Here is a 72,089-nt window from a genome sequence, read left to right on the forward strand (position 1 = left end):
TACGTGCCCACTCGACAGAGCCGTCCCAATTTAGTCTGTATTAACAGGGATACTAAAACATGAAGAACAACCAGTACGGAAGCATCGACAGCACCACACTATCCCGTGCTGACTGCTACCCAATGCAGAAGCTCTACTCAGCCGCTGCTGGAGTCTTTTATTATCCTTGTTAAGACATATAGATAGCACGAATATCGGGCAGACTAATTTGCGACCTCTATATAGAATAGTCACGTCAAACTCAACTTAAAGAGTTTTGTTTATAATGGGAAACAAACCGAGGGTTTCCGTCGACGGTGAGCGTCCCATGAAAAACTGACGAACAGGATTTGTTTGCACTAACTCCAGGTATACGTTGCAAATTCTAAATTGCAAATATCTGCTGGAATACCACAGAAAAAGTGCCTGACGGCCCGCAGTAGAAACAATCACGTAAGACTTAATACTCATTATGTCTTGAGCGGTTCGATATATCAAAATTAGGTTTTCGGCAACGGATAGTTTGCTAAGGAACACATACTTTGTTGTGTCCTAAAGAGGCTTAATCCTTGTACCGATCAAGATATTTAATGGCATTCTTAATGGCATTCGAACGCGCTTTAAAAGACTATTGCAGTCAAATAACGTTGTTTAATTTTTAGGTTAGAACTTTTAGTAAACTAATCAGAGAAATATTCAGAATAGGAAAGCAATGCGGCCATAGCCGATTTTGCTGTGTAAACACCGTCAAGCAAAGCTCTCGGGCCAGGCTCCGTCGTCATATGCAGCAAGACAGGCATATGATAGTAAGAAACACCTCATTTCCTTTACGACAGAGGGTCAGCTATCGGTTTTGTATATGAAAGTGACGCATCAGATTGGGCTTAGGAAGTCTATTTGTGGAAACAACTAAAATTTCGTCAGGCATTTTTCATTTAAACGTTACCGGGCGCTGACTGTTTACCACAGCCTACATAGAGACGTCCGTCATTCATGCTTCATACAGAAACGGCCCTACTGATAAAAAAAAATGAACAAGTTTACTACCTGGCTTATTATTAACTAACTTAGGTTTACTACTACTACTACTACTACTACTACTACTACTACTACTACTACTAATAATAATAATAATAATAATAATAATAATAATAACAATAACAACAATACTAATACTACTAACAACAATAATAATAGTAATAATAATAATAATAATAATAATAATACCTGACCTCTCTATGCCTGGAGACCCCTAAATTCTTCTTAAAAGTAAAACACCTGCTATCGGATAATTGTTTATGTATATTACTCGAAATTGTAATTAGTGGAGCACGCTTTAAATAAAATTAACATTTTATTGCTGCTTGGTTGCCTTGCGGGTTGAAGGATTGCGCAAACTGGTGTTTAATACCGTTCGTGCCGCAGATGAATTTAAAATAGACTTTATTAAAATGACCAAGTCAGTTGACATATATATATATATATATATATATATATAATTTCAAATTACAATGTAAAATATCATTTGAAGTCAAAGGGCGTAAGTTTCAGTTCCGACACTGTTCACTGATAGAGGCGTTTTAGATCCAAGATTGATCAAGGAATTGAGGCGTCAACGCATCTCAAAAACAGACGTAAAATAACAAAGTGCGTATAATAACAACGGATCAGATTTACAACTTTGATGTTAACATTAACCACAAAAATCTCTTTTTTCCTAAAAAGGATTATCAACTCTCAATTTCTAATGGCTCATATGTGCTCGAAAAGGCGAGCGAAACGCATATCAAGGTAATTACCAACAAAATCAAATGATACAAATGGACACTCATCACAATTTGACAGGAAGATCCCCGTGATATAAAGAACTCACATGAACTTAAATAATAACTGAAAGCTTAACACTTGACAGTAAATTATGAAGTATGTAAGCTTGCAGCAGGAATAAAGGGCAGCCAACCAGTTGCAAACAATGGTGGTTTTAAAGTAACCTAGACCACGATTTCGACGGATCTTACTATTCCCAATTTGATGTTCGTATTCTTCGAGCAACATCAAAATCAATAGCCAAATAAAAAGTCTAGTTCTTCAGCAAGTGACGTAAATGTCGACACACGCAGCACGCGAACTCGGTTCCCCGTATAAGTAACAATTAGGACTTTCTGCATCCCAAGTTAGTGTGCAAAGCAAAAGGCCGCTCCCGACAAAACACCAGAAGAGGGCAGAATTAATTCACAAATTTCTCTGACAAATTACCCTGATCAGACAGCCCATTCAAATGAAGAACAAGCAGGGAGTACATTGCAGAACTGTTTTATGAACCATAAAATTTAACGGAGAACTGTTCTTCAGACCAGTATCGTAAACCAGAAACACTAAGGAAGGTTAAGTTGCACCACACAATTTAACTATCTTAAGCATGCTTGTCCTCCTTCCAGAAAATCAGATTCCATTCAGTAAAACGAAGAGAATAATGCACAGCACTTTCGGTTAAAACAACTCAAGAGATTGAAGGAAACTGAAACACATCACACGTTCCTGCAACAAGATCACAACGTGCAATATAACGTTAATCACCAGGAAAGTTCGAAGACGTGCTCACTCGTAATAAAATCCGGCAAGCTGCCGCAAGAACGCTGCTACGGCGGCAAACAGCGGGCTGCTTGCTCCTCGCAGCACGGCCGGCAAGCTCCGTGTGCACCAAAGAGAACTGAGGCGACGAACAACGGATCCGGAATATGAGGCCGCTCGAACGAACACCGACTGAAGATACGACTGCACTTCCCCGCTCTGCTCCTTGACCAAACTCACTGTCCCGCAACAGAACTTAAAGATAGCGACGCCACTGTCTGTGCGGCTACTCAGGCAGCCAGTCCCGCTCTCTGGCCAAAGATGAATATTATTGAGAGCATTACACGACCTATCGATTTGCGGTACGGTTTACTGTCGACATGTAACCAAAGAAAATACTTTTCTTAACGAAACGTAGTTTTAAACTTCACTGAAAAATGTACTCAAATTGTTTAATATCAACGGCAAGGCACATTTGACATCGTCGTTAGAAAGATAAGTGGACAGATGAAATTATATTGGATCATGTTCTGTTGCATGCTATGACAATTGGACTGCACATATCATCTGGTGTAGTTTGTGCTTATGATAGACTGCATCTCCCACTGCTCCCCATGGAAAGAAACCAATAGGAGTCAAATAATTGCACCTGGCCGGTCGTTTGTAAGTACTCAAGCATTTCGTCCGATGCAACCGTCAGGAAACTTTTCATTTAGCATTTGTGTTGCAACACGGAAGGAGTCAGCTGGGCAACCGTCTTTTTTTAATCAAATACACTGTCACATATCCAAAGCTAAGTCTTCTTGAAGAATAGGTATAATGTTGATAAGAAAGTGTATATATGTACTTCCATTTCACACCCCTGGGTTAAAATAAGATCCCACAATGTAATTTCCTGTAATACCACTCCGTACGTTTACGCTCCACGGTCGCTGGTGTTACCTGACGAAGCCTGCGTGGATTTTCCGATGCCCAGTAGTGCATGCGACGTAAACTTACATTACCGCGGTTCGTAAATGTTCCGTCGCCGGTAAAGAGTGTCGTCTGGCTCAAATGCTTCAAATGGCTCTGAGCACTTTGGCACTTAACATCTGAGGTCATCAGTCCCCTGGAACTTAGATCTACTCAAACCTAATTAACCTAAGGACATCACACACATCCATGCCCGCGGCAGGATTCGAACCTGCGACCGTAGCAGTCGCGCGGTTCCAGACTCAAGGGCCTAGAACCACTCGGTCGCACCGGCCGGCAAAAAAGTGTCGTCTCCGAGGCACTGCAGAGCGTACCAGCCAATTGCACACGACGTTCGAGACACGTCCCCCGAATGCCTTATGCAGTGACAGATGGTAAGGATGGGATTAATGTCGATGCAAGATGCAGATGACACGCGTCTGGCTGATCCCACACTCCTTGGTAATACGTGTCGTACCACCCTGCGGATTAATAAGTGTCCTAGCCCAAACAACTTCACGATGTGCTCTGTCTCATTTGTGTCCGCAGCTCGTGGTCGTGCGGTAGCGTTCTCGCTTCCCGCGCCCTGGTTGCCGGGTTCGATTCCCGGCGGGGTCAGGGATTTTCTCTGCCTCGTGATGACTGGGTGTTGTGTGATGTCCTTAGGTTAGTTAGGTTTAGGTACTTCTAAGTTCTAGGGGACTGATGACCATAGATGTTAAGCCCCATAGTGCTCAGAACCATTTGAACTATTTCTCCCATTTGTAGTCCTCGTCCGCGTCCTCTGTTAACCGCTGAAGCTGCTTGTTCGCACAAGTGACCTATAATAACGGCAGTGGTCTGGCGCGACGGACAACTACGATCAGGATACATATTTCTATACCACCATACCGTTTCGACAGTACTTCTTTGACATTCAGCATATAAAAGTAGCATGTCTAACTTCTTTCTGGCGTTCGTGTCTGCATGCAAAGTGTGTGGAAGGAAAAATAACCTACAGGTAGACGACATAGTTCCCGCTAGTTCAGCTTTGCCGACAAGTAAACAGTCTAAAGGCTTGAAACAACGGTGTACAACGCAACAATCGATTCCGGCCAACTTGTCTTTCAAGGTTAGAATATTTCTCGAATTATTTTGAGAAGACTTTTTGCCTCAAAATTGAGAAGCATGATATCACTGTACTCGTATTTTCAAGCGCTTTCATATGCCATAATAAGAAGTACATCATTCCATTAAAAAAATTTTACTTGCTTCCGTTTCTCGATCGATACAAGAATGCAGACTCTTTATCACACACCAATGTATACCCTTCGCGAAACATCATTTGCCGAAAACCTCATTTCGATGTCTGAAAACGTTCACGAAATGAAAGGTGAGCCGTGGTAAAAATTGCTGTTTTGAAGAGCGCGCCGCAGCGCGTAGTATGAAGCAGTCGCCATGCGTTTCTGGCGGTGGCGCCGCTGTGGCAATCGCACCTTTGGTGTCTCCCTCTGCTGGGAAAGGGGAAAGGTTGCCTGTTCACGTGCATTTAAACGGCGCTATGAGCTCGCCAGTCGGTCAGTCTGGGTCGGTCTCTCTTCGCCAGCTTGCTACTCTGTGCCTCGTTCGCATTTGCTAGGCAGTTAGTGTCTGTCTGTCGTTCGGGTCAACCTTTAAGGCCGGCAAATGACACTCTTTCCACTCCGCCAGTAAGGGAACTCAGCGAGTGGTCGCCCGGTCGGGGCTTAGTTCCTGCATCTGAAGCTGCGCATTAGGCCGCCAGTCTGCTCGAGTTTGCTCAGGCAACGGTCATTGGACGTTGGAATGATCGGTTGGTCGGTCGCGCACTCAGACACAAGATGACTTGTCCGTCTTGAGCGTCGGCACATGTGAGGTCGCCACGTGAGTCCAGTGGGTAGTAGCTTCGTGGTCGACACGAGAGCAACAGGAGTCAACCCACGACATTGGTCTGGCCGGTGCGTGCTGCGACACCGTGAGACGGGAGGTCGGCGCGCCTTCCTGCGTCCGTTGAAGCGGCTGGTAGCGGACGGTTCGGGAGAGCGATTTGGGGGTGCTGCGCCAGGTATTCTCGAGAAATCGCAGTTTATTAGAAGTTAAGTGATTGGTGATATGTTGTTTCATTTACTCTTGTTAAAATTCTACTTGTTTTCCTGGTGAGGTTACCAGCCGTTTTGCTTTGGGGTCGTCCCACCATTCTTCTCCGTTTGCCCACCCGCGGGAAGGTGGTTGTTTATAAATTGGGTGGTCCGTTTTTTCCCTTGTGGAATAGGGTCTGGTTAGAGCAACGTGCGGTTCGGGTTGTTCAGTAATCTCCCTATCCATCTACCGTACGTTAGTAGCTGCGTCTGTCATGTTGGTCGGATTTGGTGTGTTAACGAATTTATTGCTTGGAGTGTAACGACCTAATTCCTGAAACAAGTTTTGATCTTGCCTATCATCTTGAGAGTAGGGCATCTAAACTTGTTTGGCCAACACTGTAGAACTTTATGTAAGATTGAATTTCATGGGCTTTTATTTAAGTGATCATTTTAGTATATAAAGTTGCCATCCATTCACCGTAAGACTTTCTTAGAAGTTAAAATCAAGTTGCACCTTTGGCGGCAAAGTTAATAATATAATTTTTGTGTTTCGTACCATTTTTATCCCTCCCACGAGGGTGCTTAGTTTATGTGCGTGTGTAAATTGTTAAAACTTTTAGTTTAAAGTAATGTGGTGTGTTGCAGATTTACATCAGTGTAGTCTTTCAGAGGCTGTTTTGAGCGGTCGTAACTACGGCCGTGTCAAAAGGGAGCAGCAAGGTTCTCTGCCCAAAAGCTCATACAGTCAAAACTTGTTTCTTTCTGTCTCTGAATAAATTGTAACTTGATATTTAGAGGGTGCTTTCTGATTATAATTTTAAATCTGTTTCTTTAAGAAAATGCGTTTAGGGATTAGTAAAGGGAATAAAATTCCCATTTGTAAAAAGCAATTTGGTTATGATTTCATCAGTTACTCTTTGGCAACTACTTCCATGATTACATTGTGTGATTAAATGTGTTAATGTTCTCGATGAATCGCTACTAAATGAAATATATTCTTAAGAATATTCTTTGAAAGTAAATCACGGTTCAAAAGGGGTATTGCGTCTAATGTGACTCTAAAGACATGTAGGGTACCAAAAAAACACTGACAGACTTTAGGGGCAAGTTTCATATACCATACAAGAAAAGAAATCTACTTAACAAGAGCAATAATGCGAGATATGAGCACTTGTTCATCTTCAATACTATGATACACATCTCTTCTGATGCAAGATCTTTGTTTTTCGCGTTTTCTGAGAAGATATTAAGTACCAAAACAAGAAACAAATGCATGGTAAACGTGGACTCTAAAATGCATATTTTAAAAGCTATGAGCACTCGTTCAGTAGGAGGGATGTGTCTCACACTAGCGAAGATGAGCAAGTGGTCATAACTCTTAAGATACGCATTTTACAGCCCATATTCACCACACACTTATTTTCCTTTTTGGTCTGTATTTTGTCCTCCCAAAACATGGAACTCAAAGACCTTACAGTAGAAGAGATTAGCTTAGGAGTACCGAAGGTGGTCAAGTGCTAATACCCCTGAAGATATGAATTTTAGGGCCCATGTATACTAGACTATTTTACTTATTTGAGTACAAGGAACCTGTCCCTAAAGTTTGTCAGTGTTATTTTGGGACACTCTCTCTCTCTCTCTCTCTCTCTCTCTCTCTCTCTGTGTGTGTGTGTGTGTGTGTGTGTGTGTGTGTGTGTGTGTGTGTGTGTGTGTGTGTGTAGCATCACAGTCTTTTTCTGTCATTTCAACACAACTGAAACAATAAACTCGCCTGTGTGTGTAATTGACAGCTGGCGAAACAACGGTGGCCAGCGATGCTCACACTGCGGCTAATGCGCTGTCCCTCGCAGCCGGCATGGGATGGACTAGTCACGTGGCCGCTGCACTTGATGGATGCTGCCGGCAGTCATTTGTCAGCACGGTTGGCACTTCCATCTTCATCAGCGCTGCTCGCGCGGCGGATTCCCGCACGTCTTTCACTCGCAACGGGGGCGCTGGTGACTACGACGACGATATTGGTAACTCGTCTGCTTCAAAACGCTACGCCGTCTAAGTTGCTCATTAATGTTGCCAACATCTTAGAGCAACAGCAAAGAACACTCAGTACACTAACGTAAATAGATGGACACGTACTGTCCTTACACTGTTGGGAAAACTGTATTTCGAGCTCCTGCTGTTGTGGACTGGCAAGACAGCCAATCCACAGCGATGGGTAACCGAAAGGCACGCGCTTAAACTCACGCAGGCTGGCGTGAGGTCTGAAACAAGATACGTAATGAATGATGCTTCATTAGATACTTAGCAAAGGATAAATGGCGCCTTGCTAGGTCGTAGCATTTGACTTAGCTGAAGGCTATGCTAACTATCGTCTCGGCAAATGAGAGCGTAATTCTCAGTGAACCTTTCCTAGCAAAGTCGGCTGTACAACTGGGGCGAGTGCCGGTACGTCTCTCTAGACCTGCCGTGTGGCGGCGCTCGGTCTGCAATCACTGATAGTGGCGACACGCGGGTCCGTCGTATACTAGCGGACCGCGGCCGATTTAAAAGGCTACCACCTAGCAAGTGTGGTGTCTGGCGGTGACACCACACCTGCCATGCGTCGCAGAGTATAAGCAACGGAAGACTTGTTCTTGAATATCACGTGAAAGAGGCTATATTGTCATGAGGGTCGCCACAACTGTACAACACCTGATCAAAAGTTACCGGACACACATTAGTGGTCGTCATTAATGTATATGCCATCCATTCCTTCTTACGACAGCTTGAACTGAGCTGGGGAGACTTTCAATGAGGAATCAGAAAGACTGTACAGGATTAAACTAGAGAAAACGGTCATGCTGGACGCTAGGTTCTTTGAAAGAAATCAATTTTCTAAGTCATCCCAAACGTGTGTTCCATTGAGTTCAGATCAGGGCCTTGGACAAGCACCTAGCGAGGTGGGGCACACTGGACTAACATTTGGAAGGCTGATGGTTCAAATCTGCGTCCGGCCATCCTGATTTAGTTTTTTCGTGATTTCCCTAAATCGCTTCAGGCAAATGCCGAGATGGTTCCTTCGAAAGGGCACGGCCCATATCCTCCCCTATCCTTCCCTAACCCGAGCTTGCACTCCGTCTCTAATGTCCTCGTTTCCGACGGGACGTTTAACACTAAATTCTCCTCACTCCACCTCTTTGGGCAGACCTGTGAATTTCAGGAAGGTTACCGTCCACAGACCATTGTCTCACGGATGCTACTTTGTGACAATGTGCTTTGCCCATTCTGATATATTCATACTCTCTGTAATGTTCTTGTACTGTAAGCAGTTCACAATACTGAATAATGTTTTATGTCCTTCTGCATTTTGCGTTCTCCTAAGCGCAACAAGATGCCCACACCATAACCACGAGAAACACACCTATACCGAAACACCACATCCTCCACATTCCACCAGTGGCACTGCACCTGCTGGACGGTACCGTTCCCCAGCCATTCGTCTCACCGAAATACTTCCCTCGAATTGCCACAGCGTATAGCGTGATTCGTCACTCCTAATCACTCGTTTCCCATCATGCACTGTACAGTGGCATCGTTCATCACACTACCCCAAGCGTCGCTTAGAGCTGACTACAGAGACGTTTGATTTATGAGAAGCTGCTCAACCATTGCGTTGCAGTCCGTGTGATGTCAGGACTGCTGGTAGCACTTTTGGGTCCACGAGTGATCCCTTCAGCTCATTCCATTCCACATTTACAACCACTCTCCACAATGCTCAATGGTCTCAGTCTTGATTGAGCTGTGCTTTGTCCTTCGCGTATCTACTTCACAATCACGTCGCCAACATTCTACGTGAGCAGCCTTAGAAGGATAAGAATGCCCCTGATAGATTTGCTATTCAAGTGACACCCAATGACCAGTCAACATTCTGAGTCACTGAGCTCTCCTCACCTCACTGTTGTGACTGCATCTCCACTGAGAACACATTATCTCCGCCTCCTGTTGTAACAGCGGGTCCATCTTGCTTGACATCTAGTGGTCAAATCTGCATTGCGTAGATGCGTCCAGATACATATCATTAGATTGCGTATATACAAAAGTAATTCCTTTAATTGTCTCGGCTGCAAACTGTCAAAATTGGCTACTAGGATCGATGACGTAGTGCTCGTCTTCAGACTGATGGGATGGGGTATGGTGGGGGTAGAAAGGAGCTGTAAATAAGAGCAGTAGTATTTTACCAATCTTCTAATAGCAATCAGTGGTATCCAACATTATATTACGTCCACTCTGTCCCCCACAGTTCCATGTCTTTGTACAACGCAGAGTGGGATTAGTAATATGCTGGTCACCACTGAGTGCACTCGATCAGTCGCTAAAACAAACTAAAAGGAATTGAAGTATGCAGTCCATGCATATGGACTATGCGCGTGCACAGTTTGTATAGCTCCAGAAAAGACACATATGCACCGTGACTGAACACTTCATGTGCATAATCAAAAAATCAAACACACTCTTAGGAATAACGAATGATAATGGACACCCCTACGGAGATTCCTACGTGTTAGGACCTCATCGCGCAATGACTGTCAACAGTACATATATAATTAAAGCGCAGACATATATTCAAACAGATGTGCAATTCTTTTCACAAAGTTTATATGCGTCTTCATTAAGTCAAGTTTAATTTTTAGCACCATCTATCGCAATCTCTAACCGTTCCACAGTATTCTATATTTATCCTGTATGTGCAAAACTGTGACCTCGTCTTCAGTTGCCAACAGAGAGTTGCCGGTTTTATGGATGTGCTTAGCTACGCACTTTTACGGGCGTCTTTTCATAATTATGAAGGTACATATAAGGCGTCCCTGTCTTCTTTGTACCTAGCAAATTTTATTGATACAAGCTTTATCATTTTTATCAACCTCTTATTTCGTCGTAATTGTTGGGCTTAAATGCAGCTTCGCCTTTAAGCGGCTAAAAAGGTTTAGTTAATTAGGAAAATACGGATTTCTTACTTTCTTAACATTCATGGTGGCATTCCCATACACCGCCGTGCGCTATTTCTTATATATTAATGTATATGTTATGTATTCATGGCATCCGTTAGCGCTGCCTAGCTGTTATATTCATTTCCGTCAATCTGCCATGTTTACTCATGAGGACGTTAAACGCGGCCGGTCGTTGTGGCCGAGCGGTTCTAGACGCTTCAGTCTGGAACCGCGCGACCGCTACGGTCGCAGGTTCGAATCCTGCCTCGGGCATAGATGTGTATGATGTCCTTAAGTTCGTTAAGTTTAAGTAACTCTAATATCTAGGGGACTGATGACCTTAGATGTTACGTCCCATAGTGCTCAGAGCCATTTGAACCATTTTTGAACTTTAAACGCTCTGTCCACTAGACAGTAAAGAGTGTCCATTGAGATGAAAACAGCTATTATGTACGAGAATATGGGCTTTTCACTTTCTATACTCGTTGAATGACTGCCTACATTCGAACTTCATAATATTTAGGTTAAGGAATTGCAGTTCAGCATTGTTTTCTTGTTAGAAGCTGAATACATTTGAGATTGATTGGTTCTTTTTTTTTTGGTTTTAACAAGAATATTTCGTCAAATTTTATTCAGGGGTCCCTTCACGTTCTTCTGTGGAATTGTACCTAGAAGGTACTACAACAATAAACAAAGGCTTACAGGGTGGAGTAATATTTCTACATGGAGAGGCTCAAGTACACAGATAGCACCAGAGATGTTCAGCTGCCAGCAGCTACTTCCAGTGTCTCAAAATAGCAGGCCTTACCAGTTACACGTATAGGAAAGAGACATTGGCATGATCTAAGGTTTTATGCTGGCAGACATTTGAAGAAAACTTATTGGAACGACAGCAAACTCTATACGTATACGGGTATTTTATCGACATACATGTAAACGTGGTATAAATAAAAACCTTAAATTACTGTAAGAATTGACTTTTCTTCTTTCGACAGGCGCAGACAGGGAATGAGCAATTAAGCCAATAACAGATGATTGTTTAATATCGTTAAATTTCCAAGATACCAGCCTTCTGCGGTTTTGTGATTACTTCCGCAATTTCATCACAAGAAAATTCTCCATAACAAGTTCTGCTTCTTTCTCTTTAAGCAGGCATGGCTGACATATCCGTCCATTGCCTACTTGTTCTCAGTGGGTTCAATAGATATATCCGATAGCAGCATTCTGTGGGATATAGCTAATGGAAATGACAAATTTAAGGCAACTAGGTGTTATAACGTTGTTACTTAGTGGTTCCTCCACTAGAATGTACCTCTCGACAATGAAGATACTGTAATCTCGGCCAGCTTAACTATTTTCATTGTTTACTCTAGTAAAGACACAAGTAATGGCAGTCACTATCCGGTGAAAAAGAAAACGTTCGAACAGTTTTGGAGATGGGTCATTGTTTGCTCGGAAAAGGTTATTGTACGTACTTCGACAACTGGTAATCAGATCAACGAAGGACAATTAGGGGAAAATTCATGCATCAGTGATAGGACGGAGTGTCATAGAAGACATACTACAAATCCTTACTGGTGGGGTTGAGTGTAGAGGAGGAGAGGCGAGTAAATGTAAAATATTTAGCTTATCCTTGAACAGCTCGAAAAGGGTGACCTGCAGCGGAAATGTTTCTCTGCAGTACGTAAAACTACAGTAAATGTTCTACAAAAAAGGTTGTATTCGACTTTTCTCTAAAACTAATAATTTACACATTGCAATGAAGGCAAAAATTGCAGATTATTGAAAACAGTGTTTCAAGGTATGACATTAATGTTAATTCTCAAACGAAATGTGTTAAAAAGAAATGTTAAATGAACAGGCACTACTGACAGCGTGACTGCTCCGTGATATTTCCTTCAGTGGGTACATACTAATATTGTCTGAACGCCCACAGGAATCAATAATTTGCGATTGGGGGTTAATGGGCGAAGGTCTTTGCATTTCAGCGTGTGCCAAGTCGAAATTTGAGTCTGCCAGGAACCGTGTCCGGATGGCTGAAGTGGTTGCTGGCATGGTAGCTCAGTGTGTTCGGTCAGAGGGTTAGCTACCCTCTGTAATAAAAAACTAAATGAAAAGGTCAACGATGAACTTGAGCAAGCGTTATGGAACGTCCGCCCCGAACAAATACAACGACCAATGACGAACAAAATGAGATTAAAAAAGAAAAGAAGACTACATGGAATAGAGATATGAGTTATTACTACACTAAATCAAGAAACGCACATGGACGTAATTTATGTAAATCTCTGCACAGTGTTGGCTGAGGGAAATTAATTCTTAGTCATCCTGTACCGCAACTGTAGCGTTATTCGAAGACAGGCAACCCCCCACTTCAAGTGCTGCTGGCTTTTCATTTTGCAGACAGACCACACATCCCAAGAATTTCCTGTCACGTTCTGTTATGTGAGTGTACCAACTAATTTCACTGAGATCGTATTTATAGAGTGGCGTCGTCTTCGGTTTATTAAATGAGTATTTATTTTCGGTTGTTAAATGAGCTTTTTGTAAAATACTTTTCTGTAAAGAAAGGCTAAAGCGTGCATAATTTTTGTGATGTTGGCAGTAGTGTTGCTGGGAAAGGGACTGAACTGATAAATATTTCACTTTTTCTGCGGTGAATTGTTGAGCGCATATTGTGAAGCCAAGTAACTGTGTTATAGTCACCTGGTGGTGAGTTAATGAATGTCCAGTAAATTACCGCACTTCTGTGACCATTAACGTTTCGCTGGTAGACCGAATAAACCTCTTTCATTCAGGAACTGCTGGTAGGTGTAGAGTGGGCTGCACTGAGTGGAACCACTTACCACACAGCTACAGTATGTCTTCCACCGTTGGTGTGAATGTGTCTGATGAAATAAGAGTCATCATGTTCAAGTCTATAACACTAATCTGCTGCAATGATTTCCCTGAATTATGGTGAAACAATCGGTGTTCTGTAACATTCAGCTGATCTGCTGCTGTTGCAGAGGGAGACAATTAAAGCCTCTGAGAATCTCCAGATGCTGGGACAGCTAGGCCTAATGCAATGTGTTTGGTGCTCCTCATGCCGTCAAAAGTAATCCAGCCGGTAATAGTGGAAACAATGAGTTCTTACATAATAGCTCATTTGACGACCTGAAATGAGTACTTATTTAATTAGCAGAAATATCTCCATTGTGTACACAGCAGTTCAGCGAATTTATTTTATCCACTCACATATGAGAACGGTACAGTAAATTCTGGGAGGTATAGAGTGTCTGAAAATTGAAGAGCGAGCAGCGCTCGTGGTCTGAAAAGTTGCATTTTCTGGAAGAGCGCTATAGGTGTCGTATAGGACAATTAAGAATCAATTTTTCTTCAGCAATGTAGAAGTGTGTGCAGAGATTTAAGTAGATCCTGTCAATATGTGTTTCTGACGTTAGTATTATTAATTACTCACTTCTTTATTCAATGTAGTTGTAACGTATTAGTTGTAGAGCGTTATCGAATAGGATCCTTCATTGTAGGAAATCAAAGTAGCTTAATGGTTAAGTGGGAAACAATTTGGTTGGAAGCCGCGATTTGCGATTAATTCAAGAAAACATAAATAAGTGATCTTTAAACGCCCCTTTCGTCTCAGAGTAGCAATGGCAACCTACGTTCTGAATTATTAGCCAGATATATTCAAATCTCTATGTCTCCCTCTAGTACCACGGCAGTTATTTCCTGGTGTTCTTACAGATGTCCTGTCATCCTGTCCCTTCTTCATTTCAGCGTTTTCCACAAATTCCTTTCCTCCTTGATTCTGCGGATAACTTTCTCATTCTTTAACTCTTTATGTTACCACCCTAGCTCTTACTTTCACCGAAGTTTGTTTTGATTTTTCTATACGCTGACATAGTCCTAACTAGAACCACTCCTTTTTCGATTTCTTCTCATTTCTCGTGCAGCCGTTTCTTCTCAGCTTCTATGCACCTCCTGCTTCGTTAATTAGCAAGTGACTTGTATTTCAACATTCGTGAATATCCCTGTATATTTTTGCACTTCCTTCTTTGGTGGGTCTACTGAAGTATTTCTTGCGTTACCCACGCTTTACTCTTCGCAGTTACGTAGTCTGTCTTTATGCTTTTCTTTCTAACTTCAGAATTGCTCATTTCAGAGATGTCCATTCCTTTTCAACTGAACTTCCTACTGAGCTCTATGTCCATGATGTTAATTTTTTCGTATCTCCCCAGTGTATTCGCTATTATAATCTGAAATTTACTGGAGAACTCAACTGGTCTTTCTCCTATCTCGTTCCTGTTACCATCTTCTCCCGTGACTCTTTCTTCTATTCCTTCCTCTGCAACAGCATTCCAATCCTCCATGACTTAGATTTTCAACTTTGTTGTCCCCTATTCCACCTATTTTAGTTTTCTTCGACTGGGCTACAGTGCAGTAGTCCAGACTAGGTTAACAATAAAACGAAGAAGGGAACAGACGTCGTCGGTACAATACGCCATAACGGAAAGGAGTTCCCTGAGACCATGATAAATTAAAAACTGAAGAAACTGCATACTTGACGACGTACAGAAACAAACATATGTGGTGAAATGAGTGGGCACTGGAGATGGCGTAATGTTCAGCACGTGTCTCAATGATTTATCTGACCAAGTAAATTCAAATAACGACAGCAGGCAAAAGCAAAGTGTCGTTGAACTGTGATTCATTTTCAGAGAATATTTTTGAGAATTTATTTTATTTACTAGCGATTCACCAAGAACATTAACACATTTAATCACACTATGTAAGCATGGAAGTTGTTGCCAGGGAGTAACTGATGAAATCATAAGCAAACTACTTTTAACAAATGGGAATTTTATTCACTTTAATAGTGGCTAAAAGCTTTTTTTAAAAAAAGAAACATTTAAAATTATAATCAGAAAGAACCCTCTAAATATCAGAGGCAGAAACAAACAAGTTTTGACTGTATGAGCTTTCGGGTAGATAACCTTGCCGCTCCCTTTTGACACGGCCGTAGTTACGACCGCTCACAAGAGCCTCTGAATGACTACACTGGTTCAAATCTGCAACACACCAGATTACTTTAAACTGAAAATTTCAACAATTTATACCAGGACACAAACTATGCACCATCATAGGAGGGAAATGGTACAAAACACTAAAAATAAAATATTAACTTCGCCACCGAAGGTGCAACTTGATTTTAACTTCTAAGAAAGTCTTATGGTGAAAGGGTGGCAACTTTATACACTAAAATGATCATTTAAATAAAAGCCCATGAAATGCAATCTTATATAAAATTCTACAAGGTTGTCCAAACAAGTTAAGATGCTCTACAGTACATAGATATTCCCTCTCAAGATGATAGGCAAGATCAAAACATATTTCAGGAATTGGGCCGTTACACTCCAAAGAATGAATTCGTTAACGCACGACATCCGACAAACATGACAGAGGCAGATTGATAGGGAGATTACCGAACAACCTGAATCGCAGGTTGCTCTAACCCACCTTCACTCCACAATGGAGAAACGGACAACCCAATTTATAAACAACCACCTTCCCGTGGGTGGGCAAACGGAGAAGAATGGTGGGACGACCCCAAAGCAAAACGGCTGTCGACCTCACCACGAAAACTAGTAGAATTTAAGAAGAGTAAATGGAACAACATATCTCCAATAACTTAACTTCTAATAAACTGCGATTTCTCGAGAAGACCTAGCGCAGCACCCCCAAATCGATCTCCCGAACCGTCCGCTGCCAGCCTCTTCAACGGGCGCAGAAAGGCGCGCCAATTTCCCATCTCACGGCGTCGCAGCTCGCACCGGCCTGACCAAAGTCGTGGGTTGACTGCTGTTGCTCTCGTGTCGACCACGAGGCCACTATCCACTGGATTCACGTGGCGACCTCACATGTGTCGACGCTCAAGACGGACAAGTCATCTTGTGTCTCAGTGCGCGACCGACCAACCGATCGATCCAACCGCCAATGACCATTGCCTGAGCAAACTCGAGCAGACTGGCGGCCTAACGCGCAGACTTAGATGCAGGAACTAAGCCCCGACCGGTCGGCCACTCGCTGAGTTCCCTTACTGACAGAGTGGAAAGACTCTCATTTTGCCGGCCTTAAAGGTTGATTCGAACGAAAGACATACTAACACTCCGGACCACAGACAGACAATAAGTGCCTCAGAAATGCGGACGAGAAACAGACTAGTAAGCTGGGGACGAGAGACGGAACCAGACTGACCACTGGCGAGTTTTTTTTTTCTTTCCTTTATTGAATTTCAATTCCCCCCCCCCCAATCGCCCCTCCCCCCCCCCCCCCGAAGGGGCGGGCTGGCAGCAGCAGCTGTGTACGCTGCTCTATAGACTTTTTAAAAATGTAAGGAGAAAAGAAGCAAGAAAAAGAGTCGATAAAACGGTAACTTAAATTGTAAAACGGCGGAAAATTGTGGAGAGTTAAAACATAAATTAATGGGGTTGACAATGATAATAAAATACACAGGAATCAGTAGACACAATTAAAAAAACATGGCGACAGTCTGTTTTCTGTTTGCAAGAGATAAAAAATCACACCCAGCGACAGTAAGATGGCTGTTCACAACACTTCCCAAAAGACACACAACACAGAACACTCACTGTAAAATCCTGCACGAAAATGTCGGCACAGAGATGACACTCCCTAGCCAAGGGCAGATGTGGCGGGGGAGGGGGGGAGGACTTGGATGAGGGGGTAAACAAGGAGGGAGGAAAGGAAAAAAACGAAAGGAGAGAGAGGACTCGTAAGGGGGGAGAGGGGAAGGCCACACGCGAGAGGGAATGGAAAAAGACAGAGGAGGGAAATGCAAAAGGACCTGGGGGGAGAGAAGGGGGCCAGAAAGAGGGTTGTTGTTGTTGTGGTCTTCAGTCCTGAGACTGGTTTGATGCAGCTCTCCATGCTACTCTATCCTGTGCAAGCTTTTTCATCTCCCAGTACCTACTGCAACCTACATCCTTCTGAATCTGCTTATTGTATTCATCTCTTGGTCTCCCTCTACGATTTTTACCCTCCACGCTGCCCTCCAATACTAAATTGGTGATCCCTTGATGCCTCAGAACATGTCCTACCAACCGATCCCTTCTTCTGGTCAAGTTGTGCCACAAACTTCTCTTCTCCCCAATCCTATTCAATACTTCCTCATTAGTTATGTGATCTACCCATCTACTCTTCAGCATTCTTCTGTAGCACCACATTTCGAAAGCTTCTATTCTCTTCTTGTCCAAACTATTTATCGTCCATGTTTCACTTCCATACATGGCTACACTCCATACGAATACTTTCAGAAATGACTTCCTGACACTTAAATCAATACTGGATGTTAACAAATTTCTCTTCTTCAGAAACGCTTTCCTTGCCATTGCCAGCCTACATTTTATATCCTCTCTACTTCGACCATCATCAGTTATTTTGCTCCCCAAATAGCAAAACTCTTTTACTACTTTAAGTGCCTCATTTCCTAATCTAATTCCCTCAGCATCACCCGACTTAATTAGACTACATTCCATTATCCTTGTTTTGCTTTTGTTGATGTTCATCTTATATCCTCCTTTCAAGACACTGTCCATTCCGTTCAACTGCTCTTCCAAGTCCTTTGCTGTCTCTGACAGAATTACAATGTCATCGGCAAACCTCAAAGTTTTTATTTCTTCTCCATGAATTTTAATACCTACTCCGAATTTTTCTTTTGTTTCCTTTACTGCTTGCTCAATATACAGATTGAACAACATCGGGGAGAGGCTACAACCCTGTCTTACTCCCTTCCCAACCACTGCTTCCCTTTCATGTCCCTCGACTCTTATAACTGCCATCTGGTTTCTGTACAAATTGTAAATAGCCTTTCGCTCCCTGTATTTTACCCCTGCCACCTTTAGAATTTTAAAGAGAGTATTCCAGTCAACATTGTCAAAAGCTTTCTCTAAGTCTACAAATGCTAGAAACGTAGGTTTGCCTTTCCTTAATCTTTCTTCTAAGATAAGTCGTAAGGTCAGTATTGCCTCACGTGTTCCAGTGTTTCTACGGAATCCAAACTGATCTTCCCCGAGGTTGGCTTCTACTAGTTTTTCCATTCGTCTGTAAAGAATTCGTGTTAGTATTTTGCAGCTGTGACTTATTAAACTGATAGTTCGGTAATTTTCACATCTGTCAACACCTGCTTTCTTTGGGATTGGAATTATTATATTCTTCTTGAAGTCTGAGGGTATTTCGCCTGTTTCATACATCTTGCTCACCAGATGGTAGAGTTTTGTCAGGACTGGCTCCCCCACGGCCATCAGTAGTTCCAATGGAATATTGTCTACTCCGGGGGCCTTGTTTCGACTCAGGTCTTTCAGTGCTCTGTCAAACTCTTCACGCAGTATCATATCTCCCATTTCATCTTCATCTACATCCTCTTCCATTTCCATAATATTGTCCTCAAGTACATCGCCCTTGTATAGACCCTCTATATACTCCTTCCACCTTTCTGCTTTCCCTTCTTTGCTTAGAACTGGGTTTCCATCTGAGCTCTTGATATTCATACAAGTCGTTCTCTTATCTCCAAAGGTCTCTTTAATTTTCCTATAGGCGGTATCTATCTTACCCCTAGTGAGATAAGCCTCTACATCCTTACATTTGTCCTCTAGCCATCCCTGCTTAGCCATTTTGCACTTCCTGTCGATCTCATTTTTGAGACGTTTGTATTCCTTTTTGCCTGTTTCACTTACTGCATTTTTATATTTTCTCCTTTCATCAAGTAAATTCAATATTTCTTCTGTTACCCAAGGATTTCTACTAGCCCTCGTCTTTTTACCTACTTGATCCTCTGCTGCCTTCACTACTTCATCCCTCAAAGCTACCCATTCTTCTTCTACTGTATTTATTTCCCCCATCCCTGTCAATTGCTCCCTTATGCTCTCCCTGAATCTCTGTACAACCTCTGGTTCTTTTAGTTTATCCAGGTCCCATCTCTTTAAATTCCCACCTTTTTGCAGTTTCTTCAGTTTTAATCTACAGGTCATAACCAATAGATTGTGGTCAGAGTCCACATCTGCCCCTGGAAATGTCTTACAATTTAAAACCTGGTTCCTAAATCTCTGTCTTACCATTATATAATCTATCTGATACCTTTTAGTATCTCCAGGGTTCTTCCATGTATACAACCTTCTTTCATGATTCTTAAACCAAGTGTTAGTTATGATTATGTTGTGCTCTGTGCAAAATTCGACCAGGCGGCTTCCTCTTTCATTTCTGTCCCCCAATCCATATTCACCTACTATGTTTCCTTCTCTCCCATTTCCTACACTCGAATTCCAGTCACCCATGACTATTAAATTTTCGTCTCCCTTCACAATCTGAATAATTTCTTTTATTTCATCATACATTTCTTCAATTTCTTCGTCATCTGCAGAGCTAGTTGGCATATAAACTTGTACTACTGTAGTAGGCGTGGGCTTCGTATCTATCTTGGCCACAATAATGCGTTCACTATGCTGTTTGTAGTAGCTTACCCGCATTCCTATTTTCTTATTCATTATTAAACCTACTCCTGCATTACCCCTATTTGATTTTGTGTTTATAACCCTGTAGTCACCTGACCAGAAGTCTTGTTCCTCCTGCCACCGAACTTCACTAATTCCCACTATATCTAACTTCAACCTATCCATTTCCCTTTTTAAATTTTCTAACCTACCTGCCCGATTAAGGGATCTGACATTCCACGCTCCGATCCGTAGAACGCCAGTTTTCTTTTTCCTGATAACGACATCCTCTTGAGTAGTCCCCGCCCGGAGATCCGAATGGGGGACTATTTTACCTCCGGAATATTTTACCCAAGAGGACGCCATCATCATGTAATCATACAGTAAAGCTGCATGCCCTCGGGAAAAATTACGGCTGTAGTTTCCCCTTGCTTTCAGCCGTTCGCAGTACCAGCACAGCAAGGCCGTTTTGGTTATTGTTACAAGGCCAGATCAGTCAATCATCCAGACTGTTGCCCTTGCAACTACTGAAAAGGCTGCTGCCCCTCTTCAGGAACCACACGTTTGTCTGGCCTCTCAACAGATACCCCTCCGTTGTGGTTGCACCTACGGTACGGCTATCTGTATCGCTGAGGCACGCAAGCCTCCCCACCAACGGCAAGGTCCATGGTTCATGGGGGGGAGGAGAAAGAGGGTAGGTGGGGAAAATAGAGGATGGAAGGGGGGGGGGGGGGGAGAGGGAGCCCGGGACAACTGGCGTGCTCATAGCGGCTTTTAAATGCACGTGAACAGACAACCTTTCCCCTTTCCCACCAGAGGGAGACACCAAAGCTGCGATTGCCACAGCAACGCCACCGCGAGAAACGGAGGGCGACAGCTTCCCGCTACGCGCTGCGGCTCGCTCTTCAAAACAGCAATTTTTACCGCTGTTCAGTCGTCATTGATTACGAAAACGATATTAGAGGCGTGGTAGTAGAGATTGCCAACAGCAGAGCTATGAAATGGCTAGGAGCAGACTGCAAAATTATTATCCGGAGGTTTCCGCTATTTACACTATACTACATGCTTCAGTGCATACAATCTGTAAAAAAACGTATGGCGGCAAAAAAATAAGATGGGAATTCTTGAATAGTTTTGGGGAACAGTTGGCTGTCTCCGCTCCATAATACAGGTAATACTAATAATAGAAACTGTTGTCACAACCAGGCATTTTCTGTAATTTTTGCCAAGTAAAATGCCAAAAAACTCAACAAGTAGATATGGATTATATACGAGAAGGGGTCTTCGACAAGAGAGGAATTACTGGTGTGCAGAATGAGAAGTTCCCCCACTGTGAAGCATAAATGACTCAAAATACTTAACACTACAAACATCTGTAATTACGTGAAAACAAAACTGCTTGTTTAATAAAATATATTAGATTCAAAACCTTTTTAGGTTTGGTCCATAAACTAAAATCAATAAAGAAATGTTTTAATGAGTGAGTAAAACACGTAGCGCAACTGAATTAGGCCGGCAATTACCCACTAAGGCAGAGGAATGCGCACAAAAACTCCCCACTTAAAGAATTAATCAAGAGGCTGAATTCTGAATACTTAAAAGACACAGCTTTGACATGGAACGCTCAGAGTGGTACGAAAACATGGTTAGACTAACATTAGATCATGATAACAATAGCGGGCTGTGTCACTTCCACGCAAAACTACGCACTCGTACGCTAGCGCCATGAGATGGTGGCATGTGGTAGCTGCACTAACAAGTGCTCGAGCTGCGTGAATGTTGTAGCTGCCGTGTGAATTTGTCTCTTGAAGTGTTTGCAATGGGATCGCTGTAAAAACTGTATACAGTGATGTTATGACGAGAATTAATCCTACGAATGTATACAAATATTATAGACAGATCTGCGACGCGCTGAATGTGGAAATGAAATCGGGGTCAAGGATGCAGAGTCTGTCGGTATATTACAATAGATAATAACTAAGAAATATGTATGGGGTTCATCTGCCTGAATATTTTAATTAATCACCGAATCAGCGGCAAGTCCAGTTTTTATATCACGTTTTTCAAAACTTTCCTCTCTTATAGCTGAAGAGCAGCAAATTGCATCCGCTGACTGCCCAACCCCTGCCCAATGGGGCATGGGGGATGACATTTATATATATATATATATATATATATATATATATATATATATATATATATATATATATACACACACTCCTGGAAATTGAAATAAGAACACCGTGAATTCATTGTCCCAGGAAGGGGAAACTTTATTGACACATTCCTGGGGTCAGATACATCACATGATCACACTGACAGAACCACAGGCACATAGACACAGGCAACAGGGCATGCACAATGTCGGCACTAGTACAGTGTATATCCACCTTTCGCAGCAATGCAGGCCGCTATTCTTCCATGGAGACGATCGTAGAGATGCTGGATGTAGTCCTGTGGAACGGCTTGCCATGCCATTTCCACCTGGCGCCTCAGTTGGACCAGCGTTCGTGCTGGACGTGCAGACCGCGTGAGACGACGCTTCATCCAGTCCCAAACATGCTCAATGGGGAACAGATCCGGAGATCTTGCTGGCCAGGGTAGTTGACTTACACCTTCTAGAGCACGTTGGGTGGCACGGGATACATGCGGACGTGCATTGTCCTGTTGGAACAGCAAGTTCCCTTGCCGGTCTAGGAATGGTAGAATGATGGGTTCGATGACGGTTTGGATGTACCGTGCACTATTCAGTGTCCTCTCGACGATCACCAGTGGTGTACGGCCAGTGTAGGAGATCGCTGCCCACACCATGATGCCGGGTGTTGGCCCTGTGTGCCTCGGTCGTATGCAGTCCTGATTGTGGCGCTCACCTGCACGGCGCCAAACACGCATATGACCATCATTGGCACCAAGGCAGAAGCGACTCTCATCGCTGAAGACGACACGTCTCCATTCGTCCCTCGATTCACGCCTGTCGCGACACCACTGGAGGCGGGCTGCACGATGTTGGGGCGTGAGCGGAAGATGGCCTAACGGTGTGCGGGACCGTAGCCCAGCTTCATGGAGACGGTTGCGAATGGTCCTCGCCGATACCCCAGGAGCAACAGTGTCCCTAATTTGCTGAGAAGTGGCGGTGCGGTCCCCTACGGCACTGCGTAGGATTCTACGGTCTTGGCGTGCATCCGTGCGTCGCTGCGGTCCGGTACCAGGTCGACGGGCACGTGCACCTTCCGCCGACCACTGGCGACAACATAGATGTACTGTGGAGACCTCACGCCCCACGTGTTGAGCAATTCGGCGGTACGTCCACCCGGCCTCCCGCATGCCCACTATACGCCCTCGCTCAAAGTCCGTCAACTGCACATACGGTTCACGTCCACGCTGTCGCGGCATGCTACCAGTGTTAAAGACTGCGATGGAGCTCCGTATGCCATGGCAAACTGGCTGACACTGACGGCGGCGGTGCACAAATGCTGCGCAGCTAGCACCATTCGACGGCCAACACCGCGGTTCCTGGTGTGTCCGCTGTGCCGTGCGTGTGATCATTGCTTGTACAGCCCTCTCGCAGTGTCCGGAGCAAGTATGGTGGGTCTGACACACCGGTGTCAATGTGTTCTTTTTTCCATTTCCAGGAGTGTATATGGGGATCACATAAAGTACAAACGGTTAAAATGTGTAAATACACTGATCTGAATCTGAACGTGAAGGTAGCTATTCAAGCAGTAAATGACGTTCATCTGCAGAGCAACAAGTGCAATCCACTTAAAGTGAGTACGAGGTATTCCACCAAAACAGTCGAGACCCAGTGTATTAGAAGATAATGATGACAACATACAAAAGAACATTTCTGAGGGCTGTTAAAATTGTGGCTTCAATTCTTACAAGAAGCTAATGAAGCTGTATAAGTGAATAAGAAAGTAAATAAAATTTTAGATGAACTCTAAATTATGTGTCTAGCAAAAGGCGAGCCGAGGCTCGTTTCAAAGGAAAGACACTGCCTCAGTTACAACGTATTAAAGAGCATGTAATATCGCAATTTGATAGAGCAAGGCCTTATTGATTTACAGTGCAACATTGTCATCAGAAAATGTAGGCACTAGGACAATTTCAAAGCTTCGATTTCTTTTACCGACAATCTGAAAGCTGAATATGGCACTGCATCCAAGCAGACCACTGCATTTCTTACACGTATGCACATCAAAGACGATACCAGTATACTTAAGAAGGTACAACAGTTTGTGGAGGAAGTGAACATGTTTATGATACGATCGATATTTCGTCATCAACCACCGCTCTGTGACTGATAGTCAATTTTCTGCACCAAAGTGCACGCCTGTGTTGGAGTATGCTTGATGTAAGGAAGGTTATGGCATTGACATAACCACATCGTCGTTAGTATGGGTTTCGATATTAGACTGCTTAAATGCGAAAGTGATTTTGAATGCAAAAACGTGGCTTTAGTGAGGTGTGCACATTGTTCTCTTTTTGTTTCAACCACTTCAACGAAATCCCGCATTTGCCCTATGAGAACTAATATAAGCACAATCAAGTATTTAGGAAATTTGTAACCTTTTCGCTATTACAATTACTTTAAGCGGAACATTTTTAGTATTGTTGATTGAAAATGTTGTGATACACTGACTTCACTGAATTACATGTGATTCCCCTCTCATAGTACTGACAACTTGGCACTTCGTTTCCCTCTACTAAAATGTCACTTTCGGTACAGCGCAAGGTTTTACATAGACATGACCGAATGTTACTTTAAGCATGGTTACCTGCTGTTCCGATTGTTCGAGGTCACAGGTTTCCCTTGATAGAGTGAAAGTAAGCTTTTGTTTAACGACACGAAATATAATAGATACGTTTAGTACTTTAAGCAGGATATCGCTATGATCAAGGAAGGCGACAAATCACGTTGCAGATGAGAAATGTTTTTCGCATTCAGTGATTTACGGTGATGAGCCCCCAGAAGCAACTCGATGGTGAGAAATTACTCAGCCCTGGGCACAAGGCGGGCAGCGGCGGGCGGGTGCCGCGGGCAGGGAGGCGGAACCGCGGCTCCATTTCCATCGGCCGTCAAAAGTGAGAGCGTGCCGGCCGGTCCACCGTAAATCCCTTATCTGCGCCATTACGGCGATGGCTCATCCTTAGGATTTCCGCTTCCAATAAATTCCAGAGGCTGGCGCCAGAAAGGGGTGGTAACGTGCGTGCCGAGAGACCACCTGAGGGGCAGCCGCCTCCGGCCCGGAAAAGGCGAGGCAAATGCTGCCACAGGTTTCGGCTGTGGCCGGTGCGCACTCCCTATGAGCGCTTGCTGATTGTCAAAAGACTCTTTAAGGATACAGGGTACTTTAGCGGCTCAATATTATCTAAAAATCAGCACCATTTCTTTCAGGCACTGTTTATAATGTATATGGTTTACAGATTTTTTGTTGATATCAGGTAATGCAGCACACTTTCTAAACAAATTAGAAGTATTTTGAATATTTTTGAACCTTCTTAGGCTTATTTAAAAATTACAAGGAAATTTATGCCTTTTTCCCAAATGCTTCCTCAAATTGTGGTACCATTTAATTCAATGTTATGCAGGTACTAGTAGACGGGAACAATGGCAGGAAGGTGTCCACAATGAGGAAATCAAAGAAATACTGGGAATGAACTCTATAGATGTAGCAGTCAGGGCGAACAGGCTTAGATGGTGGGTTCATGTTACGCGGATGGGAGGTTACCCAAGACACTCATAGGTTAAGCAGTAGAGGGTAGGAGGAGTCAGGGTAGACCAAGGAGAAGTTACCTGGATTCGGTTAAGAATGATTTTGAAGCTATAGGCTTAACATCAGAAGAGGCACCAATGTTAGCACTGAATAGGGTTTGATGGAGGACTGACTGAAGGCTGAAAGGCATAATCAGTCTTAAATGATAATGATGTTGATTATACATTTGAAGGAGACCAAATTTTTACGAGATTTGAATGACATGATGGCTTAGGTACTAGACCGATTTAATTCCACCTATTATGTTATTATAAGGATAAAAATATCATAGCTTACATTTTAATTTTTGTGATGTTATTTTTTCTATAATTTAGTTGATTCTGCAATAAAGCTTAGGTCACCAACATAGGTATGAATTATTGCAAGTTACAGAAAAAGTGTGAGCAATGCTTTATAAACTTTAGGAAATATTTCTACCTGAATTCTGAAAAATACAACTTGTGGGAAATTGCGAATGAAGATATGAGTCCAATTAAACTGTACCTCAGAACATTCCTGAAGCATTGTCTTCATCCTGAAGCATTTCTTCAGCTTCAAGCTTCCTCTTGGCATTCCATTTAGCACTTCTTGCTCCTTTGGTAACTTGAAGAGTTTTCTATCACATGCAAGCAATTGAGCTTCCATATTAGAGCCACGTTTTATGCCTAAATTTCTCAGGACTTCCATCCTTCCTACCACTCAATCATTGGAATATATCACTGAATGTAGTACACCGATTTTTAATGTATTTAGTCCTACAAAAACATCCTTGTGTAATCTTTCCCATATGCAATTGTTGAAACTTTCATTTGTATTCTGAGTGCCCCCATAAGACATTTACTAAGCAAAACAGTGTGACTCAGGTCTTTAAAATTTGGTTTCATTTCATTCATAACAGGCTCAGGAAGAGAATGCTTATGATCGTGTATTTGACCACTTTGTTTTGTTTTCCGGTGACCACACCAAGAATCTGCTCCTTTAGGGCAAAGTCCGTGAACAGGTTGATCATCTGTGGACAACTTTTGAAATGAGGCGGCCCTTACAGCTTTCCTCATTGCTGTAACATCATTCAGAGTTTCTGTCCATCTGCCTCGGCCAGACAGAGATTTTCCATCAGATAGCAACTTTCCTTTCATATCTCTTCGTAGCTTCCTCAATCTAGCAGCCATCCTCTTTTGCACAACACTCCAGTTTTGTTACTAAGTTATCAGCATAAACATTGCACTCATTAATTTTATTGGAAGCCTTAGAGTTTCCATCGCCTAGGTACTTAGTGTATCTAGCGTTCTAAACGGGCACTGACCGCTGAAATATTTTTAGAGCTCCATCACACTCCATACCTCCACCGTAACCATCATAATTCTTAGAACACTGATGCTCAATATGTCCTTCAGCGTTGCCCTGGCAGGTGTGGCAGAAGTTACATAAGCGCTCATCATGAAAACTTTTCCATTCTCCAGAGAAGTAGCACTTACAACACCATTCAAGGAACGATGTCCTCGACGTTGTCATGTCTCATCAAGTGCAACAGAAATGTCTCTGGTTCCACTAATATTAATAGTTTCTTCCATTGCCCGTTTCATAGATGCTTTAGACACAACCATCATGGCACCTATAAGTATTTTTATGTAATTGCGGAACCTACTGGGAGGAAGAGGAGGGCCGTCAAATCACAAAACGTTTGAGCAGCCTTTTTTTCCTTTTCGTATTGAACGCATTGCATACACTAAGATCAAACGCACATCATATGAACTATGCACAATGTTCGAAGTTTTTTTTCGACGTAGATTTATTGCAGGAACTACACAGCGCAACTAATTTTGTCGCTAAACCCTTCCTGTTAGTTCGTTGTTCAGTTATTTCCAGAAAGCCTACACCATCACATTCTTTAAATTTCGCCACTTCCTTTATCGGAGAAGATAAGATGCCCACATCAACAACAACAAATCCACTACAAACAGCGTCATTGTTAACACAAAAATTTTAATCACCAGGAGGCGTGCGGTGTGAGAATTTCTTCCCTGAAGAACTGATACATAGGTTACTTTCAACAGTGTGGCTTGATTTGTTTGTGAACTGGTTACCACGGAATTTCCTTTTGTTGAATTTCTTGATGCATGGTATAGTTCGTATTTATTGCTCACTGAAGGATATGTTCTTCTACAAATATATGTGGCACTTAGGCAACAAACATTCAGTAACACGTGAACAAACTACTTCAGCGAAACAAAGGAAATCACTAGCAAAGATAATCATTTACAGACACTACAAACCTGCACTGTCACCGACATATACAATGTATGATACCTATAATCGCCGGAAACAGAAAGTTCACAATTAATTTCGAAATAATGCCGGTTTCTGTAACATAAATTAACGGGGCGTGGCAGCATACATTACCGTAACTTTACAATATTTATGTATAGGTCATTTTTCATTTGAAATCCTATAATGTAGGTATCAATGTAATCAGGAAAGACTATAGAATTTAACAAAGTCATAAAAATTTTCGATTTTTCTACTTTTTATAAATACTCTGTATCCTTAACCCCCCTGGTATCACTGTGGTCAATAGGACACTATAAGCACAATAGAAAAGTATGTGTCCTTTGTTTTAAAAACTATTATTTTCGAAATATACTTCTCCCACTGAGTCTATTGTATCCAATGATGTTCCGTTCATTTTTATATTTACCAATCATTAAAATTTGTTAATTGTTTTAGCAATAAGTACCTCTGGTGTCAATATAACCCCAACGTAAACTGTTTTTTTCTTGACTTTTAAGATTTATGAAAGTAGTATGACGAATATTGTGTAAAACAAATGATATACGAAACATCTGCAAGAATGAAAACATGAATTTTCGCTTATATTGTTAGGGTTCCTTGCATCAGCTGCCGTTGTAATCTTCCTAGTACAAATGGGGCAGTACGACCACATACGCATACTGTAAAACCATATCTTCCTTGTTTTCAAAGCTCATTTTTCCTAAATTTGTGGCTTTTCCTCTCTGAATCATTAGAATTTATTCTTTTTTTCAGCGAGTATCACTGGTGTCAGTATGACACCAATCAAAATTTCTTTTTGTTTCTAGAACATAATACGAGGGCTCTATGGCAACTAAGGAACGATAGGTCGCGAAATGGAAACCACGGTGAAAATCCGATAAAACTTTGCACAAATGTGTTGGGCACTGTCTTTAGTATGGCCGTAGATAGTGTCAACTCGTACTTCTCAGTTCTGAGAGCCGGTGAGCGCGTAAAGATGCCTACAAAATTGTGTATCCCGCCAATTATGAGTGTCTGCAGAGATTTTGTCTAATTACAACATAACGTAACAATTATAGTTTCTTCCCCATGACAGTTCCCGGCTGCTCGTGCAGCATTTTCGAAGTGATGTGTTTGATCACCCACGACACAGCTCGGACTTGGCTCCCTTTGATTTTCACCTCTGCTCATATGGCACGCTGGTTATGAAAACAAAATTTTGGCACAGATAACAAGCTGCAGCCCAGAGCAGAAAATAGTCGGAAAGCGCACGAGGGTGCCTTGTATGTTGAGGACATTAGAAAGTTGGTACAAGGCTACGACAGATACCTAAGTCGGAATGACAACTATGTAGAAAATTAGCGGGAAGGCGTGGCTCGCTGTTGCAAATAAAACATTTTTTAGTTTCACTGTGGTTTACATTTCGGCACCTATCGTTCCTTTCTTTTACAATAGCTGTCGCATTTATGAACATACAGTCAGAAGTGTTACAATGAGCAAGTGTAATTTATGTTCTTATATTAGTTAATTAAAATAATGCCAATATATCCGGTGTAAATCACTTGCTGTCTATATGACTCCTGTGGTATAAGTGAGCCAAAGGCATCCTCATAGTACGAGAGTAAAGAGTGGATTTCACCAAGAAGTTCTTCATCCATGGACCTAAGAGGGATGCTTTGAAGATGATAAATGGAGGTAACATATATTTCTTGTACTAACATATATTCCCTCGTCGATAATTATTAAGTACGTGAGGCGGAAGGACATTGAGACAGTAGATGTAAGTGCGTCTCCATGGGTAGAGTTAGAAATTTCCATTATTTTATCCTTTAGGAAGGTCCAGGGGTAGTGATAAAACGTCCTGCGTCCTGGTTTCGATGCCAACCACTTCTTACATGATAAATGTTTAGCAATGGCAATGGGAGAGTTCGGGCTTAAGGAGCCAACCAAGGTATGCTAACAGACATGTCATAGGAGACTGAGGAGCGGAAAGAGGTTCAGAGTATCTGCTTCGGGTGGGAACCTGTCCCTTAAAAGACGGGAGAATTAACTATGATCAGCGGCGTGATGATGCCGAAGGCAGTACACACCTCTCGATTAAATACACACAATGTGTATCCACAGGTCATGAGGCCAACAATGGAAAACTGTCATTATGATCTTTTCGTTGCCAAAAGAAGCTGAAAAAGTCCCCCATTTTGCTCTCCGGGAGGGGACTGCAAGGGGAAGGCCAACAACAGTGCAAAATAGGGTAACAGAAGCTGAATAAGTCATGAATAGGAGGGTATGACAGAGAATGAGTTACTGTGAGCGTTTCAGTGAAGATTATTCTCATCAGAATGAACAGCAAACCAATAATAACAGCAACAGATCGGGTACAAATGTCGACGTCACAAAAGAACGTACAGGATAATACTGAGCGTGCAGTTCTATATGTAAAGGGAGGTGGAAATCTAATGGTCATGGGTAACTGGAACGCTGTGCTACGGGATACTACAGATGGCAAAAGTACGGGAGACTATGAGAATGAGAGGGGATAATATCAGAGTTCTACAGTAAACATCAGCCAGTAACTGCGGAGCCGTCAGCTACGTCCACAGGCTCTGTCGGGCGCAACGCTTCTGACCGATCGTAATGTAATTAAAAAACTCCTAGAAACGAAGGAAAATAATAACCGAACCAAATTCTGGAAGGTTGTGCGTTCAGATTATTCTTTGATCCGAGATCTTTTTGGAACCCAAAGTGAAAGCTCTGAAATTCAGACTGGACCCAGTAACAGAGAGAATGTTCATCGCCGTCGACTACAATACTGTGTCAATAGAGATCGAAATTGCGTCTCGGAACTTATCTGGACTATATAAACAGGTCCAATGAACGCAAGTTAATTTTTTAATGTTTCGTCAGCTGTCCAATTCTACCGTGACAGTTTTGGAATCATTCAAAGAAAGTCAGTAGCGCGAAAAACCGACATAATTAAATATCAGTTTCGGGCAACTTTAACGTACCGAGTGCAGACTTGGATGTCGATGGATTTAGTGCAGGTGGTTATGCGAAGTAGTTTTGAAGATGTTTTCCTAGAAATGTCTTGAGCAACTATTTCTACAGCGTTAGTCAGCCCTGACCCTATCGACGGTGTCAGTATACAACTAGAGATTAGTGATCATGATATTATCACAGCGACGATTGTTAGTAAAGTTAATAAATCAAAAGAGGGCTAAATGAATAATTTTTACTATATAGAGCAGACAAGCAGTTGCTAGAATCCAACCTACACTAGGGACGGAAATCATTTAGTTCCAGTACGATGGATGAAGAGAAATTATGGGATAAAAAATAAACCGCCTGTAAATTGCGGTCTGGAGCATTATGTGCCGTATAAGTGGATTAAGGACGGAAAAGACCCATTATGGTTTAATAACAAAATTCGAAATGTACAGAGGTAGCATAAACTGTTATACTCTCGGTTCCAAGGAGAACGCGCAAACGATGACCGTCAAATTTGTGCACCTGTAGAAAATGTACCTGAAGTATACAATAACTCCCACCGTCACACCTTGCCGTCACCCCTTAGCAGACGTTGTTGCCGAGACCGCGAGAAAATTCGATTCCTATGTAAAATCCCTAAGATGGTCTTAGGCATCTATCCAGTCACTCGTTGAATAGTCTGGTGTGCCAACAGAATACAGCAACTGGAAAATTGACATTATAAATCTCACATTTAAGAAATCATTCTCGGAGGAGGATCGAACAAACACACTATCGTATGACCGTCTTACAGACGCCCTTATGAAGGACATTCTAATAAGTGTCCCTGGAGAGGAGAAGAAAGGACCCGCAAAATTAAAGACCAATATTTTTAACCTTGGTTTGCTGCAGAATTCTTAAACATGTTTTGAGTTCGAATATTTAAATTTCCTCGAGTCGAAAAAGCTTCTCTTTACAAAACAGCACTGATTTAGAAAGTACTGCTCGAGCGAAACTCAACTTTCCCATGTCTCGTATGATATTCTGTGAATGAAGGACGAAGGACCTAATTTCAGGAAAGCGTTTGACACGGTTGGACCTTCCATCATTTAAGCTACAGACCCCAGACAACAAAAACCACGGACATTTGGGTCGAATTCGATTAGTTCCCCAAACGTGTGGAGTGAAACGCACACTTGGACGACTGGCATGTCTCCGCACAACTGTCTGGAGGGCGGGTGGGTGGCACAGTACGTGCGATCGTCGATTGTCGGCGTCCTCTCATTTTTTTCGGTAGAGAAACAATGAAAATGTGTGTATACGACAGTGTATATGTGTACTTGCAGCCGATTTTGTAGTATAAAATGAGCTAAACTCTCAATACACCAGTCGTCATTTGGTGAATATTAACTAGGATTTATTAAAATCTATTTATTTCTAATCAACCGAATTATTCTAGACACAGCAAAGTTCAGAGTTTACCCCAGACAGTTGTATAAAAACCCAGTCATCACTCTCCCGGACACCTTCGAAAAGGGGCAAATCCGGGGAAATGCGGACACGTTGCTATACTGCAGAATGTTGACTCCAAGCACACGGATTAGACCACCGCATACGTGAGTGGCCTGATGACTTAAAAACTAGAACCCGGTGCGTCGTCCTTGACGGCGAGTATTCAACAGAGACGAAGCTACAGTAAGAAGTGCACTAGGAAACTGTGACATCATCTCTCTTATTCTCTATAAGATAAATGATCTCACGAACAGGGTGAGCAGCGGTCACCGCCTCTGTGGTGTATGAGAAGCCGTCGTCGTTGACAGCGTATAGGAGAATACAAGATGACTTGGACAAATTTCTAGCAAGTGTAAAGAAGGGCCACTTTCTGTAAATGGAGAATAACGTAAGTTAATGGAGACGAGTAGGAAAACCAATCCAGTATTGTGCTGCTGGACACAAACATGTAGGTATAACGTTACAAATCGAATTGAAACAGAACCAGCGACTAAGGGTGGTATTAAGGCAGGAGAATGGTCTACCCCAGTTTCCTGAGAGAATATTACGAGAGTGTAACTCATCAATATAGGAAACCGTGTGTAGAACACCTATTCGTGATACTACTGGAGTGTTTAGAGACCCCAACCCGTAGTACTAATGGAAGAAGTTCAGAGGACTGCTGCTAGGTTTGTTGCTGGTAGGTCATGAACCTAGATGTGAATTCCAGGAGGGAACACAAGTTTCATTTTACGAAACGCTATTGAGAAAATTTAGAGAACCATAATTTGAAGCTGACTGCAGAAAGAATCTGCTGCCGCGAAAGTAAATTTCGCGTAAGTACGACGAAGATGAGACAAGCTAGAGCTCGTTCGAATGCATACAAGGAATCGTTTTCCCTAACTCTGCATGCAAATGCAATAGGAAAAGAAATGACTACTAGTAGTAGTAGTACAGGGTACCCTGCACATTGTGTTGGCTTGCGGAATATCTATGTAAATGTAGATTTTGTTGCAGATGGAGACAGAGGTTCCGAAGGCAAACAAAAGATTGCAAGGCATTCGCATGGGCACATATAGAACAAGAAGGAAGTGAGAGGAAAGCAGTACAAGCAGAGAGGGTCTTATCTATAGGTATGAAAAAGCTATGTTAATTAGACGAAGGAATTTCTAAGAATATACCATGTAGAATCAACGTGGAAGACAGTGGGATAATGAAAACCTGAGGAATTCTGATGAGCATTAGAACTTATCTAAGGCTGCAATAATGAATACCGTAATAGTCAATTCAGTTGAGGAGTAATTGACGCCTTCAAAACGGTCAGTCATCGAATTTTTATTGACATACTTAGCTACACTGATGTGCAATGAAAACAGGGGTAATAGAAGAATAATTCAGCTGATCGATAAAAGATAGAAGTACAAAAATGGTCAGGGAAAGTTAAGAAATCAGAAATGTAAGTGCAAGGAAGCTAATGGAAAATGGCTACAAGAAAAATATGAAGAAATCAAAATAGAAAAATCAAACCAATCTTCGGTCAATTTGAAATAAAAGACGAGAACAATAAGAGCGCAGGAGGGACTCCATTTAATTCAGGTCATTACACTGTTAAAGCGACAGGAAAGAGCGAACAGATGGAAAAAGGGCATTGAAGGGAGAAGCGGGAACTGTGATTTGACGTGATACAGTCATCCGTCATAAATGGAAATCAGGCTTATCGACATAGGGGATCCAGTATTACAATCAGTATATGAAATAACTTATGAAGACTTTTGTCAAATAAGGCAGAAGGGTAGGTAAGATTCCTGCGGAATTTCTAAAATCATTGAAGTAAATGACAATCAATAGACTGAAGGTGTGTAGAATCCATGAGACTCGACAATATCATCTGACTATCAGAATAATACCATCCATACATTTCTGAAGATACCAAGGCAGACAAGAGCATTAACTATTTGGAAATCATCAAAGTCGTTGAGGGGGATGACACATAGAAACAGAAGAAAAGAAATTTGAGGATGTCTTGATGATCAGTTTGTCTTCAGAAAAGTTAGACACCAGATAGGCAGTTCAAACGTTGCCTTTGATAATGGATGGAAAGTTCACACTATTTGCCGACTTAGGAAAAGCATTCGACATTCTAACGCAGAGTAAATTGTTCGATGCATTCCGAAATATGGATGTAAACAATAGCGAAAGGAAAATAATGCAAAATTATCAAAACCAAAAAGCAACAGTATAAATAGACTATCAGGAAGTACAAATGGGATTGCAAATGATATAAGGCAGGTATCCAGACTTCCCCGACAATTGTTCAATATCTACGTCGAAGAAGCAGTGATGAAATGACAGATGAAGGGAATTACAATTTCACATGAAAGAATACGAGGATAAGATTCGCCGGCTGTTGTGGCTGAGTGGTTTTAGGCGCTTCAGTCCGGAACCGCGCTGCTGCTACGGTCGCAGGTTCGAATCCTGCCTCGGGCATGGATGTGTGTGATGTCCTTAGGTTGGTTACGTTTAAGTACGTCTAAGTCTAGGGGACTGCAGACCTCAGATGTTAATTCCCATAGTTTGTACAGCCATCTGAACCATTTTTGATAAGACTCGCTGTTGAGACTAATACCATCAATGAAATATAGGAGGAACTGGATAAACAATTAAATAGAATGAACACTCTAATGAGCACATATTACTTATCAAACCGAAGACGAAAGTCATGAAGAGTGCCAGAAATAGGATTAGCAACAAAGTGAACATCAATCTTATGGACTATGGAGTAGAAGTGAAGTTATTTTGTAACCTGGGACGCAAAATAACACATGACGGAGGAACAAGGAGGAAGTGAAAGGAAAGCAGTACAAGCAGGGAGGGCCTGTCAGAAGACGTGTGTGGGATGAAGTAATTATCCTTTCGTATTCCACTTTGCTGATGAAATTGGGAGTCAGCTGGTATGTAGAATAAGTATTTATTCTTTCTGTTTAGAAATTAATTCCTAATAGCTGTAGTTTTATGATGTTCTTTAATTGCGATGGATTTCTAGGCTTTCATGACTTCATCACCAGCGCATGCTGTGACAATAAATTATTGCCCACCCACAAAGTACGTACCTACATCATCACGGAATGCTGTCAAATGTAGCGTTATGTTAACTGGCTACTACACCCGAAGTGCCAAATCGAAAGCTACGATGGGCAACAATGTACAGAATATACACGAATATACGGGTAGCTCCTACTTCAGAAGGCACCACCTTTTAAAAAACTACTCGAGTTCAGGGCACTGCTTGTTTTCCGCCTCGTCTGGTAAGTAGCTCTAGCGCTGTCGGCGCGGTTCGGCCATTCCATAGGGTACCCTGATCTGCGAGTTGCCAAACACAGTGCCATGGCAAAATAACGTGTCACCGCAGTCTACGACAGTCGCAAAACTCTGTAGGGCCAACCACTTGGAGCTGTGAAGAGTTTTGAGACATGAGACGATGCTAGCGCTTCAAGTGTCTGGTGTGTAGTAACAGAAGAATGGAATGATATAAACGGAGAAATTGCTGTTTTTAATGGTGTTTTTTCTATATTTTCCAATCACTAGCAGTGTTTTTTTTCCACTAGGAACAGGAAAGTGTAATTAAAACGATATCCAGTCTCCTGGTAATATGAACATATAGTAATGAAATCTCAGTGCAATATAATAAATACGAATAACGGTAGAAAAATTGTAACTTTATTATGGAGAATGGTTTATACGAGAAACGAATTGTGGCCTTATGTATTTAAGTGCAAAAGGAACTGATTACGACTATATCTGCGTGCCTGGCAAGTACTTTCTGACTTCTGACGCTCTGAGCCGAATGTACTTCGTTCCACAAGTTTCATTGCGGATTTCAGACCTATTTCAATACATTCAGCATTACGTATGTATTTTACAATCTTGGAGATATGTTTTATTGCTGCTATAGTTTATAACCGCACAGTAACCTCTGAATACGATCTAATTTGCAGTTTGAACGTGCTTTTACACTACATACACGCAGAAGAGCCGAAGAAACTAGTACACCTGCCTAATATCGTGTAGGGCGATCCGCGAACGCGCAGAAGTGCCGTAACAAGACGTGGAATAGACTCGACTAATGTCTGAAGTAGTGTGCTTTAGGAAATTGACACCACGAATCCGCAAGAGTACGACGGGATGGAGATCTCTTCTAAGAGCACGTTTCAAGGCATTGCAGATATTCTCAGTGACCATGGCTGGCGAGTTTGCTGGCCAGCGGAAGTGTTTAAACTCAGAAGAGTGTTTCTGGAGTCACTCTGCAGCGATTTTGGACTGCGGCATGTCGCAGTGTCCTGCTGGAATTGCCGAAGTCCTTCGGAAAGCACAATGGACATGAATAGATGCAGGTGACCAGACAGGATGCTAACGTACGTTATCACCTGTCAAGAGTAGTATCTTGAAGTATCGGATCTCCCATATCACTCCAACTGCTCATGCCCCTCACCATTATAGAGCCTCCACCAGCTTAAACAGTGCAGGGTCCATCGAATCATGAGGTTTTCTCCATATCAATAGACGTCTATCTACTCGATAAAATTTGAAACGAGACTTGTCCGATCAGGCAACATGTTTCCAGTCATTAACGCCCAATGTTCGTGTCCTAGGGGAGGCGTAAAGCTTTGTCTCATGCAGTCATCAAGTGTACACAAGTGGGCCTTTGGCTCCGAAAGATCATGTTTCGTTGAATGGTTCGCATTAAAATCCGCAACAATTTGCGGAAGGCTTGCACTTCAAACATGTTGAACAATTCTCTTCATTCGTCGTTAGTACCGTTCTTGCAGGATCTCTTTTCGACCGCAGCGATGTCGGAGATTTGATATTTTACCGGGTTCGTGATATTCACGGTACACCCTTGAAATGGTCGTACGGGAAAATCCTCACTTCATCGCTACCTCGGGGATGCTGTGTCTCATCGCTTGTCCGCAGAGTACAACATCACCTTCAAACTCACTGAAATCTTGATAACCTGTAGCAGCAGTAACCGATCTAACAACTGCGCCAGACACTTGTTGTGTAATATAGGCGATGCCGATCGCAGCGCCGTATTCTGCCTGTTCACATACCTCTCTATTTGAATACGCATGCCCATACGAGTTTCTCTGGCATTTGCCGTGTATAAAATACACAATCGTTTCATTGTGTGTTTATACATGCCAGCCGCTTGGCAGCGCTGCGGTTCCAAGAAACTGCTGGGGTTTTGCGACTGTTTATCATAGAGTGTAGTGTCCCTGTTTGCGACAGCGGCGAGCAGCCTTGTGCACAGACCAAACGTGAAGCCAAATCTGTTGGGTCCGCGGTCAGCGGCGGACTAGTCCTCGGTTTGTCACCAGACGATGCATCTATTATCGGCGTGGCTGGGCCAGAGAGTTGGTGGTGACAACGCGGCACCGAGTAGTTGAGCGACGAGGCGGCTGCTTCTGTAATAGCTCAAATTTCTTGAAACTTTTCGTTGTGGTATTTTCACGAGACGTATCTGGGAGGAAGTAATTTGTCGTCTGACTTTTCCCGGAAAGTGCTCTCTAGAAATTTCAGTAGCAATCCTTTCCATCATGCACAGCGCCTATCTTGTAGCATCTGCCATTACAGTTTATTGAAGATCAATGCAACGTTCTCGCGGCGACTAGACAATCCCGTGACGAAACGCGGCGCTCTTCGTTAGATGTTCCCTATGTCTTCTATCATACCTCCGGTGTAAGCGTCACAGATTGATGAACAGTACTCACAAATCCGTCGACAGAGCTTCTTGTATGCCACTTCCTTCATGGATGAATTACATTTCCTTAAGGTTCATCCTGTGAATCTGCTTTTGCTACTATTTGTGTGATGTGGTCATTTCTCCTAGGATAGCTCCGGATAAATATTCCAAGATATTTTATGGCAGTTACTGTTGTCAGGAATTTGTCATCAGTAGTGTATTTGTACATGAGTAGATTTTTTTCCCTATGTATGCGAGATGTCCCAAATTTGTTGACGTTCAGGATCAACTGCCAGTCCCAGCACCATTCATCAATCCTCTGTATATCCTTCTGCAAATTATTACTGTCTTACGGCGTTGATCTTCTTACACACTTCTGGCCATTAAAATTGCTACACCAAGAAGGAATGCAGATGATAAACGGGTATTCATTGGAGAAATATATTATACTACAACTGACATGTGGATACATTTTCACGCAATTTGGGTGCATAGATCCTGAGAAATCTGCACCCAGAACAACCACCTCTGGCCGTAATAACGGCCTTGATACGCCTGGGCATTGAGTCAAACAGAGCTTGGATGCAGCTTCAACACGATACCAATCAAGAGTAGTGACTGGCGTATTGTGACGAGTCAGTTGCTCGGCCACCATTGACAAGACGTTTTCAGTTGGTGAGAGATCTGAAGAATGTGCTGGACAGGGCAGCAATCGAACATTTTCTGTATCCAGAAAGGCCCGCACAGGAACTGCAACATGCGGTCGTGCATTATCGTGCTGAAACGTAGGGTTACGCAGGGATTAGTGAAGGGTAGAGCCACGGGTCATATTTTTTTTTTTTGTCATCAGTCTACTGATTGGTTTGATGCGGCCCACCACGAATTCCTTTCCTGTGCTAACCTCTTCATCTCAGAGTAGCACTTGCAACCTATGTCCTCAATTATTTGCTTGACGTATTCCAATCTCTGTCTTCCTCTACAGTTTTTGCCCTCTACAGCTCCCTCTAGTACCATGGAAGTCATTCCCTCATGTCTTAGCAGATTTCCTATCATCCTGTCCCTTCTCCTTATCAGTGTTTTCCACATTTTCCTTTCCTCTCCGATTCTGCATAGAACCTCCTCATTCCTTATCTTATCAGACCACCTAATTTTCAACATTCGTCTATAGCACCACATCTCAAATGCTTCGATTCTCTTCTGTTCCGGTTTTCCCACAGTCCATGTTTCACTACTATAGAATGCTGTGCTTCAGACGTACATCCTCAGAAATTTCTTCCTGAAATTAAGGGCGGTATTTGATATTAGTAGACTTCTCTTGGCCACAAATGCCTTTCTTGCCATAGCGAGTCTGCTTTTGATGTCCTCCTTGCTCCGTCCGTCATTGGTTATTTTACTGCCTAGGTAGCAGAATACCTTAACTTCATTGAATTCGTGACCATCATTCCCGATGTTAAGTTTCTCGCTGTTCTCATTTCTACTACTTCTCAGTACCCTCGTCTTTCTCCGATTTACTCTCAAACCATACTGTGTAATCATTAGACTGTTCATTCCGTTCAGCAGATAATTTAATTCTTCTTCACTTTCACTCAGGATAGCAATGTCATCAGCGAATCGTATCATTGATATCCTTTCACCTTGTATTTTAATTCCACTCCTGAACCTTTCTTTTATTTCCATCATTGCTTCCTCGATGTACAGATTGAAGAGTAGGGGCGAAAGGCTACAGCCTTGTCTTACCCTTCTTAATACGAGCACTTCGTTCTTGATCGTCCACTCTTATTATTCCCTCTTGGTTGTTGTACACATTGTATATGACCCGTCTCTCCCTATAGCTTACCCCTATATTTTTCAGACTGTCGAACAAAAAAAAAATGGCTCTGAGCACTATGGGACTTAACATCTTTGGTCATCAGTCCCCTAGAACTTAGAACTACTTAAACCCAACTAACCTAAGGACATCACACAACACCCGGTCATCACGAGGCACAGAAAATCCCTGACCCCGCCGGGAATCGAACCCGGGAATCTCGAACAGCTTTCAACCATTTTATATTGTCGAACGCTTTTACCAGGTCGACAAATCCTATGAAAGTGTCTTGATTTTTCTTTAGCCTTGCTTCCATTATTAGCCGTAACGTCAGAATTGCCTCTCTCGTCCCTTTACTTTTCCTAAAGCCAAACTGATCGTCACCTAGCGCATTCTCAATTTTCTTTTCCATTCCTCTGTATATTATTCTTGTAAACAGCTTCGATGCATGAGCTGTTAAGCTGATTGTGCGATAATTCTCGCACTTGTAAATTCTTGCCGTCTTCGGAATTGTGTAGATGCTGCTTTTCCGAAAGTCAGATGGTGTATCGCCAGACTCATATATTCTACACACCAACGTGAATAGTCGTTTTGTTGCCACTTCCCCCGGTGATTTTAGAAATTCTGATGGAATGTTGTCTATCCCTTCTGCCTTATTTGGCCGTAAGTCCTCCAAAGCTCTTTCAAGTTCCGATTCTAATACTGGATCCCCTATCTCTTCTAAATCGACTCCTGTTTCTTCTTCTATCACATCAGACAAGTCTTCACCCTCATAGAGGCTTTCAATATATTCTTTCTACCTATCTGCTCTCTCCTCTGCATTTAACAGTGGAATTCCCGTTGCTCTCTTAATGTTACCACCTTTGCTTTTAATGTCACCAAAGGTTGTTTTGATTTCCTGTATGCTGAGTCTGTCCTTCCGACAATCATATCTTTTTCGATGTCTTCACATTTTTCCTGCAGCCATTTCGTCTTAGCTTCCCTGCACTTCCTATTTATTTCATTCCTCAGCGACATGTATTTCTGTATTCCTGATTTTCCCGGAACGTGTTTGTACTACCTCCTTTCATCAATCAACTGAAGTATTTCTTCTGTTACCCATGGTTTCTTCGCAGCTACATTCTTTGTACCTATGTTTTCCTTCCCAACTTCTGTGATGGCCCTTTTTAGAGATGTCCATTCCTCTTCAACTGTACTGCCTACTGCGCTATTCCTTATTGCTGTATCTATAGCGTTAGAGAACTTCAAACGTATCTCGTCATTCCTTAGTACTTCCGTATCCCACTTCTTTGCGTATTGATTGTTCCTGACTAATGTCTTGAACTTCAGCCTACTCTTCATCACTACTATATTGTGATCTGAGTCTATATCTTCTCCTGGGTACGCCTTACAATTCAGTATCTGATTTGGGAATCTCTGTCTGACCATGATGTAATCTAAGCGAAATCTTCCCGTATCTTCCGGCATTTTCCAGGTATACCTCCTCCTCTTGTGATTCTTGAACGGGGTATTCGCTATTACTAGCTGAAACTTGTTACAGAACTCAATTAGTCTTTCTCCTCTTTCATTCCTTGTCCCAAGCCCATATTCTCCTGTAACCTTTTCTTCTACTCCTTCCCCTACAACTGCATTCCAGTCGCCCATGACTATTAGTTTTTCGTCCCCCTTTACATACTGCATTACCCTTTCAATAACCTCATACACTTTGTCTGTCTGTTCATCTTCAACTTGCAACGTCGGCATGTATACCTGAACTATCGTTGTCGGTGTTGGTCTGCTGTCGATTCTGATTAGAACAACCCAGTCACTGAACTGTTCACAGTAACACACCCTCTGCCCTACCTTCCTATTCATAACGAATCCTACACCTGTTATACCATTTTCTGCTGCTGTTGATATTACCCGATACTCATCTGACCAAAAATCCTTGTCTTCCTTGCACTTCACTTCACTGACCCCTACTATATCTAGATTGAGCCTTTGCATTTCCCTTTTCAAATTTTCTAGTTGCCCTGCCACGTTCAAGATTCTGACATCCCACTCCCCGACTCGTACAACGTTATCCTTTCGTTGATTATTCAAATTTTTTCTCATGGTAACCTCCCCCTTGGCAGTCCCATCTCGAAGATCCGAATGGGGGACTATTCCGTAATCTTTTACCAATGGAGAGATCATCATGACACTTCTTCATTTACAGGCCACATGTCTTGTGGATACACGTTACGTGTCTTTAATGCAGTGGTTTCCATTGCCTTCTGAATCCTCATGTCGTTGATCACTGCTGATTCCTCCGCCTTTAGGGGCAATTTCCCACCCCTAGAACAAGAGAGTGCCCTGAACCTCTATCCGCTCTTCCGCCCTCTTTGACAAGGCCGTTGGCAGAATGAGGCGGACTTCTTATGCCGGAAGTTTTCGGCCGCCAATGCTGATTATCAAAATTTAGGCAATGGTGGGGATCGAACCCGGGACCGAAGACGTTTTGATTATGGATCAAGGACGCTCCCCCTAGACCTCGGGTGATGCTAAATGCAACGTCCACTGTTCAATGTGCCTCCATTGCGAACAAGAGGTGACCGAGACGTGTAACCAATGGCACCCCATACCATCACGCCGGGTGATATGCCAGTATGGCGATGACGAATACATGCTTCCAATGTGCGTTCACCGTGATGTCGCCAAACACGGATCCGACCATGATGCTGTAAACAGAACCTGGATTCATCCGAAAAAAATACGTTTTGCCATTCGTGCACCCAGGTTCGTCGTTGAGTACACCATCGCTGGCGCTCCTGTCTGTGATGCAGCGTCAAGGGTAACCGCAGCCATGGTGTCCGAGCTGATTGTCCATGCTGCTGCAAACGTCGTCGAAGTGTTCGTGCAGATGGTTGTTTTTGTCTTGCAAACGTCATCTGTTTACTCAGGGATCGAGAGGTGGCTGCACGATCCTTTACAGCCATGCGGATAAGATGCCTGTCATCTCGACTGCTAGTGATACGAGGCCGTTGGGATCCAGCACGGCGTTCCGTATTACCCTCCTGAATCCACCGATTCCACATTCTGTTAACAGTCATTGGATCTCGACCAACGCGAGCAGCAGTGTCGCGATACGATAAACCGCAATCGCGATAGGCTACAATCCGACCTTCATCAAAGACGGAAACGTGATGGCACGCATTTCTCCTCCTTACACGAGGCATCATTACAAGGTTTCACCAGGAAACGCCGATCAACGCTGTTTGTGTATGAGAAATCGGTTGGAAACTTTCCTCATGTCAGTACGTTGTAGGTGTCGCCACCGGCGCCAACCCTGTGTGAATGCTCTGAAAAGCAAATCATTTGCATATGACAGCATCTTCTTCGTGTCGGTTAAATTTCGCGTCTGTAGCACGTCATCTTCATGGTTTAGCAATTTTAATGACCAGTAGTGTAGATTACTGCATCATCTGCGAACACCCTTAACGAGCTTCTCATTTTACTAGATCATTTATATACGCTGTAAACAGTAATGGTCCTATCATACTTCTTCGAGGTACTCCCGAAATTACCCTTATTCTGTCATTTATGTCTGTCAGTTTTGTACCGTTAAGAGCGACATGTTGAGTTCTGTCTACTAGCAGGTCTTGAATCCAGTCGCAGATCTGGTTCGATATTCGATTTGCTCGAATTTTTTTGACTTCGGCGAAAAGGAACAGTGTCAAATCCCGTTATGAAGTTCCTGGAACACGGCATCAACCTGAACGCCGATGTCTACAGCGCTGTGAATCTCATGGGTGAATAGAGGTATCTGAGTTACGCAGGATCTGTTTTTGTGGAATCCATGTTGATTTTTATAGACGAGATTTTCATTTTCCAAAAAACTGTAATAATACATTAGCGTGAGGCATGTTTCATAATTCTACAACAGAGTGATAACCACAGTATAGGCCTATGTGCATATGTCCTACAATTCCTCTTGAAATCGGAAATGACTAGCGATTTCTTCTAGTCAGTAGGTATCCTTCGTTGCTCCAGGTACCTACGATAAACTTTTGCTAGAAGGTTGCAAGTTCTTCCGTGAAATCTCTGAAGAATCATACGGGATCTCCATCTGGTCTCAAGCAGTGGATGGTGCTAGGCATTGTGGATAAAGTGAACGCACTGTGGCCGGGACTCAAATGTTGATAGTCATGGTGTTATCGGCTACTACACAGGAAAGTTCAAATGGTTCAAATGGCTCTGAGCACTATGGGACTCAACTGCTGTGGTCATAAGTCCCCTAGAATGTAGAACTACTTAAACCTAACTAACCTAAGGACATCACACACATCCATGCCCGAGGCAGCATTCGAACCTGCGACCGTAGCGGTCGTGCGGTTCCACACTGTAGCGCCTTTAACCGCTCGGCCACTCCGGCCGGCTACACAGGAAAGTTTATCCCGGGTGACTGTACTTCTTGTAGCGCAGACTGTGTCGGGGTGACCACAGTAACTCACGAAGTAACGAAGTTTGTTAAACACAACGAACCCTCTATAGGATCTAGCATTTTCGAGTTGGAGAAGTCGTCTTATCTGCATGCAGTTAAAATTTTGCCTGTCATTGCTGCTGGAGTTTATTGTTTCATTGTCCGTATTGTATTCAAATCTATCTGGGTTTGCTGTGTTACTGCTGATATTATTGTGTGTTTCCCTAGTCTCCATGTACTGTGTGTAATCATTTTTGATGTATTAATTTGTGCCCCATAATTATAAGATTGGATGAACTCGGTGGTGCTGATAATCTGATAGTCTGCTCTACTGTATTATGTATTAGCGTTTCACATTTTTGGTATATTAACTCATGTCCCCGTTATCGTAAAACTAGTTGAACCCAGAGTAATAGGCTATATGATAGTGTGTTATGTTGTTTCAGGAATTTTTATGGTTAAGCGCCGAGTCCTCTGATTATTCCCCCTTTTGCATGAACGCAAAGTGGTTATACTGAGTAATAAACGGACTTAAATATTGTTCAGAATTTGAGTTCACACGTACCTCGGCAACTTTCTACTCTCATCGTTTCCTGCGCCACAATACGCATAAACATCCTCCAAGAACGTTTCGCTCTCCGATTTTAACGATGTAATTATGTGTGGTCCAGAGTTTCATTAACATAAGCTTTCATATTTGCTGACATCACACTGCCGATAAAAGGAATGTGAAACTATGAGTAATTACCTTGCTAAGTCGTTGTAAATGACTGTGTTCTTATCATACACTTTCTTCCGCAGAGCCTAGAGGGCAACAATATCAGAGCAGACAGGGAGCCGCTATGAGAACAATAAGACGTAAGTGTACATTCCGACTAATAGAGCTGTGACGAATATACACTCCTGGAAATTGAAATAAGAACACCGTGAATTCATTGTCCCAGGAAGGGGAAACTTTATTGACACATTCCTGGGGTCAGATACATCACATGATCACACTGACAGAACCACAGGTACATAGACACAGGCAACAGAGCGTGCACAATGTCGGCACTAGTACAGTGTATATCCACCTTTCGCAGCAATGCAGGCTGCTATTCTCCCATGGAAACGATCGTAGAGATGCTGAATGTAGTCCTGTGGAACGGCTTGCCATGCCATTTCCACCTGGCGCCTCAGTTGGACCAGCGTTCGTTCTGGACGTGCAGACCGCGTGAGACGACGCTTCATCCAGTCGCAAACATGCTCAATGGGGGACAGATCCGGAGATCTTGCTGGCCAGGGTAGTTGACTTACACCTTCTAGAGCACGTTGGGTGGCACGGGATACATGCGGACGTGCATTGTCCTGTTGGAACAGCAAGTTCCCTTGTCGGTCTAGGTATGGTAGAACGATGGGTTCGATGACGGTTTGGATGTACCGTGCACTCTTCAGTGTCCCCTCGACGACCACCAGTGGTGTACGGCCAGTGTACGAGATCGCTCCCCACACCATGATGCCGGGTGTAGGCCCTGTGTGCTTCGGTCGTATGCAGTCCGGATTGTGGCGCTCACCTGCACGGCGCCAAACACGCATACACCACTGGAGGCGGGCTGCACGATGTTGGGGCGTGAGCGGAAGACGGCCTAACGGTGTGCGGGACCGTAGCCCAGCTTCATGGAGACGGTTGCGAATGGTCCTCGCCGATACCCCAGGAACAACAGTGTCCCTAATTTGCTGGGAAGTGGCGGTGCGGTCCCCTACGGCACTGCGTATGATCCTACGGTCTTGGCGTGCATCCGTGCGTCGCTGCGGTCCGGTCCCAGGTCGACGGGTACGTGCACCTTCCGCCGACCACTGGCGACAACATCGATGTACTGTGGAGACCTCACGCCCCACGTGTTGAGCAATTCGGCGGTACGTCCACCTGGCCTCCCGCATGCCCACTATACGCCCTCGCTCAAAGTCCGTCAACTGCACATACGGTTCACGTCCACGCTGTCGCGGCATGCTACCAATGTTAAAGACTGCGATGGAGCTCCGTATGCCACGGCAAACTGGCTGACACTGAAGGCGGCGGTGCACAAATGCTGCGCAGCTAGCGCCATTCGACGGCCAACACCGCGGTTCCTGGTGTGTCCGCTGTGCCGTGCGTGTGATCATTGCTTGTACAGCCCTCTCGCAGTGTCCGGAGCAAGTATGGTGGGTCTGACACACCGGTGTCAATGTGTTCTTTTTTCCATTTCCAGGCGTGTATTTTAAAAACAGACTTAAGTGTGACAATTGCTTTTTGAGTGGCGAACGATGCCACTTGTAATATGAATGAAAAGTAATAATTAATCGTGTTCTGACAAGAAGTCAGTAACAAATTTTGTGGGAAACTTATTTTTTATTTACTTCTTATCTGAATTGGGCTCAACGTCTTCCGTGTAGGAGACTGTCGACTTTCAGTGTCGTTGGCCACAATACCGTGTGCAGAGCTTGAGCTAATGTGTAGCGTTTAGAATGTAACAAGTTTTACTATGTGACCACTCAGTTTCGTTCGCCATGTTTGAAATTTAGTCACTTGATGTTCAGCAACTCCAACTTTATTTACGCGTTTCGAGTAAAAGCCAGGAGTAAAACGGCTATTTAAAATAATTAACAAATAATAAATTCAGAAAAGTTTAAATTAATGTGAATTAAAATGAACATAGCAATTAGTTCCGGGGCTTCATATGTACGCTGTGGCTTAAGCTATCAGTGACCAATTTCGGAGTACAAGGGAGTGAACAATTTTTTTTACGTGACACACAAGATAACAAAAATGGGCATGAGGTACCGTGGGTGGCAGCAAACTTAGCGCTGAAGGCATTCGACAAATCATACTAGATATACGCACGTTACAAAACAAGGCATCTTAAAAAGGAAGTAATACAAGAAAGACTATAAAATACATCACTACATATATTCCAAATGAATAGAACTACAATAAATATAAAATTGAAGTGAAAGATAAGAGATATGATGGTAAAGAGAGTAAAGGATGCTGAGTGACACAGAAGTCATACAAATTTGCTTACCCAGTTCCACTGCGGAATTTGTTCTTGTACATGACGGTATCCTGTGTTCTGAAGCACGTTACCTCCTTTGGTATTTTTATTTCAGTTGATTTCCCTTGTCGGCAGCTCGTGGTCTAGCGGTAGCGTTCACGCTACCCGAGCACGCGGTGTCGGGTTCAATTCCCGACGAGGTCAGGGATTTTCACTTGCGTCGAGATGACTGGGTGTAGTTGTGTCGTCCTTATCATCATCATTCCTCCTCATTACGGTCGGAGGAAGACAATAGTAAACCACCCCCATTAGGACGTCGCCCAGTCCGGCGGTGCGGGTCTCCCGCATCGTCCCCCTACGCTCCGTCAAGGAGTACGGGACTTCATCATCATTTTCCCTTAAGCTTTTGTAAAATTACTATTTGTTGAGTATTCTGAATAGCTGTGTTATTTGTGACTTTTGTAACCTTTGTTCACATAGTATGATGATGAGTTTAGTCGAAACGCGTAAATGAAATTGAATTGATTATCATCAAGTGACTAAAATTTTCTCCAGCAACCATTACAGAAGTATATAAATAAAAAAATCGAATTTATAATTTGATCACATAGCTCTTAGGTGGCTTTATGTCATATCTCAAATTCAGTCGCTTTGGCCAAAGATGAGGGGTGACACAAGAGTGAAAGGTAGCCGTCAGTAGCGGCCCAGCCTCATTACAGACACAGAGATAATTCCACATATTTACGATCTCCGGTGTGGTGTGAACTGAAAGCGCCAGCAGCGCACCTAGAATACGCGTTTCTATCGTCAATAAATTTTTGTTTTGACCACATTACTTAATCTGCCTCAAGGCATAATTCTTGTAATCTGAATAAAAAGAATTTTTGTGGCAACTAGCGATATAGCATTATAAGGTCGAGATTTAAATAACACAAGTGCTAGCGTACGTTACTAAGTAACTGTATTTTGTTTATATCAATAAATCCATCAGTTTCGTTTTAATTTTCATACATATACAACGAACAATAACGAACAAAATGATAGTATTTTAAAAAAGAAAATTGCAAGGCGGCTGCTCGCGACAAGTGAGAAATGCGTATTCGAGTCCCATTTCGGCACTCTCGTTATCCCATTATGCAAATGATAGTTGTCCACAATCGCAACTGCCACTATATTTAAGGTACTTCGTAGTGGCTGTCGTCACCGTAGTGCCTACTCCTTCCGACACGCATATATGTTCCAAGGAACGTTGCATCGTATTCCTGAACGATACAGGCACTGAAATATTGTACATCTGTAAATGATATAATGAACTTCGTGCAGAGCAGAAGGCAAACAACAGGCAACCAAAATGGCCCAACACGGTGAAAGAATGATGGAGTGGTAGTGAGTCACGAGGACAGCAGCAGTCGGTGCTCTCTGTGGGACGCGCCCTATTCCGCCGTACAAAGAACTCCTTAAAGGCGGAAGTGGCCTCTGCGGGGACGGGGATTAAAGCATTACGGGCAGGCGGCGTCCCTGCGCGGACTCTGGCCAACTCTCGCCGAGGAGACCGTGGGTTTAACTTGCTTCCCAGACACCCCAGGGCAGGGCAGGAGGCGGAGTCCTCGATGCATACGCAGCAAAGTGAAAGGGCGTGAGCAAGCAGACGGCCGCCCGCATTGTTGGGGATAGAGTTGTCGTACCGAGGTAAGGGTGGCGGAGCGAGGAGGTTTCAGATCGAAGTTTTTACACTGACCGTATCTACACGTATCCTTTTCGCGTCGTGTGAAAGGACGTATAGTTCGTGCGTAAAGAACAAAACCATGTGATGTTACACGGGAGACTGCAGGTCAAAGTTAGAAAACATTTACTACTCTTTCTTTCAAACTGATAGATCTAACAGATTTCTATAGAATAATGGAAACGCATGAAATAACTGACGGAGTGTGCCATTTCAGTAAATTTCCAACTATCTAAGACTTTGAGCACTATAAGCTCACTTCGATCACTTAACACTTTAGAGTCCGACGAAAACCTTATCCGCCCCGAACTATCTACATATCAACGCTTTCAATAAGCCGTAGCTCGGTTAATGGTGCTTCCCTTGATGAAGTCGAAGTCTTGACGATCATTTACCCGGTTGATTTTTCTTGTGAGAACTTATAAAAATAGATCTAGTAGCAGATTTATATTTCATATTGTCTTTAAATAAACAGTCTAGGCCACGATGTCATTTTAACAGATGATTTAATCTCCGATTTCAACACTTTCATACTCACAGTTGACATAAATGTTCACCTATGATTACATCGAGTAAATACTTCAAGACGCACCTGCTTCGTAGCATACGTGATAACGAAGTGCTTCGTGTGCTTTGTGTAATCAAAGACCTTGAAACATCTCCAGGTTCACACTAGCATTAGTGAGTCGTAGCGGGATTGCTGGGGTCGCCTTTCGACTTCCTGGCGCCACTAGCTCAATCAGTCGTGTTTACCTTCTGGTTCGATGCCACCAAGATCTTTGGTCGAGGTTGTTGGTGGGAACGTGGTGACTTGTGGCGGGTGAGTTGGGGAGTGGTAGCGGAGTGAGGACGGCGGTGTGAGAGGTCCGCCCGACGACTAAGGCGAGCTCTTGCGCAAGCGTCATGGGCACGGAGGTGGTGGGCGTATTTGTGGGCCGATTTGAATCCGTGGCTGGCTCCGAGTGCCGTTTTCGTTCGTAGCCTGGCCAGCCAGCTCTGGGACGTTTCACACCGATGAGAGAGTTGAAGCCAGATTTCTTGTGTTGAATTCTGGGCCCTATTAGAACCCCAAGCTTCAGCTTCGACTCCTGAACTTCAATTAACTTTTGGATTATGATGTCTTAACTGTTAATTTCTTATTGATACTTATGGGTCTGTAGCGATCATTGCGGTTTTTTAGCTAATCTATTTCACCACCAGTTGGTTACTTGAATTGTGGCTGTTGTTTGCTTTTTCCTGAGTCGATACTGGCCTTGTTTGTTAACAGAATATATTAAACTGTGTGAGCCGATACTGTTTACTGAGACACAGCGATAACGTCTTTCTGCTACGCTGTGGCCGGATTCCTCCTCCCCCCCCTCCCCCCCCCCAAACCAACCGTCGTCACGTTTACCTGGATGATTGTGTTTTAGCCGACATCCCTGTCAAATGTCTTCGAACACCAGGAAAGTACCTTTTACTTTTAATACGGTCAGGTGCCAGTTACGAGATTATCGATTATATTGGCTCAAGAGGTGCCTGTGTCTCAAAATTTGCGATTGCTGAAGCTGTTTAATCGGGTTTGGCAGCTTAGTTTTCTTTCGGGCGTTTCGCCGTAGTTGTAGAGGTGGTATCGTGCAGTGACGCGGCTATATCGTTTGGCTCCTTATTGTTACTTCCACATAATTAACCTCTTTGTGTTCGGATTTCTTTTGACAGTCTGTATCCAAAGAAAAGGGCGTTGGAAGGGCTCTCCTCTTCGTTGTAGACTTTCTTGGCCTTCCTCTTTGGTGTAGCTTTGTGCTCCTTGCGTATAAAACTTTTGGTGCACTCCTTATGAGGAGGCAATTAAAATCTTTAGTTACTTAACTAAAGCAGTTATTCATGAACGCCTACCTGTTTTCTATTTCGTAATTTTACTTAATTGAAGCCTTTATTGATGAAGTCATCCCTGTTTTCCTTTTGGTAATTTTACTTAAGTGTAGGTGCAATTATTGAAGGCCTGCCTGTTCGCTTTTAATTACATTAACAATTATTTCACAATGTGGGTTAGCTGCAACTCTTATTAATCAAGACCTACCTGGTTTTATTGCCCTGATACTTTCTCAATCCGTGTTGTAATTAAGTTAAGGCGTGTTTGTGCCAATAAGGTAGTAAAAGCGAATGACAAATAATGGCCTATGTGCCCTAAGCTTTCGCCGTACATCCATTTATCCATTATTGTCGGTTTTAATTAGAAATCTAGCTTTCACTTACACATTAATAACGCTATAAAATACTTCAATATGAACTATATTGGTAGTGGATAAGCCATACAGTCGTTATTGGTACTCATTTATACTGAGAATACAAATTACCATCTTGTGTTGACTATCGTATGCTTAATTTAATTAGTTTACTTTATTTACATGTCAATCTCCGTAGGACCAAACTGAGGAGCAAATCTCCAAGATCATGGAACGTGTCAGCACATGAAATTAAGACACAAAAGTAATAACAGATAAAAATAAATTTTTATGAACCCGAAAAAAGTCAGTCCATAAGTGTAAGTAAACGCAATCAACAGTACAACAATAATCATATTAATTTTTCAAGGAACTTCTCGACAGAATAGAAGGAGTGAACCACGAGGAAACTCCAGATTTGAGTTGAAAGCGTGTGGATTACTGATAAGAGTTTTGAATTCGAGTGGTAGCTTGTTGAAAGTGGATGCAGCAGTATACTACTCAACTTTCCGTACAACTGTTCAGGAAGTCCACTCCAAATGCCTGTTTGATTTCTGTCGAGTATTAACTGAATGAAAGCTGCTTATTCTTGTGAATAAGCTAATATTGTTAACAAGAAATGACAATAAGGAATATTTATATTGAGAGGCCAATGTCAAAATATCCAGACTCGTGAGCAGGGGTCGACTAGTGTGGTTCGTTAACACCAATTATTGCTCGAACAACCCGTTTCTGAGCCGAAAATATCCTTTTAGAATGGAAAGAGGTACCCCAAAATAAAATACCATGCGACGTAAGCAAGTTAAAATAAGCAAACAGACTAATTTTCGTGTCGAACGATCACTCACTTCAGAAACCGTTCGAATAGTAAAAATGGAACCATTAAGCCTTCGGACAAGGTCCTGAACGTGGGCTTACCACGACAGCTTAGTATCTACCGAAGACCTAGGAATTTTAACTGTTCAGTTTCACTAATCATATGCCCATTCTGTGAAATTAAAATGTCAGGTTTTGTTGAATTGTATCTTAGACACTGTAAAAACTGAGTCTTACTGTGATTTAGCGTTCGTTTATTTTCTGCAAGCTGTGAACTTAGATCTTGAACTGCACTATTTGAAACGGAGCCAGTGTTGCACACAAGATCCTTTACTACCAAACTTGTGTCATCAGCAAAAAGACATATTTCAGAGTTATTAGTAATACTAGATGGCGTATCATTTATATAAATAAGGAACAGGAGTGGCCCCAACACTGGTCCCTGGGGCACCCATCACTTGACTGTACCTCACTCAGACCCCACATCACAGCCATTCTCAACATTGTGAATAACGAGCTTTGGCAGTCTGTTGCTAAAGTAAGAGGAGAACCAATCATGAGCTACTCCCCATATTCCGTAATGGTTAATCAAAAAATATGCCTAGCGTTCGAAACCTTTTATTTAACCAATCCAGTACCTCACAGAGAAAAGAGAATATAGCATTTACAGTTGTTCTAAAGCCGAACTGTACATTTGATACCAAATCGTGTGATGTAAAATGATCACTAATCCTTATATACACAAGCTTTTCAGTCACTTCAGCAAAAACTGACGGCACAGAAATAGGTCTAAAATTATGTACATTATCCCTTTCTCCCTTTTTATAGAGCGGCTTTACTACTGATTATTTTCCTAAAGGAAAAATTGCAAATATGTCTGAATACAGGGCTAACATGTGCAGCACAGTATTTTAATATTCTGCTAGATACTCCATCATAACTATGAGAGTCCTTAGCCTTCTGTGCTTTAATTATCTCCCTCTTGTCTGTATCACAGAGGAGTATGTCAGACATCAATCTCAGAAAGGTATTTGCCAAGAAAGTTGTATGTTTCCCTGTAGAAACTAAATTTTTATTTAATTCACCAGCCGTGCTCAGGTTGTTAATTACTGCACATATATCTGATTTACCAGCAACTGAAATATGTTTACTGCGAACTGACTTTATATCATCGACATTGGGCTGCTGACCAAACACTTCCCTCATAACTGACCATAGGGTTTTAATTTTAGCCTGTGAATTAGCTACTCTACTTGCATACCACATACTCTTTGCCTTCAAAAAATGGATCAAATGGCTCTGAGCACTATAAGACAACTTCTAAGGTAATCAGTCCCCTAGAACTTAGAACTACTTAAACCTAACTAACCTAAGGACATCACACACATCCATGCCCGATGCAGGATTCGAACCTGCGGCCGAAGCGGTCACGCGGTTCCAGACTGTAGCGCCTAGAACCGCACGGCCACCCCAGCCATGTCCGAGGCAGGATTCGAAATTGCGACCGTAGCGGTCACGCGGTTCCAGACTGTAGCGCCTAGAACCGCACGGCCGCCCCAGCCATGCCCGAGGCAGGATTCGAACCTGCGACCGTAGCGGTCACGCGGTTCCAGACTGTAGCGCCTAGAACTGCACGGCCACCCCAGCCGGCCTTTGCCTTCCTAATGACATTTTACGATACTGTTTGTAATGGGCTACTGTAGCTAGATTGTGACTACTTCTAACATTTTGATATAATTCCCTCTTTGTTCTAGTGATATCCTTATCTCACTAGTCAGCCACCCGTTCTGCCTGTTACTGCTAGTACCACGTTTAGAACGTTCTAATGGAAAGCACTTTCAAAGTGCATGACAAATGTGTTAAGGAAAGTATTATATTTATCTTGTTTATTATTGGCACTGTAAAAATGCTGCCACTCTGGTTCCTTCACAAGGTTTAAAAAACTTTCTATTCCTGTTGGATTAACTTTCCTACATAGTTTGTAATTATATATGACATTCGTTTGAGTACTAAAGCCTTTCAATGTTAAAATTTGTGCATCATGGTCTGAAAGGGCATTAACCCTTTTACTGCCAGAATACCCATCTAGTAATGAAGAATGAATACAAATATTTTCTACGGCTGTGATACTGTTCCCCTGTACCCTAGTTGGAAAAAACACTGCCTGCATCAGAACATATGAATTTATGAGATCTACCAACATCGTTTTTCTTGCACTACCATATACAAAATTTATATTGAAGTCACAACATAGACCTTATTTCTGGTACTTCCTACAAAGTGAATCAAGGGCCCTCTCTAGCTTGAACAGAAATGCCCAGAAGTCAGAGTTACGGGACCCACAGACAACAACAATTAGCCCTGGCCCTGCAACTCGTCCTGCACAACATTCAAATATCCGTTCGGTGCAGTGCCGTGGTACGTCTGTGAACCATATGAACTACGGTTTTTTACGTACGTAGCCACTCCCCCAACCTGCAAGGAACTCCTTGAAAAGCAGCCAGCTAATCCGTATCGTGGTAAAGGAAGCCTCTGAATTGTCAAATTATTTAAGTGGTGCTCGATATACCAATAATTTCAGAGTCAGCATCTATAAGCAATTCACTAACTTTACCTCTAATACCTCTTACATATTGATGAAATATGCTAATTCATTCTTACTTGGAAAAATTACATTCTCTGAAGGTGAGCCCTTAGTTAGAAGGACTTCTTTTAAGCAGATATACCTATCAGTTGACTTCAATCTAAAAAAGGTCCAGCTCTAACACCAACAACTACAGGAATATTTCCACGAGTGATCCCACCACCACCACCCATTACACTGTCACGTATAAGCTTCGCTAGCCTCCCCTTCCCACACCTATTGAGGTGCAGGCCATGCCTAGTAAAACCCGATCTACTAATAGACCTAACTGGCACCACTGAGATGTGACCCATGCCCTCTGCCATCAGTGCACTCCCCAGCCCCATTTTAACGCGCCTAACCGCCGCATAAGATGAGGCCGATCATGACGCTGAAAGAGTTGCACGAAAATCACATCGGTGCCACCAGTTTGAGTAGCTATCTGTACCAGGTCACACCCTACATCATTTTCCCCCGTCCCTATCAAGACTGTTCCCTGATCCACCCACTGGCACTGCCTGATCCTCCCCCCTAAAATTCCTACATAACTCCCCTATGCTGTCACTCACTTGGGGCGACTCTGCACTAGGCTTCACAATGCTGATGACTTGTTACTCACTTTCCAATACTTCTTGCAACTGCTGGCCCACACCGCTACCGTGCGAATTACCTAGCAGCAGAACCTTCTTCTGTCTGTCAGGCTTTGTAACTGACCTAGGCCCCCTAACTGCTGAGGACTGGTGCATGTTCCCTACATCTAAAGCTATACGAGGGTCCTCTCCACTCAATCCTGACAGTTGGTCAAATCTATTGTATGCACGCAAAGTATAACTGTCTGAATACCTCCTATTCCCAGCTGCCTTCTTCCCACCTGCAAGTTCCCATGCCCCACCACCCTTCACCCTCCTCACCCTATCCAGTTTCCCGTTTGCACGTTGTAACTGCACCTGAAAGGCACAGATCTTACGGCCTTCTTCTCTATCAACTTATTTCTACTACAGATTCTGCATTCGCAGGAGAGGATCTCGCTAGAATGCCCACTGGCTTCCCCACTGCATCCCCCCCCCCCCAACGAAAATACTTTGAAGAAATCCCTCACGGTAACTCACTACTCACAAACCTAAGACAGAGCCCGCACTTCTCACCCATCGTAAAATTTTACAGTTAGTGAAAAAAAAAACTATGCGGCTACGTTAGCAAAGTTCAGTTAGACCAGTAAAAATATTTAAAGAACTAACATTAGCGGTCTGGAAATTCTCTGTTTACTAAAAAATCAACTACTTGTATTAATACTATTGCACCATAGCTAATACCAGTAGCAACAAAACTTCACAAAATTATTGGCTAAAACAAAAAATTCAGGCGACCACTGGAACACTCAACGAAGTTAAAACACTGAATGAAAGTTTTACTGAAATATGTACTTAATTTGCTGAAATATTTACTTCATTGGGCGCATGTTTCAAGAATAAGTTACGTAAGATATACATTCACTATCAGTAACAAAAAAATTATAAAATCAATCTTCTTGAAAATAGTTTCATGAATAAAATATGTTTATGGGTGTAAAATTTCGATGTAGTAAACATATTTCGAATTTGGATGATTTCTGTTGACGGTGGACTTTACGAACATTAGATAATGTTTCATTGTCTTTGGGTTCCATGCTTTCCGATGTGACATAAAGTTCCAAAATATAATCTAGTTTATAATTTATCATAATTGTGCAATTCGTGACTTTCGTAGTTGGGTTTGTTACTGGAATTAAATGTGGTTTTTTCACGTTGTTATCACTCAAAGACTTAACTACATATAATATCTCCTGCATTTGTTCCATAATTTATGTTCTCTGAATAACTGTCTATTTGTGAATTTGATGGTAAGGATACATTGATGACAGTTTTCAGTAATCGGTTATAGGCTATTTAACTGATGTTACTGATTTGTCTTGAATACAGTCCTTATGAAGTGTCTGCCAATGTAATCTACCGAAATATCGTATGAATACATCAAGTGACAAGATCTGTTCCTATTCTAAATCATAAATATGGACTAGAAATCTGTAAACAGTCCGTAGGCTTTACAACATGCACTTTCTCTTGGGCAGCAGCCTTCAATACGACAATATAGTTTTTCGTGGGGACAATTTGATGACATGTGGAAGTACGCTGTGTCGATACTGTAAATGTCTTCCCTAGAGTCGCGAGTACATGTTTACCTTTCTTGCACAGTGAAGGCAACTGGCGTATGCAGACTCAAGCGAAGCGGTCGAGCTCGCTTAGGGAGTCTTGTGCTGGAGGAAGTGCGCACCCTGCCTCCGCCCCTGGGTTAAACTTACCGCTTGGTCATATGACTCCCTGCTGTGGTCGAGCGATAGGCTTCTACTTGGGCCCTTTGTGTCTGGTGCGTTTCCTGCAGTCCAGGACTGGTTGATAACTTCCACAGGTGTCTGAAGAAGGGAGGGAGACCAAGTACACTAATGATGGCACACGGCGATACCGACGGCTATGAAATCGTTATCCAGGATGGTCAGAAGGGAAAATTACTTTGGTTAGAACCTTATGTCAAACATAGTCCTTTCCGACCTCAACGGGGATCGGCATTAAACATTAACTTGCTACTGTCTGCCATGGTGGACGTTTTGTGTTTTTGTTCATCAGCGTGAAGTATTCTGCCTGATAATTGCACCGATATTGTTCTCAGTCGATTACTCTTTTTTATTATTCTCTCAGCTGTCGATTCCCTTTAATGTAATTATTGTTTGTTGTTTTTAAGCTATGCTGATTTCGAGAGTTCCAAAGCGGAATACAATCAGTAGTATTCAAACATAACTATTTTTACCTGTATCCGCTGTACTTTTAAAACTTTCGAAGCTTTAACTCAACGTGTTAGGGCATCTCCCGTACTTTCAGTGAGGAGATTTGGTTTGCGTTTAAACTGATGTTTTTATGGTGTAAATGCTGATTTAAATCCTATTGCGTCATGTCAGTTACTGGTTGTCCTATCAATCTGTTATAACCATTACAAGACTGTCCTACCAATTAGTTACGACCACTGCAAGGTACCAGTCGGCTGGTCATGGCAGCACCAGTGAACGAGAAGTATAATTCATTTATTGTTTTGAAATAAGAGAAATTAATTGATGCCGTTATTTACAGATGACCTCAGCAGTCTGATCCCATAGAACATACAAGAAATTTGCAATTTCCGGAGACCACCAGAGTCCCAACCTCTGTCCCGCTGGAATAAATGCTTCACGCAGTTCCTGTGAATCAGATTTGGCAACCTCAAGCCTTCAACGACTTTTCAACTGTCATCATCAGAAGACTTCAGAAGGCCGCTACGTATTTTAGTTGGGCTATTAACGTTATGGGCTTGTCACTAAGTCATAGAACTTCCGTATGCTTGCAGAACTTATTTCGATGACTATGACAGAACAGCCTTGGTAGCGATGCTGATTTCGTTACAGTGTTGATAACTGATATATCTGGTGTCTTTCACCATCAAGCGGCTGTTTCCATGTATGGTACCACTAAGCGTTTGGCCAATATCTCGGTTGCACTTGTAGCACATTCTGATCTCATCAGCTTCTTTGAAGACAGAATCCCAGTATTTGTCCATAGGAAAAGACTTGGGTTTTTTCAAACATAATTGTATGTTTGTTGCTAAGGCTGTCTTCGGCAGCAGCAGATTTGTCAGTGTAGCGATATTTAATATGACTTGGCGCTCTGACATCGTTACGGAATCGTTCGTGTGACGAAAATCCTTTCGACGGCGAAATCATTATGGATACTGGTTGAACAACAATTCGGTCACAAAGATTAATCAAATCGGTACCATTTATATAGTGCCGACTTTCCAGCGTACACCTTACGTTCTTTGGAGAAATAACTGAGAACCGAAATCTGGAAGTCTGGTCTAAGATTTGTAGCCGGCGGTTCTCAAATGCTTCTGTCCCACTCATTCTTTGACACCCTCTAATTCAAACGCTGATTTGAACCATCGCAGTGAACTTTTTTATACATTTCATCTACATCTATGTACGAGGGCAGTGCAATAAGTAATGCAACACATTTTTTTTCTGAAACAGGGGTTGTTTTATTCAGCATTGAAATACACCAGGTTATTCCCCAATCTTTTAGCTACACAACACTATTTTTCAACGTAATCTCCATTCAATGCTACGGCCTTACGCCACCTTGAAATGAGGGCCTGTATGCCTGCACGGTACCATTCCACTGGTCGATGTCGGAGCCAACGTCGTACTGCATCAATAACTTCTTCATCATCCGCGTAGTGCCTCCCACGGATTGCGTCCTTCATTGGGCCAAACATATGGAAATCCGACGGTGCGAGATCGGGGCTGTAGGGTGCATGAGGAAGAACAGTCCACTGAAGTTTTGTGAGCTCCTCTCGGGTGCGAAGACTTGTGTGAGGTCTTGCGTTGTCATGAAGAAGGAGAAGTTCGTTCAGATTTTTGTGCCTACGAACACGCTGAAGTCGTTTCTTCAATTTCTGAAGAGTAGCACAATACACTTCAGAGTTGATCGTTTGACCATGGGGAAGGACATCGAACAGAATAACCCCTTCAGCGTCCCAGAAGACTGTAACCATGACTTTACCGGCTGAGGGTATGGCTTTAAACTTTTTCTTGGTAGGGGAGTGGGTGTGGCGCCACTCCATTGATTGCCGTTTTGTTTCAGGTTCGAAGTGATGAACCCATGTTTCATCGCCTGTAACAATCTTTGACAAGAAATTGTCACCCTCCGCCACATGACGAGCAAGCAATTCCGCACAGATGGTTCTCCTTTGCTCTTTATGGCGTTCGGTTAGACAACGAGGGACCCAGCGGGAACAAACCTTTGAATATACCAACTGGTGAACAATTGTGACAACACTACCAACAGAGATGTCAAGTTGGGCACTGAGTTGTTTGATCTTGATCCGTCGATCATCTCGAACTAGTGTGTTCGCACGCTCCGCCATTGCAGGAGTCACAGCTGTGCACGGCCGGCCCGCACGCGGGAGATCAGACAGTCTTGCTTGACCTTGCGGCGATGATGACACACGCTTTGCCCAACGACTCACCGTGCTTTTGTCCACTGCCAGATCACCGTAGACATTCTGCAAGCGCCTATGAATATCTGAGATGCCCTGGTTTTCCGCCAAAAGAAACTCGATCACTGTCCGTTGTTTGCAACGCACATCCGTTACAGACGCTATTTTAACAGCTCCGTACAGCGCTGCCACCTGTCGGAAGTCAATGAAACTATACGAGACGAAGCGGGAATGTTTGAAAATATTCCACAAGAAATTTCCGGTTTTTTCAACCAAAATTGGCCGAGAAAAAAAATGTGTTGCATTACTTATTGAACTGCCCTCGTACATATCCCGCAAGCCACCATAAGCTGCGTAGCAGCTGGTATCCTTTACTACTCCTAGTTCCTTGCCCGTTCCATACGCAAACAGAGAAAAGGCAAAAGGAGTGTCTGTATGTTTCCGTATGACCCTAACTTCTCATATCTTATCTTCGTGGTCCTCACGCGAAATGTTCCTTGGTGGCAGTAGGACTGTTCTGCAGTCAGGTTCAAATGCCGGTTCTCTAAGTTTTATCAATAGTGTTCCTTGAAAAGAATGTCGCCTTCTCTCTAGGCATTCCAGTTTTAGTTCCTGAAGTATCTCCTTAACACTTGCGTGCTGTCGTTTAGAAATGTTGCCGACAGCCTCTGAACTGCTTCGTTGCCTTCCTTTAATCCGAACTCGAGTGGGTTTGCTGTTGATAATGAAATCTTAATCGGTTTTTCACATTCCATTTTGTTTTACCATTTATCATTGCAGCAATAGCTGTATTCCACTTACTCTTGGTACATCAAACGGGTCGCACTAACTTCTTACGTGCGGACTCCTCTACAGATGAACCACACTTCCTTAGAGTTCTCCCAGCATATCTAAGTCGACTATTTGCTTTCCCAACAAAATACTCACAAGCTCGTCATTTTTCACTTCTTTGCTTAATTACGGCCAGATATTTAAGAGACGTGACAGTGTTAAGCACGACACTATTAATGTTCTATCCAAACATTACGGGCTTGATTTTCCTACAGATCATCATTAACTTACATTTTTTTTTTTTTTACATTTGTAGTCTGCTGCTATTAATCACACCTATCCATGCACCATAGCATCAGGAAATAACTCAGATTGCTGCCCGACCTGTGCGTCAGTTCATTTATGTGTACAGAAAATAATAGTGGTCCTGTCACGCCTCTCTGGGGTACTCCTGACGATAAATTTCTTTTATTTTACGTCTCCGGTCAAATTCTTGTACGTTCTCAGACTACCGGTTTCAGTCAGCAATGACCACCTACAGATCTGCAGCAAAATATGGAAAAAGGCACAAATACAATCTGTGGATTTTCTACAGTTTAAAACAATAAAATAGGCCATTATGTAAAGTAGTATTGACATACATGTGAAAAACGTACGCTTGAAATATGACGAGGCATACCGGTTTTATGAAAAAAAAAACATGTCTGTATATTGGAGACAAAGTGTTATCTTCAAATGCTAAACACAAAATCAGCGCCAGCATCGTTACACATATATAAGTTATAGTACATACAAGACTCATCTTGTCAGCAGCGCTACTGCTCAAAGTGAACTGCCGTACTGTAGCCACAAAATGCTTGTGTTGCAATCTAGCCAGGTGTCGCTACTACAAGCGTAATTGGTTTCTGTTTCTTAGGATGTCTTAGAGCTAATCACGCATATGGAAACCTGTTCCATGTGAGTCTGGCGATACACCATCTGTCTTTCGCGAAAACATTATCAACACAGTTCCAAATACGAGGGATATTCGAAAGTGAGGAGCGATCGGTCGCGTAATGGAAACCACTGCGATAATCTGACGAGACTTTTCACAGACGTTTTGGGCATTGTCTCTAGTATAACACTTTGATCGTATCAAGACGCTCTTTTCAGTTGTGAGCTCACTGTGAGCTAGTAAAGGTGCCTAGAACAACAATGTCATCCCCCCAAGTAGGAGGGCCCGTGTAGAGGCTTCGCCTTAATGGATGCAGCCCACGTAACACGACTGCCACGCAATTCCTTCTTCATAGCAATTCTCGGCCGCACTCTGCAGGGGCAGTGAAGACGCTCCTGTAGCCTTTTCAATTGGAAGTGTTCGATCACCCACAACACAGCCCTAATTGGCTCGTCCTGAGTATCATATCTTTTCACATGAAACTTTTGATATGAAGACAACACTTGGGCGAAGGCTACGCGCTATAGACCAGCGCAGAGAATTATTGGAAAGCACAGGCGGGTAACTTCTATGACGATGGTGTTGGAAATTTGGTATAACGATCCGACAAATGTCTAAGTCGGAGAGGCGACTATGTAGAGAAGTACCTGGTAGGTGTAGCTAAATGTGCAAAGAAAACAGTTTTGAATTTCACTGTGGTTTCCTTTCCGCGACCGATCGTTCCTTATTTTCTGAACAACACTCGCAGCACAAGGGCTGACAAATCCGAGAATTAGCGCACAATCATGTTAACAGCTCAGGCATCCAAGTTCTGCCAAGAACAGTGTACAGAAGAATGGAAAACAAAATTGAGGATGTGTTGCATGATTATCAGTTTGGTTCCAGGAAAGGGAAAGGCTGTCACCAGAGGGGCTGTTAAGGTGTTGCGGTTGATACTGCAAACGAGACTATATAAGAATCAAAACACAGTCACAGGTTTTGTTGGCCTGGAAACAGCGTAGGACATTGTAACATTACGCAAGATATTTGAAATTCTGAGAAAAACAAGGATAAATTGTACAAAAAGTTGGGTAATATACAAATCTGTCTATATCCTACGAGACTGTGAAGGAAATTATAACATTTCTGAATGCAACAATCGCTTAGCGTATTCTGGTCTGCAACATTCCTCTTATAGTATACATTTCTCTTATAGTATAAGGGATACTCGTCTTTGATAATGGAAACATGACTGAACAAAAATCATAGGATTTGTCAAAATGGGAAAAAATTGTCGACAGTGAAAAATGGTGCATGATATTCGATATTATGAGAGAGAAAAGCGTAAACTTTAAGAAATACGAGTACTGTACAAATGGTTCCAATGGCTCTGAGCAATATGGGACTTAACTTCTGAGGTCATCAGTCACCTAAAACTTAGAACTACTTAAACATAACTAACCTAAGGACCTCACACACATCCATGCCCGAGGCACGATTCGAACCTGACCGTAGCGGTCGCATGGTTCCAGACTGTAGCGCCTAGAACCGCTCGGCCACTCCGGCCGGCACTACTGTACAATACGTACGAGAACCAAGAGTGGAAGACCAAGGTCGAGATTCACGGATTAAAAAAAGGTGTAGGATAGGGGTTTAGTCTTCCACCTCTTCTCTTAAACCTATACATCGAAGAAGCCATGACGGATGTAAACGAAAGGTTCATGAGTGGCATTAAAATTCAAATTTAAAAGGATAAATACGATAAGATTCGCTTGTGACATACATGTCTTCAGTGAAAGTGAATAATTACAGGATCTGCTGAATCGGATGAACAGTCTAATGTGCACATAATATGGAGTAATAGTAAATTGAAGAAAGATGAAAGTAATGAGAAGTAGCAGCAATGAGACCAGTGAGAAACTTACCACCACAATTGTTGATTGCGGAATATATGTCGTTAAGGAATTCTGCCACCTAGACAACTAGAGATCCAATGACGGAAGGAGTAAGAATGACATAAAAAGCATACCAGCACTGGCAAGAAGAACATTCCTAGCCAAGAGAAGTCTACTAGTATCAAACATACTCCTCAATTTGTGAAAGAAACTGAAGGTATCTTTACTATTAATGGGTATCTTTAAAAGTAATCTGAATATGGGGGTTAAAGTATGGGCTCAATACAATTGTCGCACAAGCGGAATGCAGTAGAATGGGGAGTACATCAGAGGTGGACGAAGCGTGGAGTGGGATTTTAGCAGTGAAAGCATAAACAAAAATTCTGGCAAAACAACATTTATTAGAGCGATAAATGGTACACGTGAACGAGAACAGTGAGTAATATGAAGGTTGCTGTTGCCTGCAATCTATTACGTCGCTTATTAATTAACCCTAGAAGTTTACTTCGGAGTCCCCTATAAGGTCTATTGTCTGTGGAAGAGGAATGATCAAAGGGTTGGTTAATTACGAACACTAACATTCACACGCAGTTCAGAGCCTAACAGGAAGGAAAAGAAATAAAAACAGTCACCACAGAACACGTGGGTGTGGGTAGCAAGAGGCACTGTTTTTTATTTTAACATGTGGGATAAATTAATAAAATTTCTATTAAAGTGAATTGCTACAGAAAATGAATAAATAAGAATCACACCTGATTCAAGTATTCCACAGCGGAAAATCACTGTGGCCTTGGCGCTGTAGACTTTCTCATTAGGTCACGACCACGTAGTCCTCATAATCAAAAGCGTGCACAGTGAAAGTTACCGAGCGAGACGAACTGCATAAAATACAGTCATAAAATCACGGAAATCGTACTCCGTATACATCCACTCGCGAAGGCGACACTAAACAAAACGAACTGAATCACAATAAACTCAACACAGATCCACATGTTTGATTAACAGTTTAACAGAACAATAACCTACACCGTCCCTGGCTTTTAACGCGTTTAACACTCGCGAATTAGCAAGTAAAATTTGACACACACCATAATAACTATGAACGATGAAAGGAATTATTTACTGTTACTGGTTTTGAGAACTTACCTTAAACATAATATTAACTTCTCATCGGAAAAGGCACACTTACAGCCAGTAGGTCTCATCCGTCCCACGAAACACTCCACGAGCATTCTCCCTCTAACCAAAACCGCTCCACGCACCTACGGAAGTGGCTAGAGGAACCCCTATTGCGGTGCCAAAAGATTCGTCCAAGGCAAACAGAAACCTCTTTACTACCTGTACGTGACCCCTGCAGTTGGCTATTCTGATACAGTGACAGACTACTACACTCCCACAGATCTATACATTGAAATCCTAGCACTCTCTGATTCATACATTCAACAGATAGGACAAGAAGAGGAAAGAAAAGATGCATTGAAATATGGCACTTAAATGTATCACTCATGCGTGTGAGTATCCAATAAGTGTCAATACCCTAATAAAATGTTAAATGAAATATGGGTAATATACTAAGGCCACAACAGGCACACTCACTTGCTCAATCTTTACCGTATTCTTCCTCGAATCTAGGGTAATAGACCATTTGTACCAACAACTGAGATGCCAGAGTCAAACAGATGAATCTGTGTGGTATGGCAAAATCATAAAGAGTCTCATGCAGATATCCTTCACATTACTGAGAATGTACATTTGGAGCACAGCATTGTGTGGTAGTGAGTCATGGACTGTGGGAAAACCGTAACAGAAGAGAATCGAAAAAGTTGAGATGTAATGCTACGGAAAATTGTTGAAAATTAGGTGGACTGGTAAGGTAAGGAATGATGAGTTTCTCCGAAGTATCGGTGATGAAAGAAATACATTGAAAACACTGACAAAAGAAGGGAGAAGCTGGTGGAACGTATCTTAAGACATGGTGGAATAACTTCTATGGATATTAGAGGGAGCTGTAGTTGGTAGAAACTGTAGAAGGGAACAGAGATTGGAATAGATCCAACAAATAATTGAGGACATGCTACAACTATTACTATGAGACGAAGAGGTTGGCACAGGAAAAGAATTCCTCGAGGGCCTGTCAAACCAGTCAGGACATCGGTGACCCAAGAGAAAAAAGTCCAGATGGTCTTACCTTCATTAACAGTCGGCAGTGGGGCAATGTCTCGCTTGCTTTTGCAAGTCTATAAATTGGCCTGTAGCGCATTGTACATGGTTCGCAGTTTACCATGTGAGAAAAGTTTCGCACGACCAACGCTTTTTAAAGCCGTGCCGATTCGTGGTCAGAAGCTTTTCGTACTCTAGAAATTCATTATATTCGAACTCAGAATACGTTGAAGAACTCTGCAGAAATCCGATTTTAAGGACAATGGTCCGTAGTTTGTCCGTCAGTTCTTTTACCATTCTTATATAAGGAGTCACCTGCGCTTTTTTCCAGTCGGTTGGAACTGAGAGATTAAGGATTTATAGTGCGCGGACAAAGTCGTAAAATGATCTCTTTAAAAATGAATTGAGATTACATCCGTGTCATAATGGACTATCTAACATTTCCACAAGAAATGGGACCACGCGCAGACACATAACACGGCGTGAGGACAGTGGTCGTAAAAGGATCCTAAGCAGCAGGAACTAGAAACAAGCGTAACATGAAGGAACTGGACGAAAGTGTCACTGTGTGTAAATGACAATCACTTTTAAAATCGACAGAAATCGCTACTTTCACTGAGTTTCGCTTCATCTGAAACTGTTTCTTAGCGAACAGTGAGAAGGAAAGCGCATGTTGTGAACGTTTGTAGACGGGTATCCTGCACCATTATTTAGTACACAGCGATACATTAATGGTAAATATTCTCTTAGTTATCAAGCTACTTAAATCGCTTAATAAAAACAAAGCTTCCGATCCAGACTGTACACTAATTACGTTCCTTTCAGAGTATGCTAATGCAATAGCTCCAGACTTAACAATCATATACAACCGCGCGCTCGACCAAAGATCCGTACCCAAAGACTGAAAAGTTGCACTAGTCACATCAACATTCAAGAAAGGTAGTAGCCCTAATCCGTTGAATTACAAATGGTTCAAATGTCTCTGAGCACTATGAGACTTAACTGCTGAGGTCATCAGTGCCCTAGAACTTAGAACTACTTAAATCTAACTAACCTACGGACGTCACACACATCCATGCCCGAGGCAGAATTCGAACCTGCGACCGTAGCTAACTAACCTAAGTACATCACACACATCCATGCCCGAGGCAGGTTTCGAACCGGCGACCGAAACGGTCACGTAGCTCCAGACTGTAGTGTCTAGAACCGTTCGGTCACTCCGGCCAGTGAGTCGGGATAGCCCAACCTTCTTCAGAATAAGAGTAACTACCGTTTGTCCATAGTGGACATCGTCGAGGTATTTACTCTTATTCTGAAAAAAGTTGGGTTAACCCGACTGAAACCTAGGTAAATTCTAGGTAAGTGGTGCAATTGAGGTTGTTGATTATTAAATTAAAAATAATATTCATACAGTGCTGACAGGGCCGCGAAATGTTGAAGATAACAAAATTTTCTTCTTGAGTTTTTCGGGGAACTTCTTGTGGAAAACTGCGACTATCATTTTACCCACGCTTTGCTAACCTGGTTTGTGCTTTCAGGAACCGTCGGTAGCGATTTTTGAGTCAGGGTACTTGGAGGTATTGGCCATTGGTGGATCTATATCGTCGACCTTGATCGTTTCCCTATTATCTGAGTCTGTTGAAAGGTAATCAGTCCACTTACCATTGAGGCGTATTCATCAGTCTTCAAGGCAGTTCTTCCACTCTTAGGCTTTTCGATGAAAGTCGTTCTTGTCTTCAGCAGCCAGTGGAATACCATTAGCTTACACCAGTGGCCAACTACTTCATTTTCGAAGCAGATCCCTGGAACAAGAATGTCACGTAAAGCCCCAGCAGCTGACAGTACTCGACATTTAAGACTGTGCTACTGTAGATAGGTCCAATCAGTTACTTCCTCAGGTAGTCTAGTCTTGAAGGGTAAACCTATCAGGTCGCATGGTACTCGACCGAAATACTCTTGTAAGTCCAGATGATCAGATTGCTCACTGTGTTTCTCAATATGAAAGTGTGTTGTATTGATAACATTGGCGGTCGCACAGCACTTTTAACATTGCACTTATTACGAATGCCGACCTATGTTGCTACTACAAAGAGCTCGACCACAACTGACGGTCGTCCTCATTTTTTCATTTTCATGGCGGCGCAAAAATATCTCATATTTGGCGCTTCATTATAGTAGATAATAATAAATAGAGTTTGCTTATTTATTAAACACAAAACTTTGAGTCGCAGTTACTGTGTGGACAGAAATTCCACCTCAAGATAAGCGGGGAATATATAGAGAAACGTCCAATGTCAGCCATCTCTGGTCATGAGTAGAGCTGTAATTGACCGTCAGGTCACAAAAGCTAAGTAATTATGCCTGCATTCAATAACCGAGTGACATTTGCCGCTGTAGCTAGCGAGGTTCGCAGATACAGAAGCGAGGAGCAGAGAGGAGTTCGGACTGGGCTTCTGGCTGCCAACTTGTTGACAGGAGGGCGAGGGAGGGGAGGGGGGGGGCGGGAAGGGCGGACTGTACCGCTTCTCATCTGTTTATCCCCCTCTGGCAGGTGAGCGCGGACCGCAGCACCCAGCCAGCGGCACTCACTCCACCAAACAGCCACGCTCCCAGCAACAGTTAGAGAACAGCACTCGCGAAATTCTCTACCCTACTGTATTACCCCGTAGGACATCCATTTCTTGCGAAATTCCTGTAAGAAGGCTGCATAACCAACTTAGCAGTGATTTCTATATTTGTTATCTTCTGTAACGCGCCAACACATTTTCTGTTGAAGGTGATTAAATAGGAGAACTCGTCTACCACAGGTTAAAAGTCGATCAGTTGAAGTATATATACTTATACATCTCTATAAAATAAGTTAGTGTGTATTTTCCTTTTCCTTATTTCTCCGTATCACATTCCATATTGACATTGTTTGGGAACACTCATGAATAGCACCTTAAATATGTTGAAAATCAGTTTTACATAATAAAATCGACTGAAACGGCATAGTGCGAATTCTTATCTACTATTCATACATTGGAAAGCGTATTTAAACTGTATTTTATGCAGTACGTTTGCATACAAACAGATTATATAAATGTATGTACATGTGTGTATGTATGATCCACATCTCCTCCTAAACCTCTGGATCGATTTCAACAAAACTTCTTGTACAAATCACTTACTGCCAGGAAAGAAGTGGAGTGGTGATAAGCACCATCTCTCAGAGGGATGGAGGTCGGAGGGAAAAGTTGCGAAAATCACGACGCTCAAATACCCGGACTACGTTCACCCAGTATTTGAGAGCGAGAGCGCTTAGTAACCTGCAAAAAGCTTCAGATAGAATTTCAAACACTCACGATGCTTCTTCTCGTAGACATGCTGCCACAAAATGATGAAAGGAAAAACCACATTTTCGATTCTCACGCGGTACAAATAATGCGTCAGGCATTATGTTTAAATTTATTACTTCCTTGTTACTAAATCTATTCGCAACAGATTTTGCAGACAGTATTCCCACATTTCACAGAATGTGTCTGCAAAAATATATCATTGCACGTTACATATTTGAGGATATATAACGACATTAACGCAAGATCCTTGAGATACTGACTCATCATGTATGTCGTTTTAATTTATTAGCTTTTAATTTTTAACTCTATTCGCTATACATTATGGTGACAGTATTTCCATATACCACATATTGTATCTGAAAAAAAAAACATATCATTTTATGATACGTAGTTCACGGGATATAACGTCATAAACTGTAGATACTGCATCATATATGCCGATTTAATTTGTTACTGCTTTACTACGAACTCTATTCCAAAACATTTCTCAGACAGTATAACGTCTTGTACATTGAGCTGCATGCATAAATTTGCTAGAAATAGATGGGAAATATGTTGTCAAATATGTGGGTGAAAAACACGTGACGGTCAAAATCGCAGATAAAAAGGCCCCCTAATCTCCTTGACAGTTTTCAATCAAACTCGATGCACATATTACTCACCCCCTGACACATGTTAGGTACACCCTGCGGAAGACCACTTGCAACAGAGACCGAAATGTGGGATAATTTTGCATATACCGACCTACATAGGAAGAACCGATCACCGCAATAAAATAAGGAAAATCAGTGCTCGTACGCAAAGATATAGATGTTCAGTCTTTCCGCACGCTATACGAGATTGGAATAATAATTGTGAAGGTGGTTCGATGAATCCTCTGCCAGACACTTAAATGTGATTTGCGGAGTATCTATGTAGATGTAGACAGTGTGATCAAATGTCCTGAAGGATTCCACTTACTTCATAGTTTCTATCTGAAAACAAAAACTGTGCGCATGAGAACCAATAAATTCCTACTGAAGTGGGGACGATAACGTGGTGATAGAGAGAGAAGGGGGAGTAGGAGAAATACAGTTAGACAGGGAGGAGATGGACCCGTATAGGAGGGAGGAGGAGATGGTGAAAGAGATGGAGTGGAAAGAGAAGAAAAGTGAAAGGGGAGGAAAGACAGACAAAGGGACGAGAATAATAAGAACTGTGAGAGTGGAACGGGGAGATAAAGGGCAAAAAGTTGAGCAGAGAGAGGGGAAAGAGGATATGGAGAGAGGGGGGAAGGAAAGGAGAGGAGGCTGGAGGAGATGAAAAGAATTGGGAGGAAGAAATGGACAGAGAGAGGAAGGGAGGGAGAGGGGTGGAATGGAGGAAGAGAAGTAGAGAGAGCGAGTGAAAAATGGGGAGGGGGAAGTGAAGAGTAACGGGGTAGAAGCTGATGGCCACAGAGTGAGGGTGGAACACATGGACAGTGAGGCGGGGGAGGGGGGGGGGGGACAGGAGCAGATGCACATTGAGTGGTTGGTGGAGGAGGTGGTTGGCTAGCCACATAAAGGGAAACACTCGAGGGAGAGGCCGATAGATAGGAGGGCATGCACAAAGAAAGAAGGTAGACGGATTAGTAGAAATTTGTCTTTATTTAGCGTCACTTTTATATTGATCTGTAAAGAAGATATTCTTGAAAGGTTCAAGCATTCAGTGCAACGTCATGGCCTTTTTTCAATCTGAGCTGTTTTTTTCCTATTGTGCTTCCTACAATATTACCGTTTGCTTCCCTTTTCTGAAAACGTATAACATTATTTGTGAATTGTAGTTTCTTCCCTGGAAAGACCTTTTATCCGCAGTGTTAAGCTCATTTTCACTTGTAGTTTTCCACTGTTGCTTTCATCTAAAGCATTACAATCTATAATGAGAGACTGTAAATAAAATTCGTCATTTCTCTGGCACATTCTGTTGTAGTTAATCAAAGCATCCTGTGTATAAAGTGAGAACGGAGAAGCTAGTTATTGATGCACGTATGAACACATGCTTGACTGTTTCAGTCATGCACATAGTAATGAAATGGCACTATGCCAGTCCCGACAGATATCAGCTGTCATCTTTTGACAAGCAGAGCGGAGGGTACGTTTATCAACTGTTTCAGATGCTTTTCTGTTTCTAATTCTTGTCTGAGTGTACACAGTTTAACAATCTCGTAATATCTTTTGATCTTCTACAGAAATTAACACTTAAGAGAAAGGGCATCGAGACACCCTATTTTTCTGTGCTAAGATCGTTCACGGCAAGTCCATGACTATGTTCCACTTCGGCAATGGATCGACATATAGTGATGGTAGTTTACAGACGAACACTCTCTGATATGTGAATGCATGTAGCTTTACACGTTATATTTGCTCTTACATATTTTGCGTATTTGTTATTTAAATTAACCTGATATTTACCTTCATCGTTAACACAGCAAAATATTACTCTCACGTGTACACCTTTGTTTTATCAAACACCATTCATTGTTTCGTTTTAACGAAATGCTTTCGTATACCAATGAATAAATATATGAAAAGTTTGAAACTAATTTTGGCTGCTCAAAATGCTGGTCTTCTGTGAAAAACAGCTAAATTACCGCAGAATGATACCTGCGAAAAATATTAATTGTGAAATATTTAGACATAAATATACACTAGATAACTTAATCGTTTTGGACATAGCACGGAACTAATGTTTACTGACGTGATGGCTGGCTCTGAGCACTATGGGACTTAACATCTGAGGTCATCAGTCCCCTAGAACTTAGAACTACTTAAACCTAACTAACCTAAGGACATAACACACATCCATGCCCAAGGCAGGATTCGAACCTGCGACCGTAGTGGTCGCGCGGTTTACTGACGTGATACAATCCATTTGAGCTTCTAGAGTGTGGTCAGAAACAGTATGAAAAGCTTGTAAGGGAGTTACGGGAGAGGTTTTTCTGGGAAATAACTGTTAAGAAAAAAATTCGGTGAATTGCTTCGTTTTCGAGTCATTTAGAATTTAAGTTAGCTGATCAATTCATCGCGCTCGCAAAACCAGAGGGGGT

Source organism: Schistocerca americana, chromosome 3, assembly GCF_021461395.2.
Source record: "Schistocerca americana isolate TAMUIC-IGC-003095 chromosome 3, iqSchAmer2.1, whole genome shotgun sequence".
NCBI classification, from domain to species: domain Eukaryota; kingdom Metazoa; phylum Arthropoda; class Insecta; order Orthoptera; family Acrididae; genus Schistocerca; species Schistocerca americana.